The sequence below is a fragment of the Gossypium hirsutum genome, chromosome D03, assembly GCF_007990345.1.
Source record: "Gossypium hirsutum isolate 1008001.06 chromosome D03, Gossypium_hirsutum_v2.1, whole genome shotgun sequence".
Classification (NCBI taxonomy): domain Eukaryota; kingdom Viridiplantae; phylum Streptophyta; class Magnoliopsida; order Malvales; family Malvaceae; genus Gossypium; species Gossypium hirsutum.
Window position 1 is genome coordinate 45,784,620 of NC_053439.1, and position 72,089 is coordinate 45,856,708.

The 72,089-nt window shown below is 33.9% G+C and overlaps 2 protein-coding genes, 1 long non-coding RNA gene and 1 pseudogene across 7 annotated transcripts; 3 read left to right on the forward strand and 1 right to left on the reverse strand.

Moving 5' to 3' along the window:
* The first annotated feature begins 3,907 nt into the window (after nt 1-3,907).
* Nucleotides 3,908-14,790, forward strand: LOC107949954 (mediator of RNA polymerase II transcription subunit 15). Of its 5 annotated transcripts, none has more exons than XR_005911431.1 (9): nt 3,920-4,000; nt 4,117-4,163; nt 4,583-4,807; nt 4,901-5,116; nt 5,205-8,444; nt 8,601-8,785; nt 8,885-9,168; nt 10,762-10,858; nt 14,477-14,790. XR_005911431.1 is itself a non-coding variant. In XM_041090261.1 (7 exons), the coding sequence occupies exons 3-7, from the start codon at nt 4,601-4,603 to the stop codon at nt 8,970-8,972; spliced, it is 3,936 nt and encodes a 1,311-aa protein (XP_040946195.1). In that variant the 5' UTR covers nt 3,908-4,000; nt 4,117-4,163; nt 4,550-4,600; the 3' UTR covers nt 8,973-9,285. The 5 variants fall into 5 exon arrangements, 2 of the variants coding, with proteins under 2 accessions (XP_040946195.1, XP_040946194.1); XR_005911430.1 differs by lacking the exon at nt 14,477-14,790 and having other exon boundaries at nt 8,885-9,054; nt 9,119-9,168; nt 10,762-11,012; XR_005911429.1 differs by lacking the exon at nt 14,477-14,790 and having other exon boundaries at nt 10,762-11,012.
* Nucleotides 14,791-29,629: 14,839 nt separating this feature from the next.
* Nucleotides 29,630-38,684, forward strand: LOC107949955 (mastermind-like protein 2; annotated as a pseudogene).
* Nucleotides 37,649-45,224, reverse strand: LOC107950221 (G-type lectin S-receptor-like serine/threonine-protein kinase At1g34300). The gene has a single exon (XM_016885037.2). The coding sequence runs from the start codon at nt 45,222-45,224 to the stop codon at nt 42,696-42,698; it is 2,529 nt and encodes an 842-aa protein (XP_016740526.2). The 3' UTR covers nt 37,649-42,695.
* Nucleotides 45,225-48,962: 3,738 nt separating this feature from the next.
* On the forward strand, nt 48,963-50,191 carry LOC107950871 (uncharacterized). Its single transcript, XR_001698246.2, has 3 exons — nt 48,963-49,669; nt 49,757-49,822; nt 49,903-50,191. It is a non-coding gene; the product is annotated as an uncharacterized lncRNA (long non-coding RNA).
* The last annotated feature ends 21,898 nt before the right edge of the window (nt 50,192-72,089 follow it).

Below are 72,089 nucleotides of genomic sequence, written 5' to 3' on the forward strand. Positions count from 1 at the left end.
GAATTGTTGACAGAAGCGACTAGAAGTTCACCATCGTTGTAGTCTTCTACAACATCAGTTTTACTGAAATTTTCTGGTTGTTTTCCATTTTGATTCGCAGTCTCCCTTTTGATCTTGTTCTGTAGCTTATAGCACTCAGGTTTAATGTGCCCTTTCTTCTTGCAGAAGTTACAATTTTTACCTCTGTTTGAAGATTTTGATCTACCCTTAGATTTACCACGAGGATTTTGTTCCAGTGTCCTTTCATGATCATCATTAGTATTCTGATCTTGTCTTTCACGAATAATGAGACCCTCTCGGTGAGAGTCAGTTTTAACCACAAGATGTTTCATCTTATCATACGAGGTTAAAGAATCATAAATCTCATCAATTGTGAGAGACTCGTGGCTATATAAAATTGCATCGCTAAAGGTTGAATAAGACGGGGGCAACGAACAAAGTAGAATCAACCCTAGATTTTCATTATCATACTGAACCTCCATGGCCTTCAAGTTTAAGAAATTTTCTTTAAACATTGTTAAGTGTTCGTGCACAGACGCACCTTCCTCCAAACGATGAGCATAAAGATATTGCTTCATATGCAACTTGCTAGTTAGAGTTTTTGACATACATATTTGTTCAAACCTCTTCCATAATCCAGCGGTGGTCTTCTCTTTCATCACATCCTGTAAAATTTCGTTAGACAAATGCAAATGTAACTATGTTAACGCCTTTCGATCATTGCGCTTCTTCTCTTCCTCCGTCAATGTTGAAGGCATCTTATCTACCCCTAGCAGGGCTTCCTCTAAGTCCATCTATGCAAGGATTGCCTGCATCTTTATCTGCCACAACGCAAATCTGATGTTGCGATCTAACAGCGAAATTTTATACTTCAAAGATGCCATTATCGTGATTGAGATGAACAACCCGGAAGCTTTGATACCAATTTGTAGAAAAATAGAACGTCAGTAATGATAATTTATCGCAAAGAAAAAGAGAGAAAAATAAAGAACATACAGATTTTACGTGGAAACCCTTTCGGAAAAAAAATCAAGGGCAGAGGAGAAGATAATTCACTATGTCGAATTCGAATAATTACAAGAGGAGTAGACTATGTCTATTTATAGGCTTGTAAAACCATGTTATAATAGGAGTGTAGTAAGATTGAAACACCTTATTCTAATCAATATCAAATAGATGGAGCTTAATAAGGTTTAAAAAACATTATTCTAAAATAAAATAAAAAAGTGTAGTTCTATATGGATTTTACTTTTATTTTATTTTACCAATGTATTTTATTTAAATAAAGATTCGGGTCACTTAATTCTAACAATATACAAAAGAGGAAATTATAAAGTCTTAAATTCCCTTGAATCTCTTAGTAGCTTCGCCACCAGTAGACATGAAGCCTAAATGTCGTATCAGAATTCAGAAGTCACCCATTCCGTATCCAGTCGTACATCTGAATTATAATAGTGTCGTTGATGCATGTATTCTTCAATGTCTAATGCTTGTTCTTCATAGCTAAAACCAAGGGCAACATTGCTGTTGTTTCCTTAGATACTAAATATTTCATAGCTTCAAGATCTTTAACGCTATCATATATGCAGCCTTTTGAATTGCCCTTTGCATTTCCTTTACTATAAACCCAAATGGAACAATAAGGAAACTGAAGTGCAAATCAACAAATTTTTCACTTGTTTCACAATAGCAAACCCTGTTCTTAGATTTATTCACCATAAGTTTCACAAACATCTTCACATGCTCATTCGCTGCTGTTGTTGCCGCCCCTTTTAGTTTTTCGAGGGTTATCTATTAGTTGGTAATCCCCTTAAGTTTTCTCATCGAATAAATCTGATCTTCGACGACACTTGAGTCATTGATCCCAAGTTCAGAAAACAAAGAAAAAGTTGTCGTAGTTGATGAAGGCATTACATGCAAATTGTCACTTATCATCAGTAGAATCGTCATTTGACAAACACTCCTCCATATTGATCATCAGAACTTGGTCTCTTTAGTTTCTTTCTCCTTCAGCCATGTCCAATACGTAGGCTTTCCACATCGACAAGTAGCTTATAACCTAAACTGCATTATCATCCATTACCAGTTTCAGGTTCTTGAATCGAGCAACAGCCACATTTTGAGAGTCCAGCAACATGGTCTTGCTAGCTTCTGTTCGGAGATACCACGCGATGAGAACCTCGACGCTGTTATATAAGTTATTCATGCAACCTATGTTAGTTGCCGGTCCTTGATTACGAGTGAGCCGCAATGTCAATAAACTGAAGAGAATGTCAACAAACATCTCATTAGATTCAACGAAAACAACTTCCAGTTCCAATTTTCTAATAGAATAACTCATCAAGCCATTAGTATAAAACTACATTAAATCGTTACAAGCACTGAACTAATCGTTAATCAATTAACAAATTAAAATAATCTACACATTTTACTTGATGGGACTCGAATCTGCGATCTTAAAAATCCCAAAGCCACATCCTTACGGTTACGAATGACATAATGAGCCAAAGCCTATGATTTGCTTTGAAACAAAATTTGAGTAGCATGATCTTCTTGTTGTACATGGATGAAACTTTTAATTTGCTTTGTCAAAAGCGGAGTTCAAAACAGTACTTTATGGTTTTGGATTTTCATGGCAGAAAATCATTAATAAACTAACAAATTAAAATAATTTACACATTTTACTTGATGGACTTCAACTTAAGACCTCAAAAATACCAAAACCATAACCTTATCATTACGAATGACGGAATGAGCGGTTTTGGGTTCTCATTGGCACAAAATCATTTTTGCAAGTTTTGGTTTTTGAAAAGATACAATAATTTTATTGATTAAAATCTAAATCTTCTTTGTTAGACAAGTATTTGTACATTCACAATTAAACTATTTGACTTACCAGTCCAGCTAATTTAGTAATGCTTTTCAAAAGTACTTTTGGGCTAAAAAATATTTTTCAATAAAAGTTAAAATTTCATGCTTCTGTTTTTTGTTAAAAAAGTATTTTCCAAAACAATTTTTTTTATCTCAAAAACATTTATGAAAATCTTAAATGCATCTTGTTTAGTAATGTTTTTATCTCAAAAGTGTTTTTAGTCTCAAAAGTGCTTTTAAGAAATAATGCTAAATTAATGATAGTAACATCATTAGGGGTTTATATGTAAAATTGTACCTTTTTCCATGTTGATATATATTGATAAGAAAAGTATTTAAACTATCAATTTTGTTTTGGTTAAAATCAAAAGCCAACCATAATCAATAAAAATGTGGCACGTAGCATATTTTTAGTAAATGTATTTGTATAATTTTTTATTAGCTTTGGAATAGATTTATGATATTTTGTTATGTTTGTTCATTTCTTAATTTTGGTAGGTGTTTAAAAATTAGATAATTGAACTTAAATTCGTAAATTATTATTTATTTAATATTTACATTAAAATATTTATAAAAATTTAGGTGACCAAAATAAAAATGATTTAATTCTAAAATGATTAACGAGATAATTTATCCAAAAATTTATGCATCAATTTAAACATCAAAACTAAATATGCGTTCCAAAAACTTAGATAAAAAATGTTTTGATTTTAACTAATGTTTTTTTTTATGAATTATAATAATAGGATATAATCTAAACAACAAGCGCAACTAGTGCGACTCGAACCCAGGTTACAACTAGGACGTGAACACCCTTATTCCAATAACATTAATAATTAATAATTTTAAAAAAATATTTAAAAAATATAAAATTCTATTCTAGTTCAACTTTTATTCTTTTAATTGAATTCAATTAATGTAACCCATCCGATGGACCAATTTGGTGTAGACAACATTGATTTTAGCATGAAAAAGTACCAAATTAACCGTGGTAGTAGAATTTATTTTCCTTTTAATTTGTGTATTTATTTTTTTATTTAAAAAATATAAAACCTTAATCGATATTCCCAGTCTTAGTTTGTTTCAGTCTTTCTTCGTCTCCTGCACGCCGCTCTTCGTCATCTCCAATGTAAGATTCTTATCAGTGCCTTATACCTTTCGCGTGCTATTTACTCTACCTGATTACTATTATTCTCTTATTACTTTCTAAAAACCCCTAATTTGGGCTTGCCGGTGCAATTTCAGTTAGGGATTAACAGGAAGTTGAATCGAAATCTGAATATAAATTTTAGGTATACCATCTTCTCTTCCCTTTCTAGCTGCTTATATGATTTGCAAAACTGAAAAATGAGTGGGGAAATGTTTGCTTTTCTTTATATTGTGTTGGTTTTCATGCTGAATATTCCTTTCTGATTCACATAAGCAGGAGGGACTATCGTTTTCGATTGGCTTTTATTTATTTGGGTTATTATTTCTTTCAGATAAATCATTAATTAATGGTGAAGATTGGTGAAATTTGATTAATTTCTTTATCTATTCTGCTCACAGTTTGTAGATTTTGATTGTTTAACTTGTCTTCTTAACTGCATTATTTTTGTTAATAGCCACATTGTTGATTTTACTACTGCTGCTACTCTGCAAATGGGGATTTTTTTTTAATTTCTTTTTGTCTTCAAAGGCTAATTAAATTGATGCTCGTTGCAAATTGAAGACAAATTTCTTGGACAGAATGGGATTTGATAATGAGTGCATACTGAATATCCAATCTCTGGCCGGAGAATACTTCTGTCCTGTTTGTCGCTTACTTGTCTACCCAAATGAAGCATTACAATCGCAATGCACCCATCTTTACTGCAAACCATGTTTAACATATGTTGTCAGCACCACTCGAGCTTGTCCTTATGATGGTTACTTGGTAACAGAAGCGGATTCTAAGGTACGTCTTGTACACTGGGCTGACTGATTCTTATTGTATTCTTAAGATTATTGTTTCCTTCTCATTGACCTTTCCCTCTACTCCAAATTACAGCCGCTTGTTGAGTCAAATAAGGCACTTGCTGACACCATTGGGAAGATCAGTGTTCATTGCCTCTACCATAGGAGTGGCTGCACATGGCAGGGTCCGCTTTCTGAATGTACAGCTCATTGTTCTGGGTGTGTATTTGGCAATTCTCCCGTTGTATGTAATCGGTGTGGTGTTCAGATTGTGCATCGTCAAGTTCAAGAACATGCGCAAAATTGCCCTGTGAGTGCATTGAATCATTGTGTTGACGTTGGACTGTGTTTTATTTACATTTGTGGTAAGTTTGACTTTATCAAACTTTTAATGACAGAGGGTGCAGCCTCAGGCACAGCAGGCTGAGGGCGGTCAGGAAATTTCAGCCTCAGGCACCACAGCAGCTGCTGATCAGACTCAGGTAGCTTCTCAGGCCCAGGCATCTCAAGCTACAACATCCAGTACACCTGTTCAGGGCCTCAATCCTCAGGCCAATCCAAATCCTCAGTCTCAAGCTGCCTCCCAGGTTGCTGTGGTTTCTTCAGAACAGTGGTCTCAACAACAGTCTCAGCAATACTACCAGCAGTATTCTGGATATGACCCATATTATCAACAATACTACCCATATCAACAGCAGACATTTCCACAGCAGCAACCTTTGCAGGTTAATGCATCACAAATGGCTGGACAGAATCCAATATACCCCCAGACACAACCCCAACCCCAACTCCAACCTCAACTACAGGCCCAGACTCATTCACACTTATCTGTTCAGGTGCCTGTGGCTGCTCAACCTCAGAACCAAGCACAAGCCAATCAACAGCAGCAAACTCACCATACGATGCCACCACACTCTCAAATTCCAGCACAAACTTACCCAACAACCCAGGGCCATTCCCAGCCTCAGGTTCAGCCACTTACTCAAGCTCAGCCTTATCCACAGGTCCAAACTATTCAACCTCAACTGCAACATGGGCTCATGCCTCAGTATCAGCAACATCATTCCCAGATTCAACTACCACAGCCCCAGCTTCATCCTGTTCCTCAAGCTCAACCTCATTCACAAGCTCAGCCACAGGCGCAGCAGCTGCAGCCTCTGCCCCCTCCCCCGCCGCAGCCCCTGCTGCAACCACATCCTCAACCAAGCCAGCCCTTGAATCCAAATTTGTTGCCTCAGACACAGCACCCTGCAGCCCAGGCTGTGACAGGTCATCAGTCTTATTCACAATCACAGCCTCACCAGCAAATGCAGCTGGTAACACCACAAAATCCCATGCACATGCCTGCACAAAGTGGCCTTCATCCACAGCAACATCCTGCTGAAATGCAGAATTCATACCCTCAGCAACCTCCTCAGATGCGCCCGCCCCAATCTCATGCTCAAATTCCAAACCAACAACAGCCTGGTTTGTTGCCTTTACCTGGTCCTATGCTGCAACAAGCTCATCATCATTCTCTTCAACATCCGCTTTCAGTTCAAACACAATCAGTTATGCAGCCTCCCACATCACTTATGTCTCAGCAATATATGCAGCAGCAACAGTCATTGCAACCTCCGTCAACCCAACCGATGGGCTTGGTTCAGCCTCAAATGCATCAGCAAGGCCCTTTTGTGCAGCAACAACAGTCATTGCAATCTCAAATACGCCCCCCAGGTCCCCCTCAGTCCTTTCTGCAGCCTCCTCATGCCTATCCACAACCGCAGCAAAATGTTGCAGGATCGCATGCTGTGCAGCCCTATCCAACGCCTACTCTTACTGGAAGACCTATGACACCAAATCATGGACTACAATCACAGCCGTATCCACAGTCTGCACCTGGTATGCTGGTTAAACCTATGCAGCTTGGTGTGAACCAGCCATCTTCTTATCAGAATAATGTGCTTAGAACCAACAATCAATCTGGATTAAATTCACAGCCAATATCAGAGGTGCCGGGAGATCATGGTACTTTACATGTGGCTGAGCAAAAAGCAGATTTATCTTCCCAGGGATTTGCTAAGAAGGAAGATAATGAGTTCGATGTGGCATCTAGTCTTGGAAGTGATGTGGTCAAGACTAATTCTTCAAAATCCAATAGTGATATGAAATCTATAGATGAAAAACCTGCTGGTGATGTCGGGGATAACAGTAGTGGGTTTGATATATCTACTAAGGTGACACAAGAATCTAGACGGACAGATCTTGTATTGAATAGAGATACTTTTTCTAAGAATATGGTCAAGGGTGAGGCTATTGAGGACCAGAAAGATGTTGACAATGTTGAGCGAAAGGCCGAAGAAAATAAAATTAAGGATGGCCCTTTGCTGAAAACTCCCACGTTGCAGGAGGCTAAGCTTGGTGAAGAACAGAATGGGAAGATGCAGAGAGAAAGAATTCAACCTCAAGATCAAGGTACTGCTAAAGGTCCTACTGGAAATGAATTTACAGGTATCCCTCCATCTAGTCAGGTGCAGCCTGGCAGCTTTCCGCAGCAGCCCCTACAGATACCTTATGGGTCTAATAGTAACCAACAAAAATCTGCTGCTTCTGCAATGTTACAAGCACCTCCACCAGGACTTCCTCCCAATCAAGTTAGGCCTCAGGGCCCTGGACAGACATTAGTTCCACCTGAAAATTTTGCTCCTTCCTTTGGCAGAGGACCTAGTTATGGCCCTCAAGGGCCTTATAATCAAGGTCCTGTTTCTGGTGCTCCTAGGATACCTCAAGGTGAAACTCTTCTACATCCACCATTTGGTCCCCCATCTCTTAATGCTTTTGACTCGCATGGTGCACCATCATATGGCCCTGAGGGTCATTTGGTTCAGCAACGTCCTGCAAACATGTTGAATTTTGATCAGGGACAATTTGACGAAGATCTTAAACAATTTTCTAGGCCTTCTCATTTAGATACTGAGCCTGTTCCTAAATATGGGAGCTACTTTTCATCAACCAGATCTATTGATAGAGGTCCTCATGGTTTTGCTAAGGATGCAGGACCTTGGGCTCATGACAAGGAACCTCGCGGTCTGAATTTTGATCCTATGATTGGCTCTGGTCCTTCTCGATTCTTGCCACCATATCATCCTGATGATGCAGGAGAAAGACCAGTTGGTCTTCCTGAAGATACTCTAGGCAGACCAGATTTTCTTGGAACAGTTACTGGCTATGGTCGGCATCGTATGGATGGTTTTATCTCTAGAAGTCCAGGAAGAGAATACTCAGGTATTTCCTCACACAGATTTGGAGGATATCCTGGTGATGAGATAGATGGCAGGGAGCGCCGGTTCAATGATAGATTCTCTGGTTTTCCTGGGCATATACATAGGGGTGGGTTCGAGAGTTCTGACCACATGGCAGAGCATTTTGGTCCAGATATTCGACCTCCACACTTTAGAAGGGGTGAACATTTTGGTCGTAATAACATGCCTGGTCAGTTGCGGATGGAAGGACCTATTGGCTTTGGTGATTTTTCTAGCCATGAACAAATGGGGGAATTTGATGGGCCTGGAAACTTCCGTCAACCACGACTTGGAGAGCCAGGATTTAGAAGCAGCTATTCACTTCGAGAATTTCCTATTGATGGTGGAATCTATACAGTTAAGTGTTGGTTTTGTTCTATACAAAAATACTGTTCATTCATCATGTTTCTCATTTTTCTGGTCAAATGTAATCTATGCATGCTTGGGAAGCGTATATCATTGAGTTCCATATGTTTATTCTCTTGATCTGTTTTTGACTGATGGTATTTTCAGGGTGATATGGATTCATTTGAAAATTTGAGAAAGAGAAAACCAGTGAGCATGGGTTGGTGCCGTATTTGTAAAGTGGACTGTGAAACAGTTGAAGGCTTGGACCTGCACTCACAAACAAGGGAGCACCAGAAGATGGCTATGGATATGGTTGCGATCATCAAACAAAATGCGAAGAAACAGAAACAGTAAGTTTTCTATTTTCATATTTTGCATGGTGGTATCTAAACCTTCATCTGCTTACATGTAAAAAATCTATTTATTTTTTCTGTTGATTTGTTTTGTAGAACCTCCAGTGATCACTCCCTACGCAATGATTCAAACAAGTCAAGGAATGCAAAATTTGAAAGCCACTCAAATAAGATTAAGTCTTGATATATGCTGTCCCATAGATTGTGGTTGTTCCCTTGCTGGCTTGGGATTGAGTTTGTCGGTTTGGTATTTGGCACTTAGTGATGTAGGTCAGTCACCCTTGCCTCTTTTCTACTTCTGGGTGGTTTATGCTGGTCCTGTCATTTCAGGTTGCTGCCATGTTAATGGAGATGGTTTTTGGAACTGAAGTTCAGTGGCAGTTAAGTTTGTTGGGTTTTTTTTTTTTTATAATTTTCTAATATGATATCTTTTGCTTTTAGAACTTTCAGTATTTTGTGGCGACTGCAGCATTATCTAGTTAAAAATATTTTTGCTATATCAGGATGTTCTAAACTAGTGCTTCTTTTGTTGAGATGGTATATTTTAGTATGTATGTATCTATATTGTGTTTTCTTATCCATAGGTTTATTAGGTTGAACCAACGTAGATCCAATGTGTGCACTTTTGCTTGCATTCTTTAATCAAGTGCTGGCTCAAGCTTTCTTTTTCTTTTTTTTTCAATTTAATATGTTTAGGTGTTTTAGGATTAGAGTCCTTTTCTGACAGTGGCATTTAAATGAACAATTTTAACCTTCCTCATTGTTGAATTAATCATGCAACCTTTGCAAACTTGTTTTTCTTCTATAACAGAAGGTTGTTGGCCAACATCTTTCCGTTGCCAGATGCCTTTGTTCTACCAACCATTGTTGCCACTTACCTTCAAAAAGAGAGGGGTTGTTCTTAAATTGATATAAACAAGTGTACATATTGTGGCTTCATATGCTTTTTATAATTAATTTCTAGGTTGTATAGTTTCTAAAGTTGCATTTGAATTTTAGTTATATCTAAAAACATGCTTCTTATATTCTGTAATTCAAGTACACTTCAGGTACTGAAATCTATCTAAATATTAGTGCTCAGTACTACTTTTAATAAAACAGTTTTGACTTTTGCATGATTTCTAATAATAATATATACAGGGGCATACACATCTATGTTTAAATATGTTATATTTAAAACTGGCCGCATTTACTCAATTAAACATTTTTAATACCAAAACAAATTAATGATACAACTTGTTAAGGATTACGGATATCCTTAGTTCCTTGTCATATTTGCAGCTAGGATTGCTTAATGCGCTGTATTATGTTTCTAGGAAATGTCTGTACTATAGATTGCTAAACCTATGGGCCCAAAGCATTTGATCTCTGTAATCTAGGTAAGTCTAGGATATAAATTCAACTTGAGGATCTATGCATGGTTTGACTGGTGGAAGTGATCATTAAAATGGAAAGAACATCAAAATGGGGCCTGCTTGGTCATTCAATTGAAATCCAGAAGCAGAAAAATTAGAACCATAAGCGGAAGATCAATGGCTTTTGTATTTGGTAGCTTTTATATGAACTTTTGAAGACTTAGGTTATGACAGATCTTCCATGGTAGAGGATAACCATTGTTGGTGTAAAGAATAAGCTTCTGGTCAAGACTATTGAACTGCTCCTAACTAGCAAGGGGTGAAATTTATCTCCATCCTGTGGTGGTTTGTTTCCAACCTCTTAATTCATGATAATATTATAGGTTCAATATCCTTGCCTTAAAGAATTTATATTTCTTCTAACCGGAATTCAAGAAAATTTTTATCGAAGTTATTGTCATTTAAATGCTTTGTTTCACTAGTTTTAATACTAAAATAATTTCCTTTTGTTACCTTCTAATAGTTCCCGGTCCAATTCTTAATACTGTCACAATTCTTTTAAACTTGTAGAATTGATTTTTATACTGGTGGAATTTCTTTTTTCTTTTTCTATAATAGATTTTTTCAATTCAACCTCCCTTTTTTCGGCGAAGCAGACAACATAATGGCTGAAAGTTCACTGGGAAGGTTTTGACACTCATCTTTTTTAGATGTGGTAAGATTGTGTTCAGCTTTGCGGTAAACTTTTGCTTTTGTAATTTCGCCCCCTTGAAATTAGTTAACTGTAAGGTATTATATACGTTGCCTTATTTACACTGGTTTTGTTTTATATCTTCTGTTAAATTAAGCTTTTACATTTTTATGTCGAATGCTATTCGTCCGAAATTTATTGTTGTCCAAAATTTTAGAATTGAGAGGTTGGTAAAAATGTTAGTTTGACAGTAAGTGATCTCCTAAAACGTATTCTAGGAAGTCTTATGAATACTTGTATCAAGCTAGGTTGTTGACTACCTGTCTGTTTTTAGTTTAGGAGAGCCTCATCGCCTTGTGAAAGGGATAAAGCTTAGGCCAAAACTCCAAGTTGAGTTGCATGTTAGGACGTACTTGCTTGAGCAAAGGGTTATCCTGGGTTTGGCCTATGTTAGGATGGACAAGAAAATGCCTACTATCTTTCAGGTCAAATATGACTTCTTTTTGGAGTGTTATGTTTTGCTAGGATCCAGCTTTACCCACTTATGATGTTGAATTGCATTCCTCAAAGAATAGTAAAGATTAGTGTTAGTCTTGTTATTTTAACTTCACTTTGGTGTTTCAATAATGGGATCTGGCAAGTTATGACTTAAATTTCCCAATTCCGGTGGTTGCATTGTCTTCCTTCCTGTTCTTGTAGTTTGTGTATGGTTCAGTCTTTTTTTGACTTGAGCCTCATGCATATCTGATGTAATCTTGTAGAGGCCTTGATCTAAAATTCTAATTAACCTTGATTAATTTTTTAACCATGTCTCATATGAAAACATCATTAGTTTCTATGTTAGTTAGTCATACTTGAGATATTCTGATTCCAAGTAAGTAGTCAAGTACAATTGGGCTCTTGATAAGTTTATCTTCCAATAATTCTAAATCACTCCCATTACTTTATGATCTTCAACTCTGTTAAGGTAATGGTCAACTGTATCTACTCTGCTGTCTAAAATGAGACATGATAAAGATTAAGTAATTGACATAAACATAAATCTGAGACTGAAAAAATAACTATCAAGTAGAAGATGACCAATGTTGATTTGTTTCCTAAGGAATTACTTTATGGGTTTTAATCTTCAAGTTCACGTGAGCTCAAATCGCTGCAAATCTTAGTTTTGAAACCTTTATAATGCTTAAGTTAATCATGGTGTAGGATTGTTGCTTGAATAATACTTTTTAAATCTGTATAATAATTCTAAACGATTCCCATTAATTTTATGATCTTCAGTTCTGTAAGGTGCAAAGTCTTTGATTGACTGTGTCTGCTCTGCTTTACAAAATGATACATGATGGAGTAGCAAAAGTTGAAAGTAATTAACTATAAACATAAATCTGAGACATACGACTAACTATCAAGTAATTGAAGATGTCCAGTTTTAATAATATGAAGTAATTAATGGTAAAGTGTTCTGTAAGTTACAAAAAACTTCAATTCTGTAAGGTGCCAAGTCTTTGATCTACTGTATCTGCTCTGTTCTATAAAATGAGACATGGTAAAGTATTAAGTGGAAAGTAATTAACAATAAACATAATCTGAGATGCCCAAATAACTATCAACTAGAAGATGACTGATGTTATTTGTTTCCCAATTAATTACTTTATGGGCTTTTTAACTTCAAGTTCACATCAGCTCAAAATGCTATAGTTCTTAGTTTGAAACCTTTATAGCACTTAATCATAGCGTACGATGTTTGTTGCCTATATAATACTGTCCCGAGTGAAATTTCAACTTCTAACACTTTAGTGCCCAAATACTGCCGATAATGTTAAATCTATGGTGAAGAGGTTACCTTACTAATAATACTAATTCTGTGGCGAAGAGGTCACATAAATGATTATTGGTAGGAGTATAATTAAGCAATTGTTCCCCATCCCCTTTCTCTGATTTTATATTTTTTTGAATTTTGATCATGAATCCTTTGTGAAATGCTTAACTCTTCCTAAGACTTCCATGTGCAAAATATGCACTTGTTTGAAGTTGCACCACCTCTTTTCATTGTTGGATGGCGATTCTGAACTGCAAATCCTGCATCTTTCACTGTATATCTGACCAGGTGTGTGATTTTATTCTTGATCATTATGTGGTGAGTCTGCAACTCCATATGGTATTCCTCCTTTTGCTTGTTTGTTTTTCTCCTTGATTTTAAGATCTTAAGTCTTTCTCCATTCTTTGTTATTATATTAATTTTGCTTTTCTTGAAGTGAGAGTAAAGCTCAAATTAGAAAGCCATATTAGGTAGTATAAAAGGCTAGACGAATATCAGAATTTAACAATTTAATCTTAGTTAGAGCAATGGCTAATGGTTATCCTTTTTTTTAATAACTCAAGATGTACAACAGGTTTGAGGCTTAGGGTTTCTTCATGGTAATACATAGAAAGGCTTTAGGTTCTTGATACACTCAATCTGAAATTATAATAATAAACTAAAGGGGGAAGAGAAATATCAGAGAAGAGAAAAATAGGGGAAGAAGACAAGAGTGAGTTTTTTTTTTTTAATTTCTTCAGAATATCCTCTTTGTTTTTCTCTGTGCCTGACCTCAATTACTGACTCGTTAACCATTTTTTCTGGCTCAATAAAATATAAAAAATAGTAAATAAAGTCTGGTAAAAAGTAAATAGTAACTCCCTAAAACGACCCTGGTTAATCATGCTCTTAATTGGAGCTGTAACAGTTCTACAGTTGACTTGGTTGGAGTTTGAGATTTAAGATTCAAAATTTTGGCTTGATTTGATGATTCCAGTTACTTGCAATTCTCGGAAATGGTGAACATACAGATATATTTTACAAATAAATGTAGGCTGATTGAAAAATGAAAAACTATTTTCATTTAGGGTTCGAATTATACTATAAGAAAAGCGTGGTGTGTGGCTGTATTTTGCAAGAATAGATAGCATCATGGGTGCTGTTCCTTTGTGAATGCTGTGGTATCAGAACCTTGAGAAGGATAGAAAGGAAGCTGAAGAGTTAAAAAAACAATGATAGTTTCAACATTCTATTCAGTAATAAAATCTCCTTCAACATATTACTACCATGTTCGAAAATACATAGAAGTATCAACAGGTAGACACATTTTTTTATCATAATTGGACTAGGAATTCTAAGTTCTTTAGATTTAGAAGTAAACCTTCTATTATTTAAAATTAGGACCGGTTCATAACTCCTAATAGAGTTACTCTGTATAAAATCCAATGAGTAACATAAACAAGGCTCAGCCTAGATAAATAGTGAGTTTGTAAAAGTGACTGCAGAATAAAACTCAAATAAATGCTTGCATTTACATGTAGTGCTACTTGGCCGGATCAGGAGAAGATAGTTGCATGAAAAAAAGGAAATAAATTAGACAGAACAAGCATGCATGGATTCAACCCTCTATTTAAGATAATGATATATGGGAAACTTAAAAATCTTGTGGAGTTTTTAGTTGGATGCTAAAAATAGCGAGTCACTTATCTAGTGTGCATTGTTGCAAACAAGAGTCATATTTGTAGTCATAAGAATGGACTTAAGTGTGGGGCAAAGATATTGAAGTGTTGATTGACTACTAATTACCCTTTTTTAAGTATTGTTGGCATGTTGTGTGTTGAGTATAGGAAATTATGGAAGCTGATTCTTGAGCTGAGGTGCTCCTTTGTTATATATTTGGGGAAAAGCTTAAGGTTGTTTATTTTAGGTGGGTGGTTGTGATTTCCCTTCATTTCTTTCACTTCCTGGAGCAATGGATCCTTGTGAAGGGAAAAGAATAAACAGTGTGTCAATTTCATTCAATAGATGAAATCTGTAATAAAAAGAAAAATTCGTTTTTTGACTATGTTGATGAAGGGCTAGAAGATTTAGTGCTACACTTTTTTTTTTTGTTCTATAAAAACTTTATTGATCTATAAAAATTATAAAAACAGTTTTTCAATTGTTATATGTTCACTGTTTTTTTTTTTTTTTGGGTTCAAAAGTTTATTATCGGTTTACTCAGATTGAGTGTATGGTAAGTTGCCAAATAGAAGCATTTCTCCTATAATTATTTATTACAATAATGTAACTATGTAATCTTTGTACATATTTATATGATTCATCGTCAGTTAAAAGTAGAATAAACTACATCATTAGTCACTAAAATTATGAGTAAGTTTTCATTTTAATCACTTAATTAAAGAAGTTACAATTTGGTCTTTAAAACTTTTAAAAATGATTTTTTTGTCATCTGATTATTAAGTGACATTTTTTTCATTGGTATAATAACAATTTAGTCTTTAATTTTATGCTCTCTTTTTTTTTGTTAATTTGACCCCGATTATATATAAAATGATAAATATTGAAATTCTTTTTAATATATGCGGAGGTATATGAACTTGATAATTTATACTTATTTGGTACTCAAATTTTTTTTTGAACTTAATTGGTACTCAAACATGGAAATCATAAGCCTAATTGGTACTCAAACATGGAAATCATAAGCCAATTTGTTGCTACTTGACTAGTACCGTTAAATAAGCTAGCGTGGCATTAATGACCAATAATGTCACATCAACGTATTTTAATAGTGTTAGTCAGGTACTAGGAAAGTATTAAGTGGTTTACAATTTTTAATTTTAGGTACCAATTAGGCCTAAAATAAGTTTCAAAATTTGTAATTTTGATACTTTCAAAACTTCCTGCCATAACATGTTTTAGTGTTTCGATCATTTCTCGAGCTTCAGGATTCCATTTCAAGTGTACATCGTGGGAAATGAAATTTGAAGATCTATTCAAATATTGGAACACCAATTCTAAAATGCATCAAGAGAAATTTAAAATAAAGAGAAAAATTACAAATTTTAAATTGGTGGACAATTTTAATGATTTTCATGCTTGGGTCATATCTCCCAACATATTTGAAGTTTGAATTTGAAATTTCTACAATGAATATACAATGTGCAGATTTTCAATTAACTTTCTTGAACTTTTCCCATTGTGAAATGTTAACTAGGACAATAAGTCATCAAATAATATGTTAAAAATAATTCTGAGAGATGACAAAAAAGTAGGCCTAACAATTTATTACTAGCAAGTCCTTTGCATTATCATTTTCCTCTTTCCAAATCTTTATAAATAGCCTTTGACATCAAAATAGGAGACATCTTGGAGTTGAGATCAAGATTATTTTCTTGTTAGTATTTGTTTGTTTCTGTATTCTTATAAAATCTCAAGTTTTTTTATATCTAATATGTTTTTTCTTACAAGTTTAGTTGTTAAATTTTGTATGCTATTGTAAAATTCTTGACAAATATTAAGGTAAATTTTATACTCATCATTTGAGCTATAATTAATTATCAATCACTTGTCATAATCATACTTGTAAAGTAAGATTTTTTTTATTTGTTATAGACAATGGATGGAACAATGAATGCTTGGATAAATTAACTTTGATTTGTTGTAGATATATAAAAATTGACATAACAAATACTTGAAATTTTTTAATAAGTTTTGAAGTTATCACGTGATTATAATACCATATGTTATATTTTTTTTTACTGAACTTAAAAAGTTGAACTTTCATATTGCACTATCCTTTGCTTATGGATCCATTTGTTAAACTTTTGGACTTATTGAACAATCATATTAGACACTTTTTTTATGGACATGCTTTTGCTTTTGAATTTGTATGTTTAATTATTCGACGTAAATTGCTAGATTATCTTATTGAAACTTCCATTTTGTGTGGATTCTAATTGTGTAATAATATTGAGTACTAAAATTTAATCTTAATATGTGTAATTTAAATTCTAATTGTTTTTAAATGTGTGATTATCATAATTTTTATTAAATTATATATTTTTTAAAAATGTATAATCATTACAATTTCTATTTTATTTTAATTTTTAAGTAATAATTCTAAATTATATATTATAATTGTTTTCAGAAGATAATTTAATAATATGATCGAAAATAAGTGGTATTCTCGTCAGTTCAAAAGTTTATCCAAACTTGTGCTTATATATTGCAATGACTCGAAATTCAGTGGTGTCGGAAAATACAGTTTTGGAATCTCATTTTAAAAAATCGAGTTCATAAATATTAAATAAAAATATTTATAGAGTTATTATAAAAATATATTGAATTTCAGGTAAGTAGTTTCACCGAAAGAGGTAGTTAATTAAAATTTAGGGATAAATTGTAAAAGTTAAATCGCTATAGAGTTTTAATTGGGAAAAGGCTTGGAGGCTTAGATAGCAATTATTCAAGGGGCTTGAATGGTTAATAATCCAATTTTTTCATATTGGTAGTGGGATATGATGATAATTCCGTTATGTATAATTTATAATAAAATTAAGTTTAAATATGTCTTATTAATTATTTAATTGTACTTAGTTAAATTAATTAATTATTAAACTTGATATATATAATAACTAGTGGAAGGAGAGAGGATTCATTCATTTTCTCCAACCGATTCATGTTAAAGAAAAACAAGAAATTTTTTTGGTTATCAAGCATTCGGTCACCAAAAATTTCAAAGGTAATTAAACTAATTTCATGTAATTTTTATGGATTTATGATTATGGGAGCTTGGTTTAGCTAGCCTATGTATCAATTTGATCAATTGTTGAAATTTTAGAAAGTTTTCATTGTTGATTTATTGATGAATTAGGCTTGAACTTAATAGATATTAAGCTTAGTTATGAAAAGAACTAAATTGCAAAGTTAATTAAGATTAATTGTTAACTTTGTTACATTAAGGACTAATGAATAAATATAAAATATGTTAGAAATATAAAAATAAGGTCCCTAATGAGAATATTTGAAGTCAGATTTCAATCTGAAGATAGGAATTGAGAGATATGTTTGTCTTGAGTTTAAGGACTAAATTGAATAAAATAAAAGATTTGTGACTTTGTATTTGGATATGGATTGAATGAAATATGATATTTTCTTATTATTAAATTATCGATCGTAACGAATGACGACTCCTGACCATCGAGAGGGAAAGGAAAACCGAGAGTCGTCGACAAGTGACGTGAGATTTTTAGTTTGTACTTTTATGATTCGGGATAGATCTAATTGCTTGCATATACTTGTTAATTGTATGATCGAACATCGAGGTGAGTATATAATAATGATCATATGACTTGGTTTGCTATGGTTGATATTGATTGCCGGGATAGGGGACTAAATTGAATAAAATGGAAAGTATTATGATTTATAAGGAACATGATGCGTAATGTGAGAATGGATTGAATATGTTATATAGTATGAGTTTGTAACAGCCCGATTCTGGGCCTAGTCGGAATAGTGGTTTCGGGACCACAAATCCGACGAGGGAAAATATGGTTATTATTATATTTTTATGATCTACAATTTCACGGAAAATTTTCGTAAAAATTTCGTTCGAAAATTTCGACGTTTGGGCACTCAATTTAGTCAAAAGGACTAAATTGTAAATAGTGCAAAAGTTGAGTTCTACATCTTAGAGGTGTCTAATTGTTATGAAATTTTAAATTGGAGGTCTTTATGTGGTAATTAGACCATTAGTTAGTTGATGGACAAAAATAGACATAAGAAATGGGTGAAATAGATTTTTTTTAAATGGGGGCATTTTAGTCATTTGGTTATTAAATAGAATTAAATGGGAAAAAGATGGCAAAATATGCTCATCTTCTTCATGGTGAACGAAATCAGCAATGGGGAAGCCATATTTAGGGTTTTTAAGCTTTCAAGCTCCATAATCAAGAAAGACGTGAAGAGTATATCAAACGAGGAAAAGAAAAGATAGTGGAATAAAGTGCAAAATTACGATATTTTGCACCGAGTGACTTCCAACAACTCGGAAATTGGAACGAAGTCAGACAATCATCTACACTATCCTTCACATTTGGGGTATTTTACTACTAGTGTTCCAAAATTTTATGGCATGTATAGACACTTTATGTAATGTGGGATCATCATGTAAATATATGTTATGGTTCCCTTTTAAATGTAGTGTTTATTAATAGTTAAACTATATGTGTGTTTATACAAATGAAATTGGTTGGTATATTGGAATGTGTTCTAAATTTGCAGGAGGTTTAAGCAAAAATAAGTAGGAATGCTGTCGAAAATTTTTAAAAATTTAGTAATACCTCATACTCTGTTCCGGTAAGGAATACGGGTAAGGGGTGTTACATTTTAGTGGTATCAGAGCTACGGTTTAGTCGGTTCTCGGACCAATAAAATACGTGTGGAAGTCAGTCTATACATGCCATAAAATTATTGTGATAGTGTGATGATTTCTGACAATTTAAAATTTTGTTTTATATAGTAAATGGATCCTAATCGAAGTATGGCAGATGATGTTGAAAGTAACACGCCGGTTCCCGCACAAGGGACCGCGCATGAAGAGAGTAGACATGAGACACATGGACAGGATGAGGCTCGAGAAGCCTTCCTCCGAATGATGAGTGATTGGTATACAGAATATGTCCGTGTAAATCCGAATGTTCCTCCTCCTCCACCCCCTCCTATTCCTCAACCGGTCCCCGTAGCTCCACGGAGTGCCGAATTGGTGAGATCAAGTAAGCCACCTGTTGATAGAATTCGAAAGCATGGGGCTGAAGATTTTAGGGCCAATGTTGATGATGATCCGGAAAAAGCCGAGTTTTGGCTTGAAAATACTATTCGGGTATTTGATGAATTATCTTGCACCCCTGAAGAATGTTTGAAATGTGCTGTGTCTTTATTGAAGGATTCGGCATATCGTTGGTGGAAAACATTGATATCGGTGGTTCCAAAAGAAAGAGTTACTTGGGACTTCTTTCAGGAAGAATTTAGAAAGAAATATGTAAGCCAACGATTTATTGATAAAAAACGCAAAGAGTTTCTCGGGTTGAAACAGGGCCGAATGTCCGTAGCAGAATATGAACGGGAGTTTGTTCGGCTTAGTAAATATGCCCAGGAATGTGTGCCTACGGAGGCTATTATGTGTAAAAGATTTGAAGAGGGGCTAAATGAAGACATCAGATTGCATGTTGGGATTTTAGAGTTAAAAGAATTTGTGGTGTTAGTTGATCGGGCCTATAAAGCTGAAGAACTGAGTAGAGAAAAGAGAAGGGCAGAGATGGAATCTCGAGATGTAAGGAAGAGGACAATGGGCAGAACATTTCAATCTCATTCGAAGAAGTTTAAAGGGATGGATCCACGACCAACTGGTTCAGTTGGGTATTCACGCAGAGACCGAGGGAGGTCGTATTCTGGAGCTACAACTCGAGCTACCTCTGTAGCAAGTGTGGGCAATGTAGGAAACACCCGGCCTGAATGTCAACAGTGTGGCAGGCGACATATTGGTGAGTGTTGGGGATTTAAACGAGCTTGTTTCAGGTGTGGTTCCCAAGAGCATTATGTAAGAGATTGCCCTGAGAGAAGAGAGGAAGAAAATTTGCCGAGAGCTGGATCGGGTGATATTGTTAGTAGAGGGAGACCGCCGAGAAATGTGGGAAGCAAAGTCAGTGGTAAAAGTGTGATGAAAGATGCAGCTGGAGGATCAGAAATTAGAGCGCCTGCCAGGACTTATGCCATACGTGCTCGAGAGGATGCCTCATCTCCCGATGTGATTAGTGGTACATTTTCTCTTCATGATATAGATGTTATTGCTTTGATTGATCCCGGCTCTACTCATTCATATGTATGCATGAAATTGGTATCTAGTAAGAAATTGCCTGTTGAAAACACTGAATATGTAGTTAAAGTATCAAATCCATTAGGCAAGTATGTCTTAGTTGATAAGATTTGCAAGAATTGCCCCCTGATGATTCAAGGTCACTGTTTCCTGGCTAATTTGATGTTGTTACCATTTGATGAGTTCGATGTTATTTTGGGGATGGATTGGTTGATATTGCATGATGCCAAGGTGAATTGTAGACAGAAAATTCTTGAATTAAAGTGTGAAAATGGTGAAATTCTCCGGATTGAAACAGAGGAGCCGAATAAGTTGCCTATGGTGATTTCGCACATGTCTGCTCAGAAATACTTGAGAAAGGGATGTGAAGTTTATCTTGCTTATGTGTTGAATACTGATATAACTGGGTCGAAGCTTGAATCAGTGCCGGTAGTCTGTGAATTTCCAGATGTATTTCCAGAGGAATTGCCTGGGTTACCTCCGATTAGAGAAGTTGAGTTTTCTATTGATCTGTTACCTGGTACTGCACCGATTTCTATTGCACCGTGTCGAATGGCTCCGACTGAGTTGAAGGAATTAAAAGCTCAGTTACAAGAGTTGACAGATAAAGGATTTGTGAGACCGAGTTTTTCTCCTTGGGGTGCTCCTGTGTTATTTGTGAAAAAAAAAAGGACGGCTCTATGAGACTTTGTATTGACTATCGTCAGCTCAATAAGGTGACCATAAAGAACAAGTATCCTTTACCGAGAATTGATGATTTGTTTGATCAATTAAAAGGGGCAACAGTGTTCTCCAAGATCGATCTGAGGTCTGGTTACTATCAGTTGAGAGTTAAAGAGTCTGATGTGCCGAAAACCGCCTTCAGAACGAGGTATGGACACTATGAATTTCTGGTAATGCCTTTTGGGTTGACTAATGCTCCAGCTATTTTTATGGACTTGATGAACCGAATTTTTCGGCTGTACTTAGACAAGTTCGTGGTGGTGTTCATAGATGATATTTTAATCTATTCTCGGGATGAATCGGAACATGCAGAACATTTGAGAACTGTGTTGCAGATTCTGAGAGAAAAGAAATTGTATGCTAAATTCAGCAAAAGTGAGTTTTGGCTTCGTGAGGTTGGATTCTTGGGACATATAGTTTCAAGTGAAGGTATTCGGGTTGATCCAAGCAAAATTTCAGCAATTGTTGATTGGGAGCCACCAAAGAATGTGACTGAAGTTAGAAGCTTCCTGGGCTTAGCTGGGTATTACAGACGGTTTGTCAAGGGATTCTCGATGATTGCTTCTCCTATGACTAAGTTACTGCAGAAGAATGTCAAGTTTGAATGGACCGATAAATGTCAACAGAGTTTTGAAAAGTTGAAGGCATTATTGACTGAGGCGCCAGTGTTGGTGCAACCTGAGTCCGGGAAGGAGTTTGTAATTTACAGTGATGCATCGTTGAATGGCCTTCGGTGTGTGTTAATGCAAGAGGGCAAAGTAATAGCTTATGCTTCGAGACAGTTGAAACCGCATGAGAAGAATTATCCGACGCATGATTTAGAATTGGCTGCCATTGTTTTTGCTTTAAAAATTTGGCGTCATTATTTGTATGGTGAAAAGTGCCGAATCTTCACTGATCATAAGAGTTTGAAATATTTGATGAGTCAAAAATACTTGAATTTGCGGCAACGAAGATGGCTCGAGCTAATCAAAGACTATGAGCTAGTGATTGATTATCACCCCGGGAAAGCTAATGTGGTTGCTGATGCCTTGAGCAGAAAATCTTTATTTGCTTTGAGAGCTATGGGTACGATGTTAACTTTATCTGATGATGGCTCAATGTTGGTTGAATTGAGAGCTAGACCATTATTTCTTCAGCAAATTCGGGAATCTCAAAAGAATGACAGTAAATTGCAAGCCAAGAGAGCTCAGTGTGAAGCAGGTGTTGACTCAGATTTTCAAATTGGTTCAGATGATTGCTTGATGTTCCGGGATAGAGTATGTGTACCAAGAAATGATGAGTTAATTCAGACCATTTTATGTGAGGCACATAGTGGTGACTTGTCAGTTCATCCGGGTAGTGTGAAAATGTATAATGATTTGAAGAAGTTGTATTGGTGGCCAGGCATGAAAAAGGATATCTCGGAATTTGTATCAAAGTGTTTAATCTGTCAACAAGTGAAGGCTGAGCATCAAGTGCCATCGGGTTTACTTCAACCGATAACGATTCCAGAATGGAAGTGGGACAGTATCACGATGGATTTCGTGACAGGATTGCATTTAACTCCAAAGAAGAAAGATGCTATTTGGGTAATTGTGGATAGATTGACAAAGTCAGCCCATTTTATTCCGATACGCATTGATTATTCACTTGACAGGTTGGCTGAATTATATGTTGCTGAAATAGTGAGACTACATGGGGTGCCTAAATCTATTATATCGGATAAAGATCCGAGATTTACTTCGAGGTTTTGGATAAAGTTACAGGAAGCTTTGGGTACGAAATTGAATTTCAGTACTGCATTTCATCCGCAAACTGACGGGCAATCAGAAAGGGTGACTCAAGTTCTTGAAGACATGCTCCGGTGTTGTATTTTAGAAATGAATGACAGTTGGGAGAAATATCTACCACTGGTTGAATTTGCTTATAATAATAGTTATCAGTCAAGTATACAAATGGCACCGTATGAAGCATTATATGGGCGTAAATGTAGAACCCCTTTATATTGGACTGAACTCGGTGAGAATCGGATTCATGGAGTCGACCTGGTGAAAGAAACTGAAGAAAAGGTGAAAATAATCCGTGATTGCCTAAAAGCTGCCTCAGATCGGCAAAAGTCGTATGCGGATTTAAAGAGAAAAGAAATTGAGTTTCAAGTGGGTGATAAAGTGTTCTTGAAAGTATCCCCATGGAAGAAGATTCTGAGATTTGGTCGTAAAGGCAAACTAAGTCCACGTTTTATTGGACCATATGAAGTTACCGAGAGAGTTGGCCCTGTAGCATATCGGTTAGCTTTACCGCCAGAGTTGGAAAAGATACATAATGTATTTCATGTGTCGATGTTGCGACGTTATCGTTCGGATCCTTCACATATAGTTTCTCCTACAGAGATTGAGGTTCGACCAGATATGACTTATGAAGAAGAACCCATAAAGATTTTGGCTCGGGAGGTCAAACAGTTAAGAAATAAAAGCGTAGCCTTAGTGAAAGTGTTGTGGCAAAAACATGGAATGGAAGAGGCTACGTGGGAACCGGAGGAAATTATGAGGAAACAGTACCCAAACCTCTTTTCCGGTAAGATTTTCGGGGACGAAAATCCCTAAGGGGGGGAGAGTTGTAACAACCCGATTCTGGGCCTAGTCGGAATAGTGGTTTCGGGACCACAAATCCGACGAGGGAAAATATGGTTATTATTATATTTTTATGATCTACAATTTCACGGAAAATTTTCGTAAAAATTTCGTTCGAAAATTTCGACGTTTGGGCACTCAATTTAGTCAAAAGGACTAAATTGTAAATAGTGCAAAAGTTGAGTTCTACATCTTAGAGGTGTCTAATTGTTATGAAATTTTAAATTGGAGGTCTTTATGTGGTAATTAGACCATTAGTTAGTTGATGGACAAAAATAGACATAAGAAATGGGTGAAATAGATTTTTTTTTAAATGGGGGCATTTTAGTCATTTGGTTATTAAATAGAATTAAATGGGAAAAAGATGGCAAAATATGCTCATCTTCTTCATGGTGAACGAAATCAGCAAGGGGGAAGCCATATTTAGGGTTTTTAAGCTTTCAAGCTCCATAATCAAGAAAGACGTGAAGAGTATATCAAACGAGGAAAATAAAAGATAGTGGAGTAAAGTGCAAAATTACGATATTTTGCACCGAGTGACTTCCAACAACTCGGAAATTGGAACGAAGTCAGACAATCATCTACACTATCCTTCACATTTGGGGTATTTTACTACTAGTGTTCCAAAATTTTATGGCATGTATAGACACTTTATGTAATGTGGGATCATCATGTAAATATATGTTATGGTTCCCTTTTAAATGTAGTGTTTATTAATAGTTAAACTATATGTGTGTTTATACAAATGAAATTGGTTGGTATATTGGAATGTGTTCTAAATTTGCAGGAGGTTTAAGCAAAAATAAGTAGGAATGCTGTCGAAAATTTTTAAAAATTTAGTAATACCTCATACTCTGTTCCGGTAAGGAATACGGGTAAGGGGTGTTACAGAGTTAATTGTGTGTTGACAATGAATTGGAATGAAATTGTGATATTGAATGTGAAATTATATATATGATACATGTATATATATATGAATTAGACTGAATTGAAATGCAATAAAATAAGTTATTGTTGTGTGATAAATACAGTTTACAGGGTATGCCATGTAAACATGAAAGTTTACAGGGATGAAAATGAAATATGTGTAATGAAATATATGCCCGTGTGAATTTAGTAAAAGCTTAGAATACAATTGGCATGCCAATAGGGTCATATGTGCGCTTGATCAGAAATTATTACAGATTATAACAAGATCTACCATTTGTTATAGATTCTCGGGTAATATAATGAGATCTAGCCTTGTTGTAAATTCTCGGGTAATATAATAAGATCTAGCCTAGTTGTAAATTGTCGGGTAATATAATAAGATTCAAACTTTTTCGTGGATTATTGGGTAATATATGGCATAAGTTTAGCCCGGACGAGCAACTTAATTCACTTGTGTATCTGAGTTCGTTTTACTAGGGTTCGTTTTGTACATGTTTTAAGTTTACAAAAATGTATGTATTAAGGTTTTGAAATAGTTGGCTTGAACAAGGATCAAAGTGGTACATTTTTGTACCACATGAGTTGGCACACGATCGTGTGACACACACGAGCTGGTAACATGGCCGTGCGATCACTAGAATGTAGAAGATTTTGAAACCACACGGTTCCCATTTGTTACACGGTTTGGCCACATGGTCGTGTGTCACACAGAAGTTGGTGACACGGTCATGTGGCTACTAGAAAAATTGATCGATTTTAGTCCATATGGCCACAGTAAGTTACACGGCCTGGGCACACAACCGTGTGACCCCTGTTTTGCAAAATTTCCAGTTTTTTGAAAAAGTTTCCAGTTTAGTCCTTATTTGTTCTCGTGTCAACTTAAGAGCTTTTGTTAACTTGTTTGAGACTCGATTTTGGTTGTATTTCACATTAATCATGGAATTATGACATGATTTGATGCTTAAATGAAATTAATTGCTATAAATGGTAAATGTTTTATTTTGATATCTATGGTAATATTCCATAGCTTGGGCCTAACAACCGGACTTGACGATCAGGTTGAATTACGAGGTATTACAGATTAGTTTTAAATTATTATTACGGGTATAATGATTTGTCTTTGTGAATTGTATTGAAGCAGGAAGAAGAAGAAGAAGTGTTGGTTTTGTTCACATAACTAGTTTATTATCGAAAATGTTAAGCTTGGTAACTTTAAGTTATAAGTATATGGTAGATATATGCACATATACATACACATTTATTTAGGTATAATTGTTAATGTTAATATTATATACTTAAATTATAAAAAAACCACTGAATGTTTTACTCAACATAAAGATTGCTTTCTCCATGCACAGGTTAGATCTAATTCGGGATTTCTATGCATCAACCACAACATCCGATCCATAATCTCGGCCTCAGTCATATTTATTAGTTTTCAACATTACTTATATTTGGCATGTACCTAATAGGTTAGGTTTTGTAGTAGTTAAATGATACTATAATTGAATGTTATATCTTATACTCTAGTAGTAATATATATATGGTGAATTTGTTGTATGCGATTAGGTGCATATATAAATGAAATATGGATCTACTTTAGCGTGAATAAGGAATGTATATTTGTTGATAATTACTATATCAATTGTATAAATTTAATTGTGAATTGATTGTAGTTGCTCTGACAACAAATGTGACATACTATAGCTCGAACCTGACGATCAAGTCGAATGTAAGATATTATATATCTGTTGAAAAAGTTAAAAATGTATATAAAACTATTTTAATTTTACATTAATATAAATAGGAAACCACATATCAATTTTATCTAAATATTGTGCTAAAAAATCATCCAAAGATGTTCGATATTTATTTGATTGAAAGTTTCTAAAACTATATAAAAAAATCGATTTAATTTTAAACATATTTAATTAAATTTACTTTTTAGATGATTCAAATATTCAATTAAAAATTACTAAATAAGTTTTATTAGTACGAATTTCGCGTTATGTCTCGCTTTTGATTGATTATTTATTTGTGTCAAATTGTAAAGTGAAAATTTAAAGGTTGAAATATACTTTAAATTCCTATATGCTTCATACATTTAAAATTTAGTCTAATTGTTACCATCGTAAAAATTCTTCAATTAAAATCATTTGAGTAACACTTTGAAATTAAAAAAAAATCATTTAAAAATCATGTGACAATAAAAATAGTATTGAAAATATTGATATAGATATAAATAAAACATTCATTCGAACTTTTCATTATAAATTTTTTTTTGTAGGAAATAATGTTCTTAAGAAAAATTAATGTCGGAATTTTGATTGGAATAGTTAACAATATTAATTATTTATACTAACTAATGACATCACAAAAGTAGATACAACAAATTATGTTAAAAATTAAAATATATAGATTAAATCTCAAGTTTCAATATAGTATATATGTCAAAACTGAAATTGGACTATTGCATTATGATGTAAAAAAAAAAAGCAAAAAGCAAGGCAAACTCAAAAGAAATGAGAAGCCATCTGTTAGCCTCCAAGACTCTTAAGGCATTCAAATTATATATAATCATATAACGTTTTAATCGAAAAGTTAACGATATTAAATATTTGGACTAATTAGTATCATTATAATAATATAAAGACTAATTTATGTTAAAAAAAACAAAGATTAAATATTATATTTAGACTTAATAGAGGGGCCAAATTAAAATTTAATTATTATTTCTATAAGTTAAAAAAAAAAAAAACCACCATGTTCACAACATATATAGTTGCTGGTATGTTTTGTAACTTATGCTTCGCGTTAGGTTAATTATATTTATGGATCAAATTTTTGAGAAAATATTTGAAAGTTAAAATATGTTTTAAGTTCTTGTGTAATTGAATTTGAAGAATTTAATCCATTTATTTTTTGGATTTAAAAATACAAATTCAGTTGTTAACACAATCAACGTTCTTATATTAAATTTGTTGGTGTGATATTTTGAAATTTTTAAAAAAAATCACTTGATAGCCATGTAACAAAAAAATGATATTGCAATAAACTTTAATTTAACAGATAAATTTAACGGCATTAATAATTCTTTAAAGTTACGCCAATATTTTAATCAAAATAAAGTATTTAAACTAACTAATGACATTATAAAAGTTGATGTACTGAATTATATAAAAAATTGAAATATAGAAATTAAATCTTAAATTTGAGCATAGTATAGAGACCAAAACTAATTTTTGACAATCTTAAAAAAAGCAAAAAGAGGGAGGTATCAGTAGATGTGATCATGGGTCGGGCGGGATCCAAACAAAATTTTAGGCCCGGGCCCAATCCGGCCTGAAATATGGGCCTAAAAATTTGTCCAAGCCCGGCCCGAAAGAAAATTGCTAATCCTGACCCGACCCATATTTGATTAAAAATAAAATATATATTTAATATATAATTTTGATTAAAAGTCCAAAATATATATATTTAATAAAAATTATATTTGATTAAAAATAAAAAAATATTTAATATATAATTCAGGCCGGGCCGGGCCAGGCCTAGGCCAAAAAAGTCTTATCCGAGGTCCTCGTTTTTTTGCTCAAACCTATATTTCAGGCCTATATTTTTGCCCGAACCCTCCCATTTTTCGGGCAGACCGTCGGGCCGAGCCAAGTAGCCCAACTCATTATCACATCTAGGTATCAGATTCAAGAACTTAGTTTTTTTACTTTTTAAATTTAAAAATTTAAATCCAGTTGTCAATACTATTAAAATTTGTTGGTGTGTCATCTTGAAATTAAAAAAAACACACACACTTCATAGTCATTAGAGCTGTTCAAGGGTCAAGCTACTTGCTCAAACCTAAAAGCCCGCTTGAAACATAGGAAAGCTTGAACAAGTAGAAAAAACCCGAGAAATGGGTTCGAACAAAAGCATAAGCTTGTTTTCTTTTCGGACCGGGCCTTGAATAAAGCTTTTTAAGTTTGAGGTTGACCCGACCTGACCCGATTATATATATATTTAAAAAAAAGTGTAGTTATAAAAATTTAATATATAAAATCAACCAAATCAAAATATTATTTAACTCAAAGGCAAAACCCATCCTTAAAAAATAAAACCCAAACCCAAATTCATCCTTACTTGTGTTGGATTTAATATACACACTTAATGTTTTATGCTGAGTTTAAAAAGTATTTTTGGGACAAAAAATACTTTTGAGATAAAAACATTACTAAAAAAATTGTTTTGAGCTTCTCAAAAGTGTTTTTGGAGAAAAAATGCTTTGTAAAAACACTTTTTTTAGCCAAAAACAGAAACAAAAAATTTTAATTTTTACTCAAAAGTACTTTTGGACCAAAATGCACTTTTGAAAAGCAATGTTAAACTAAACCGGGTTTAATGTGTTTATGGTATATATAACTCAGATTCCTAAAGGATGCATATTAATTCAAAAGAAAATATAATTTATGTAGTATATTAACTCTGACCTGAATAACACAAATTACCTTAATATGGAATAGTGTTTTTACTAAGAACTAAACATACTCCAGCAGTAGTTCCAGTGGCAACAAAAACAGCTTTATATTTGATCCAATTCTTTACTGCTATTCAAATTTTATGCATTCTTTTTCTAATTTGGAATGTGAAATTCAATGAATTTGATATGCAATTTTAGTTGAATTTTTAAGTTTTTCTTTTTTAAAATTTTGGAATGACAGTTTCTATAAATAATTATTTTTATATTTATTTGTGAATTATTAAAATAAATATTTAATCGTAAATTTATACTTACATTTCAATTTGAAAAAAAAAAATTCTAACTTTTAATTGAGTCCGACTAGGCTAGGCCCGCATTACCCTAAGTTTGAACAAAATTTCAAGGTCATATTTCGTGCTGGACTAGGTCTGGACAGAGACAATATCTATATCCTTGTTTAAGCCTAATTCGGATTAAATGGCGGATTAAATCGCATTGCTGTTGTTGAATTAATCTTTACGGTGAGTGCTGTCTAGTTTGTTTCTTTCAGTCTTTCTTCCTCTCTCTCTCTGCCGCTCTTCGTCTTCTACGAGGTAAGATTTTCGTCAACGGCCTTGCATCGTCGGCGTTCATTTTACTCTACCTTATTATCATTATTATTCTCTTATCCTTAAAAAAAGCCCCTAATTTGTTTATAGGTTTGCCGGTGCTGTTTGATTTAGGGTTTAAGCGGAGACTTCAGGTATACGATCTTCTCTTCCCTTTCGAGCTACTGTTAAAAAGTTCAAAACTGACAAGTTAGCGGTAAAATGTTTTTTTTTCTTTGTATTATGTTGAAAATTACTCTCTGGTTCACTTAAGCATGAGTATCAATTTTGATTTCTTTTATTAGTTTGATTTATTATTAGGTTCTATGAGATAAAACTTTAATCAGTGGCGAAGATTGATAAAATTGGATTAATTTTTACTTGTTCTGCTCACTGTTTGTTGATTCTGATTGTTTATCTTGTCTTCTTAACTGCATTGATTTTGTTGATCGTCACATTGTTGGTTTTACTGATGCTTCTACTCTAGAAACGATGATTTTTTTCTTTCATTTCTTTTTGTTTTCAGATGCTCATTGGGAGTTGAAGACAAATTTCTTGGACGGAATGGGATTTGATAATGAGTGCATACTGAACATCCAATCTCTGGCTGGAGAGTACTTCTGCCCTGTTTGTCGCCTGCTAGTCTGCCCAAATGAAGCATTACAGTCGCAATGCACCCATCTTTACTGCAAACCGTGTTTAACCTACGTTGTCAGCACTACTCGAGCTTGTCCTTATGATGGTTATTTGGTAACAGAAGCTGATTCTATGGTACAGATCCTACACTGTGCTGACTGGTTCTGATTGATTCTTAAAATTATTATTTCCGTCTCATTGACCTTTCCCCTACCTCAAAATTACAGCCTCTTGTTGAGTCAAATCAGGCACTTGCGGAAACCATTGGGAAGATCACTGTTCATTGTCTCTACCATAGGAGTGGCTGCACATGGCAGGGTCCGCTTTCTGAATGTACAGCTCATTGCTCTGGGTGTGTATTTGGCAATTCTCCTGTTGTATGTAATCGGTGTGGTGTTCAGATTGTGCATCGTCAAGTTCAAGAACATGCGCAAAATTGCCCTGTGAGTATATTGAATCGATGTGTTGATGTTGGACCATGTTTTATGTAGCATTTGTTTTAAGTTTGACTTTTATGCATATTTTTAATGACAGATGGTGCAGCCTCAGGCACAGAAGGCTGAGGGTGGTCAGGAAATTTCAGCATCGGGCACTGCTGCTGCTGCTGATCATACTCAGGTTGCTTCTCAGGCCCAGGCATCTCAAACTACAACATCCAATACACCCGTACAGGACCTCAATCAGCAGGCTAATCCAAATCCTCAGTCTCATGCCATCTCCCAGGTTGCTATGGTTACTTCAGAACAGTGGTCTCAACAGCAGCAACAACAGTTTCAGCAATACTACCAGCATTATTCTGGATATGACCCGTATGATCAACAGTACTATCCATATCAGCAGGAGGCATTACCACAGCAGCAACCTTTGCAGGTTAATGCAAAACAAATGACTGGACACAATCCAGTGTACCTGCAGACACAACCCCTACCTCAACCAGAGGTTCAGTCGCAACCACAGGCCCAGCCTCATTCACACTTACCTGGTCAGGTTCCTGTGGCTGCTCAACCGCAGAACCAGGCACAAACCAATGAACAACAGCAACCTCAGCTTACAATGCCACCACACTCTCAAATTCCAGCACAAACTTACCCAACAACCCAGGGCCATTCACAACCTCAGGTTCAACCACTTCCTCAAGCTCATCCTCATCAGCAATATGGGCACATACCTCAGTATCAGCAGCTTCATTCCCAGATGCAACTGCCACAGCCCCAGCTTCATCCTGCTTCTCAAGCTCAGCCACAGGCTCAGCAGCTTCAGCCTCTGCCCCCTCCCCAGCCCCAGCTTCAGCGACATCCTCAACCAAGCCAGCCCTTGAATCCAAATTTGTTGACTCAGACACAGCACCCTGCAGCCCAGGCAGTGTCTGGTCATCAGTCTTATTCACAATCACAGCCTCACCAGCAAATGCAGCTGGTAACACTACAAAATCCCTTGCATATGCCTGCTCAAGGTGGCCTTCATCCACAGCAACATCCTGCTGAAAAGCAGAATTCGTACCCTCAGCAACCTCCTCAGATTCGCCCGCCCCAATCTCATGCTCCAATTCCAAACCAACAGCAGCCTGGTTTGTTGCCTTTACCTGGTCCTATGCTGCAACAAGCTCATCATCATTCTCTTCAACATCCACATTCAGTTCAACCACAATCAGTTATGCAGCCTCCCGGATCAATTATGCCTCAGCAATATATGGAGCAGCAACCTCTGTCAATCCAACCAATGGGATTGGTTCAGCCTCAAATGCATCAGCAAAATCCTTTTGTGCAGCAACAACAGTCCTTGCAATCTCAATTACTCCCCCCGGCCCCCCTTGGTCCTTCCAGCAGCCTCTTCATGCCTATCCACAACCGCAGCAAAATGTTGCAGGATTGCATGCTGTGCAGCCCTATCAAAGACCTAATCTTGCCGGGAGACCTTTGACACCAAATCATGGACTACAATCACAGCCATATCCACTTTCTGCACCTGGGATGCTGGTTAAGCCTTTGCAGCTTGGTGTGAACCAGCTATCTTCTTATCAGAATAACATGCTTGGAACCAACAACCAGTCTGGGTTAACTTTGCAACCAATGTCAGAGGTGCCAGGAGATCATGGTACTTTAAATGTGGTTGAGCAAGAAGCAGATTTATCTTCCCAGGGAATTGCTAAGAAGGAAGCTAATGTGTTGGATGTGGCATCTAGTCTTGGAGCTAATATGGTCAACCCTAATACTTCAAAATACAATGCTGATTTGAAATCTATAGATGAAAAACCTGCCGGTGATGTTGGGGATAATACTAGTGGGTTCGATATATCTACTAAGCTGATACAAGAATCTAGATGGACAGATCTTGTATTGAATAGAGATACTTTGTCTAAGAATATGGCCAAGGGTGAGGCTATTGAGGACCAGAAAGATGTTGTCAATGGTGAACACAAAGTCGAAGAAAAGGCTAATCTTGGTGAAGAACAGAATGGGAAGATGCTGAAAGAAAGAAATAAATCTCAAGATGAAGGTACTGCTAAAGGTCCTGCAGGCAATGAATTGACAGGTATCCCTCCATGTAGTCAAGTGCAGCCTGGAAGCTTTCTGCAGCCTTCTCATTCAGTTCCAGTTGTTGACCAGGGAATACTCCAGCCCCTACAGCTGCCTTATGGGTCTAATAGTAACCAACAAAAACCTGCTGCTTCTGCAACATTACAAGCACATCCACCAGGACTGCCTTCGTATGCACAAGCACCAGGACTTCCTCCCAATCAAGTTAGACCTCAGGCCTCCGGACAGACTTCAGTTCCACCTGAAAATTTTGCTTCTTCCTTTGGCAGAGGACCAAGTAGTTATGGTCCTCAAGGGCCTTATAATCAAGGTCCTGCTTCTGGTGCTCCTAGGATGCCTTGAAGTGAAACTCTTGTATGCCCAGCATTTGGCACACCATCATATGGCCCTGAAGCTCATTTGGTTCAGCAGCGTTCTGCAAGTATGTTGGACTATCATGCTGATAGTGAAAGGTTAAAACCTAGACAAGATGAGCATTTGAATCCATACCCTTTGGATCATGTTCATCCTGCTGGTGATCGAGGACAATTTGACGAAGATCTTAAACTATTTTCTAGGCCTTCTCAATTGGACACTGAGCCTGTTCCTAAATATGGGAGCTACTTCTCCTCATCCAGGCCTCTTGATAGAGGTCCTCATGGCTTTGCTAAGGATATGGGACCATGGGCTCATGAGAAGGAAACTCGTGGTTTGAGTTTTGATCCTATGATTGGCTCCGGTCATCCTCGATTCTTTCCACCATATCATCCTGATGATGCAGGGGAAAGGTCAGTTGGTCTTCCTGAAGATACCCTAGGCAGACCAGAATTTCTTGGAACAGTTCCTGGCTACGGTCGGCGTCGTATGGATGGTTTTGTCTCTAGAAGTCCAGGAAGAGAATATTCAGGTGTATCCTCACACAGATTTGGAGGATATCCTGGTGATGAGATAGATGGCAAGGAGTGTCGGTTCAATGGTTTTCCTGGGCACATACATAGGGGTGGGTTCGAGAGTTCTGGCCACATGGCAGAGCATTTTGGTCCAGATATTCGACCTCCACACTTTAGAAGGGGTGAACATTTTGGTCGCAATAACTTGCCCGGTCAGTTGCAGATGGAAGGACCTATTGGCTTTGGTGATTTTTCTAGCCATGAACAAATGGGAGAATTTGATGGGCCTGGAAATTTCCGTCAACCACGACTCGGTGAGCCAGGATTTAGAAGCAGCTATTCACTTCCAGAATTTCCTAATGATGGTGGAATCTATACAGTTAAGTGTTGGTTTTGTTCTAATTTTTGTCAATTCTGTTATGCAAAAATACTGTTCCTTCATCATGTTTTTTTCCCCTGATCCAGCATAATCTATGTATGCTTGGGAAGTGTGTATCTTTGAGTTTCATATGTTTATGCTCTTGATCTAGTTTTGACTGATCGTATTTTCAGGGTGGTATGGATTCATTTGAAAATTTGAGAACGAGAAAACCGTTGAGCATGGGTTGGTGCCGGATTTGTAAAGTGGACTGTGAAACAGTTGAAGGCTTGGACCTGCACTCACAAACAGGGGAGCACCAGAAGACGGCTATGGATATGGTTGCAATCATCAAACAAAATGCAAAGAAACAGAAACAGTAAGTGTTCTATTTCCATACCATGCATGGTGGTATTTAAACCTTGATCTGCTTACATGTAAAAAAATCTATTTATTTATTTTATGTTGATTTGTTTTGTAGAACCTCCAGTGATCATTCCCTACACAATGATTCAAACAAATCAAAGAATGCAAAATTTGAAAGCCGCTCGAATAATATTAAGTCTTGATATATGCTGTCTCATAGATTGTGGTTGTTCCCTTATTGGCTTGGGATTGAGTTTGTCAGTTTGGTATTTGGCGCTTAGTGATGTAGGTCACTCACCCTTGCCTCTTTTCTACTTCTGGGTGGTTTATGCTGGTCCTGTCATTTCAGGTTGCTGCCATGTTAATGGAGATGGATTTTGGAACTGATGTTCAGTGGCAGTTAAGTTTGTTTTGATTTACTTTTATATTTGTTTTTTAATATGATAATTGTTTGCTTTTAGGACTTTAGTATTTTGTGGCAACTTCAGCATTACCTACTTAAAAATATTTTTGATATATCTGGATGTTCTGAACTAGTGCTTATTTTGCTTGTCAGGATGTCTATATTGCGATTTCTTATCAATAGGCTTATTAGGTTGCACCTACATATATCCAATATATGCTTTTGCATGCTTTCTTCAATCACGTGCTGGCTCAGGGTTTCTTTTATTTGTTTTAGGATTAGAGTCATTTTGTGGCACTGTATGGCATTTAACTATACAAATGTTTTCCTTAATCAGTGTTAAACTGATCATGCAACCTTCACCACTATTTTCTCCTATAACATAAGGTTGTTGCCCAATCATCTTTCTATTGCTAGAAGTTTTTTCTCTGCCAAGTTTTGTTTCCTCTTGAATATTGAAGGGAAGAAAATATAAGTTCAAGTAGAATGTCATTACAAATTATCATGAGTCAGCTAGAACATAGAACAAGTGCACATAATGTGTTGAAGTATATATGGAAATTCGTTATTATATTGATGTAAACTAGTTGTCCTCTAGTGGCTTCATTTGCTTTCTATAATTAATTCTAAGTTGTATCATTGTTAAAGCTGCATGTGAAATTTAGTGTATCTGAAAACATGCTTCTTATATTCTGTAATTCAAGTACACTTCAATTACCGTGATCTATCTAATATTAGTGCTCAATATTAATTCAAATCAAACAGTTTTGACTTTTGAATGAATTCCATTAATAATATAGGCAGGGGCACACGTTTAAGTTTAAATATGATACATTTAGAACTGGTTACAGTTAACCGATAAAACTTTTTAACGCCAAAAATATTAATGAAGCAACTTGTTAAGGATTATGGATACTACTAGTTCCTTGCCACATTTGTAGCTAAGATTGTTTATTGCACTGTATTATGTTACTAGGAAAATGTTTGTGCTATAGATTGCTAAACCTATCGGCCCAAAGCATTTGATCTCTGTCATCTAGGCAAGTCTAGGATATAAATTCTATTTGAGGATCTATACATGATTGGACCAGTGGATATGATCACAAAAATGCCTGCTTGGCCATTCAATTGAAATCCAGGAGCAGAAAATTTTGAATCATAAGTGGAAGAGTGTTTTTTTTTACTTGGTAGCTTTTAGATGAGCTTTTGAAGACTTCCCTTTGGATGCTCAGTGGGTACAGTGCGTTTAGCTCTCTTTTTGTCTCGGCCATAGCATAAAATATTGTTTGGATTACCTAAGGTGCAGTTCTGTTACATGTTTGCACCGTGCTGGAGTACTCGAAGCCCACTGATAGATTATTCTCCAGTTGAGGAAAAGCTGCTACAATAACATTTTATTACCATATTAACCCTTTACTTTTTTTATTATTAAAAAACGCATGCCCACTTGATCCCTTTTCACTCGACACTATATAGGCATGTAAAGTGTAACTCCTTTTCCTAGACAAATAATTTTTAGTTGTATAAAATATAAATTTGACTTTTATAATAGTCTAATCAAATAATAATAAATTTTATATACTTAATCATAAATAAGTAGTTATATGTTTAATAAAAAATAGATGCAAATATAATTAATATTTTTATAAAATTTTAATTATTTATTACTACAATTATTATTTAACATAAATGTAAATTTAATATATATTCTATTATTTAACATAAAATACAATTTTTGATTATTTATTTTTACATATATAAAATCTTAATGCAATGTCCTTAATAGTCATTTTCTATTCTTATCTCACTGCTACCGCTACGTTTGAATCCAAACACATCCCACTACTGGTTTTAATATCACCGCTATAGTACCCAATCTCATCACCACCATTGTTTATAATCTCACCGGAGCTAATCGCATTGCCCATCCAAGGGAAGCCTTAAGCTATGAGAGATAGATCTTCCTGGGTAGAGGATAACTGTTTATTGGCGTAAAGAATAAGCTTCTAGTTATGACTATTGAACTGCTCCAAACTAGCAAGGGGTGAAATTATCTCCATCCTGTGGTGATTTGTCTCCAACCTCTTAATTTGTGATCCTATTATAGGTTCGATATTCTTGTCTTAAAGCATTTATATTTCTTCTTACCGGAATTCAAGGAAAAATTTTCCAAGTAATTGTCATTTAAATGCTGTGTTTCATTAGTTTTAATTCTAAAATAATTTCCTTTAGTTATCTTTTAATAATTTTCAGGTCCAATGCTTAATACTATAACAATTCTTTTAAACTTGATAGAAATGATTTTTTATATTGGTGGAATTTCTCTTTTTTTTCCTTTTTTATTATAGATTTTTCAATTCATCCTCCCTTTTTTGGGCGAAGCAGACAATGTAACGGCTGAAAGTTCAGTGGGAAGGTTTTGACGCTCATCTTTTGTAGATATGGTAAGATTTTGTTCAGCTTTGGGGTAAACTTTTGCTTTGTAGTTTCTTTTTCTCTTTTGAAATTGGCTTAACTGCATGGTATTATATTTGTTGCATTATTTACACACTGGGTTTGTTTTATATTTTCTGTTAAATTAAGCTTTTACTTTTTTTTAGGTAAAATGCTATTTGAGGGAGTCTGAAATTTTAGAATTGGGAGGTTGGTAGAAATGTAAGTTTGATGATTATTTATTTCCTAAAATGTATTCTAGGAATTCTTATGAATACTTGTATTTAGCTAGGTTGGTGACTACCTCTCTGTTTGTACTTTAGGAGTGCCTAATCGCCTTGTGAAAAGCATTAAGCTTAGGTCAAGACTCCAAGTAGAGTTGCATGTTAGGACATACTTGCTTGGACAAGAAAATGCCTACTATCTTTTGTGTCAAATTTGACTTTCTTTCTGGAATATTTTGCTAGGATCCATCTCTACCTACTTATGATTTTGAATAACAAGCCTGAGAGAGAAAAGAAAAAGTGTTAGTCTTGTCATTTTAGCTTCACTCTGGTGTTTCAATAATAGGATCTGGGTTGCATTGCCTTCCTTTTTGTCCTTGTAGCAATGTCTGTGGTTCCGCTTGTTTTGACTTAAGCCTCATGCATATTTGATGAAATATTGTAGAGACATTAATCTAACATTCTAATTGACCTTTATAAAAAATTTTGACCATGTTTCATATGTAAAACATCGTTAGTTTCTATGTTCAGTTGTCATACTTGAGATGTTCCAATTCCAAGTAAACAGTCAAGCAGTATTGGACTTTTGATATGTTTATCTTCGAATAATTCTAATTCACTCCCATTAATTTATGATAAATTCTGTAAGGTGCAAAGCCTTTGATTTGATTGTATATGCTCTGCTCTGTAAAATGAGACATGATAGAGAATTAAGTGGAAAGTAACTAACAGTAAACATAAATCTGAGACATACAAATAACTATCAACTAGAAGATGACCATTGTTGATTTGTCTCCCAAGGAATGACTTTATGAGTTTTTACTTCAAGTTCACATAATCTCATATCGCTATGGTTTGTAGTTTTGAAACTTTTATAACACTTAATCATGGTGTAGGATGTTTGTTACCTGTATGATATTTTTAAACGACTCCCATTAACTTTATGGTATTCAATTCTCTAAGGTGCGAAGTCTCTGATCTGACTGTATCTGCTCTGCTCTATAAAAAAAAAACCATGATAATGGAAAGTAATTAACAATAGACATAAATTTTACAACATAAAAGTACATATAAAGTAATTGAAGGTGACCAATTTTAATATCAAGCAATTAATGAAAAATTATTTTGTAAGGTGCAAAGTCTTTGATCAATTGTATCTGCTCTGCTCTATAAAATGAGACATGATAAAGTATTAAGTGGAAATAAACATAAATGTGAGATGCCCAAATAACCATCAACTAGAAGATGAGATATGTTGAGTTGCTTCCCAAGTATGAATTTTTTAACTTCAAGTTTACAAAGCTCAAAATGCTATAGTTCTTATTTTGAAACCTTTATAACACTTAAGTTAATCAATTGATAATACTAATTTTATGGTCAAGAGGTTACATAAATGAATTGGCAGGAGAATAATTAAGCAAACCCCTACTCTGACTTTAGATTGGTTGAATTTGCATCATGAATCCTTCAAAAAATGCCTATTTTTTCATAAGACTTCCATGTGCAAAATATCTATTTGTTTGAAGTTGCACAGCGCTTTACATTGTTGGATGGCTATTCTGAACTGCAAATCCTGCATCTTTCATGGTATTTCTGACCAGGTTTGTGATTTATTCTTGATCATTATGGGTGAGTCTACAACCCCATATGATATTCCTCTTTTTGCATGTTTGTTTTCTTTGATTTTAAGATCTTAATTCTTTTGCCTGGCTTTCATATTGTAACAATTTTGCTTTTCTTGAAATGACTAGAGTGAAGCTCAAATTAGGTAGCCATATTAGGTAAGTATAAAATGCCAGACTAAGATTACAATTTACCTTTTTAGTTAAAGCAATGGCTTTTGGTTATCCTTCTTTATACACTCAAGATGTACAATGGTTTGGGGCTTATGGTTATGAAGGGATTTTATCAGGGTTATATATAGAAAGGCTTTTAGGCTCTACAGTTTACTTGGAGTTCCAAATTGAAGATTCAAAATGCTGGTTCAATTTGATGATTCTAGTTGCTTGCAATTCTTGTTAATGGTGAACATAAAGATATATTTTACTAATAAGTAGGCTGATTGAAAAGTGAACCTATTTTTATTTAGGATTTTAAATTATCCTATAAGAAAAGAGTGGTGTGTGGCTGCATTATGCAAAGATTAGATGGCATCATGGGTGCTGTTCCCTTGTGAGCAGTGTGGCATCATAACCTTGAGAAGGATAAAATGGAAGCTGAAGGGGAAAAACAACATTCCAATCTGTACTAAAATCTCCATCAAAATTATTTCTACCTAGTTTGAAAATACATGAAAGAATCAACAGGCAGACATTTTTTTTTATCATAATTGGACTAGGAATTCTAAGTGCTTTATATTTAGAAGTAAATCTCCTCTTACTTGGGACTAAATCCGGACTCTTAATAGAGTGTTTTTAATCGGTATAAAATCTAACAAGTCGCATAAACAAGGCTCAGCCTTGATAAATTGTGACTTGCTAAAAATGACCCTGCATAATAAAAACTAAAATAATGCCGCATTCACATGTTGAATTACTTGGCCGGATCTGGAGAGTCTCCTTGGGAAGTTGCAAGGAAAAAAACATTAATTAATTAATAAGATTCTCTCTAGATCTGGCCAAGTAGTATCACATGTGAATGTAGCATTTATTTGAGTTTTTAGCTGAATGCTAAAAGGTAACTAATAAATAGGAAGACATAAAAAACTATTGTACGGAGCACAGACTCTTCAACTCACTTATCTAGTGTGGTGCAGTGGAATATCTGTTGGATACAAATTGGGTGCTTAACAATGGATTTAATTGACTGCTAATCCCTGTTTAAGTCTTTTTGCCTGTTGTCTTGTTGAGTATAGGAAATTAACGAAGCCGATTCTTGAGCAAGGTGTTTGTTATATTTGGGGAAAGCTTAAGGTTTTCGTGTTAGATGATTTGTTGCGATTACACTTCCTGAAGCAAAAAAAATGAAGTCAATTGATTTTTGTCAAGGGAAAAGATAGATAGTTGACAATTTCAATCAATTGATGAAATCTGTGGGAAAAAAATTACTATGTTGATGACCGTTTGTGACTGCTACTACTCTATATTTTTTTTACATGTTCTGTTATATTCTCTTTACTCTCTGTGAGAATATGGTAAGTTTGATTTGCAGGTTCCTAAGTTTGGCCATGCCAAAGTGTAGCATCTCGCTTTCAATTATTACATTAATGTTATGATTCTATCACAATACAGAATTTTACAAGGGTTCATCAGTTAAAAGGTATGGGTTTCACTTTCACTTCATTTCGTGGGTGATACAATTCAAGATTATGATTGATTAATTGTATGCGACAGATATGCCATCCAATAAAAGTGAGCAAGTGGATTCCTTAGTTTTGCTTCAAAGATATGTTAAAAGGAAAATTATTTGATACACTATTAGTAAGAACAAAAAAAAGAAGTAAAAATCTATACCTATAGTTAAAAAGAATCCCAAAAGGATGGCACTTATGTTAAGTAGGATACAATTTCTTTTTATTTTTTATTCACCGTTTCATTTATTTTCCTGCTCTTCTTTAACTATCTCGGTGGGTTTCCTTTTTTCATTTCAGTAAGTTTTTTTTTTTTTTTTTGAGATTTTCATTCTTGATTTTTTGGATTGCCTCGGGGTTTACCTTATCGTGGTAGTGGTATGTTTCTGTTTTTGCTATGGTTTATTATATCATGTGGGTGTCATATTGGTGACAATTCCAATTGCATGGTGTAAAAAGTTATTATATCATCTGTTCTAATAATGTGTTACCGTTAAAAGAAACAAATTAGTAACTTTTTTTGCTGAGTAAGGAAAGATATTAGTATGAAAATAAGGACTCCATTTTGACAGTTATAATACTTAAGAATGATCGAATGGAAGAATAGACTAATTTTTTGATGTTTTTCTCAACTTCTAAATTGCAAGCACATCCAAGTTGGTAACAACAAAATACTCCTCAAAACTAAGGTATGCTTTTATGTTTGTCTCTGAACAAATAATAACCACCGTATATATTTTATGTGTTTGCCCCCTTGGATGCCAAAATTGAATTATTATATATATCTTATATCATATGTTTTGCTCCTCCATATCCACATTTGCCTTTCACTTCTGGCTAAAACGTCTATTTACTTTATGAAATTGTGTTACTTTTTTTTAGGGAGCATACTGAACTAGAGCAATAATACGAGAAGCAGCACCTTGCAGGTATAAACAACATCAAACATGTTGAATTGTTTGATAAAATACATAGAGTTTGATGCAATCATCATAGCAAGCTTTTTATTTACTTTTTGTTTTTGCAAAATGTTCTTGGTTTTTTTTTCTAACAATTGTATGTAAATATGATGGCGCTACAATTGTTTTCTTTTGATATTTAAATTAAACCTGAGTGTTAAGTGTCCCTTAAAATCTCTTACTATTACTAAACCTAAACCTGAAAGGAAAAGGGAGAATATAAATTGAACTTGTTGCCAATGGTAAAGCAATGATACAAAAACAAGGGAATGACCCTGGCACAGACTCACCTTTCCTTGGCTGTTTGTTTCAATGCAAATGACACAGCCAGATTTTAGCATTTCAAAGTTCCTCGAGGGATTAAAATGCTGGCCTCTGCTGGCAGATCCATTCGTTTTGAGGAGTATATGCCTGCCAAAATAAACTGACACAAAACTCATACTACAAGAATCGATTTGAACCATTTTTGCACAACATGATGCTTTTAAGCTACCAACTTCTGCTTTGCATTTCACACACAATTATGGGTAACAAACAATAAGGTATATATATGTAGCACACATCACCACTAAACATTATTAGTAACATGTTTTTAAATGAACTAAGGCCATACTTGTAGAAGCAACAACTCTGACAGCAATGCCTCAGTCTTTCTAGAAATATTTGCTAAGGTAACAATTTAAACATGTTTTTACAACATATGGTATGAACATCACCTCTCGTATTTTATATACAACAGGTTTAACGTTAAATCTGGATCAGAGGTCGCCCTGCCAAAGTCATTTAATATGCACCTTTAGCATTTCATGTCAGGCTGTATCAGGGATGATGACTGCTTTTCTGAAGAAATCATTCCTGAAGCTAAGGGAGAAATCCCAACTGTTTGCAATGAAGATGATGATGAGGGAGCTGGGGCGGAAACAGCAGAAGTTGAGAAAGCGCTGATATTACTGCTCACGTTTATGCTGGTTCCGCTTATAGAACCTTCGGTGGCAGATTTTGGTGCTGGCGGTCTCTCAATATCTGTGATTCCTTCCAGCATCTGAACCACTTTTCCCATCATTGGCCGATGAGAAGGCTGTTCCTGGATGCACCAGAAACTAACCTGAATTGCCCTAGTTATTTGCTCCATGTCCACATCTAGACTACGAAGCTTTTTATCAACAATTCCCTCTATATTACCCTTCTCAAATTCTTCATAAGCCCACACAGAGAACTTTTTCCTATTTGTGTCCGCTGAAACATCAAAATTCCTTCTTCCAGTCACTATCTCCAACAAGACCATCCCATAACTATAAACATCAGATTTTGAAGTTATTGGAAGGTTTGCAAGCCATTCAGGTGCCAAATAGCCCCTTGTCCCCCTAACACTTGTCAGTGTTCGGTATCTATGGTCTTTGGGATTTATAAGTTTGGCAAGTCCGAAATCTGACACTTTGGCATTGAAATTTTCATCCAAGAGAATGTTCTCAGGCTTTATATCGCAATGAACAATGCAGTCCCTACACTCCTCATGAAGGTATGTGATTCCCCTTGCAGTTCCAAGAGCAACATTATAACGGTATTCCCAGCTCAACATCTTTCCTGAGTGCTCTTCTGTGGTAAAAAGGAAGTTATCTAGAGACCCATTTTTCATAAACTCGTAAACTAAAAGCCTGTGACGGCCCTCAGAGCAAAAACCGATCAATCTCACCAAGTTTAAATGGTGGGTGCTACTGATGGTTGCAACCTCCATTCTAAACTGCTTTTCACCCTGCTCAATACCTTCTAGTTGCTTCACTGCCATAACAGTTCTGTTAGCAAGAACTCCTTTATATACAGCCCCAAACCCTCCGGCTCCAAGCTTTTCCTTAAATCCCTTGGTTAAGCGCTGAAGCTCCTTATATGAGAACTGAACAGGAGCACCAGACGCATACTCAAGAAGAGCATATTGAGCTGATAGACCCCCAAATTTGGGACTGTTTCTGCAGCACCACCACCATAAACTGCCTTCCAATGCAATCAAAACCAACACGGTAGCCACAATCACAACCACTACAACCCAGCCATGCACCCTCCAACCATTCCCATTCTCTACATTATCCGCAAAAGGAGATGGGTTTGGTAATATTGGTCCACAAACCTTAACATAAGAAGTACTAGGAAGTGGTGCACTCTGATACCCACTCACAAACTCAGTAGTTTTCAAGAAACAGACCCCTGATCCATCCGACAAAGAAGTGGAAGCAACACAAGAAGCGCTGACAAGACAATTCAATTTACAAGCTGATATCCCAATAAAGAAAACCTGAGAAGACAACTCAGGCGAATAAGTCAAAAACTCAGCATGATCCAGTTCCAACATAGCAGCACTCCCTGGACAATCCTCTATCTCCCTTTTCCTCTTACACCCTTGCCTCCTATCATTCACATCCACCAACTCAAAATTCTCTGAAGGACACCCGCAAATTGGGCTCGTATCATTATAACTACAAATTCCCATATTCCCACAGTAACCAAAAACATCACACTGATCTAAAACTGCGGACCATCTCGGAGTTATAGTCCCACTACCTTGAGAAGAACTATAAATCCTTAGATTCCCATCCTCATCTAACCTTAAAAACCTCAAAATATTACTCCCTTCCGCATAATCACTACTGTAAGCGACAATTGACCCAGTACTCAAACTAGGATCAAACAAATTCAAAATACCAATAGTTAGCAACCCTAAACTCGGTGAAGTTAAATTTGCATCAAAAGAAGAATTCAACCCTTCGGTCCAATAAACAATACTATCATTCCATCTCAAAGTTAAATTCCCTGACCTTTGAAGATAAAAGGTATACAACCCAGATCTTAGAACTCTGCCAACAGTGAAATTCTGAGTCGGAACGATGGTATCCGTTGGATGGTCAAATGAAGACCAAACTACAGAACTGCCATTGCCCAATAGCCGGAGTTCCCCGGATTCTTCCAAGGAAGCAGAGGAAACACCCTGATTGGCAGTGCCAGAGTCCCAAACGACAGCGCCAGAACCATTGACAAGATGAAGAGCTCCGTTGGAGAGTAAACGGAGGGAACCAGCAGAGTCAACGGTGGTGCCATTTCCAGCAGTCCAAATAGGAACCCCACCTGCATACGTGATGGCAGCGAGGAGAGAGTTGGAAGAAGCAGAGGGAATGAAGGAAATGGAGAAAGTGGAATTGGAAGAGTGCCATGTTAGGGGTGGGGATGAGGGGGTGATGGAGGAGCCTAACGAGATTGTGGCCGATGAAGCAATAAAGAAGGAAGTTAAGAGGTAAAGGAATAGAAAGAAAGAGAGGCTCTTTTGTTTCATCATCATCTTTGTAGAGAGGTGTGGACAAAGGAGATGAAAAACAAAAAGAAGAAGAAGAAGAGGGGAGGGAATACAAGTGGGAGTAGACCTTTTCTTCTTCAAGAACTGGGAGCAGACTTTGACTAGTAATAAAAAAATCTTATTTCAATTTTTTTTTGGGTTGAATTTTTGTTTCATATTTTATATAATGGGAAGTTCTCCTCCGTAAGTTTTGGTTTTTTGGTCCAGTCTTCGAAACCATTATGTGGGCTTAATTTCATACAAAACTATGTGGGCTTTATGGTTGGCAGTAGGTAGTATATTCCAGTCAACGTTTGACTTCTGCATGTTCTTAATTAACACGGAAATATAACAATATTTTAAGCTTAATGATGTAAAAAGTCCTTAAATTGTTAAAAAAAAACAATTAAGTCCTTGTCTTTTCACTCAATTTGGTATTTAAATTTTCAAAATGCATAAAAAATGCCTTCAAACTTTTTCAAAGAAAAGCAATTTAGCTCCTATCTTTTTTGCACTCAACTGGTATTTAAACTTTCAAAATGTATATAAAGGGCTCTTAAACTTTTTCAAAATAAGCAATTAAGCCCCTACTTTTTTTTACACTCAATTGGATACTTGAACTGTCAAAATACATCAGAAAAGTCTTTTGACCGTTAACTTCAACAGTTGATCGTTAAAAGTTAATCGCCTCTAATTTTTTTAATTAAAACCACCCCCGTCTCACAACCACGGCATGACATGTGGCAAAAAAATTATAAAAATAAAAATCAATAGAAGTTATAAATTTTATTAAATTTTAATTAAAAATATAAAAAATTATAAAATATATAGAATATAGAAAAAAGTTATAAAATTATAAAATTTTATAAAGTTGTAAGGAACTTATAAGAAAATGTAAAGAAATTTAAAATTCGTAAAAAATTAAAAAATTTATCTACTAAAAGAAGCATTTTATAATTTTTATTATTTAAAATTTGTAAAAAATTATTGATTTTTAATTTTTATCACTTTTCGCCACATGTCATGTTGTTCTATGACATATGACAATTTTAACTGAAAAAAATGGGGGTCGTTAACTTTAACAATTAATGGTTAAAGTTAATGGTTAAAGGACATTTTTGATGCATTTTATAAATTTTTTTATGATTTTTATACAATTTTACAATTTTTTTATAATTTCCTATTGTTTTTATAATATTTTCAAATTTTTATATTCTTTATATAATATTTTTATATTCTTTATAAAGAATATTTTTATATTCTTTATTAAAATTTAATAATTTTTATAACTTTTATTGATTTTTATTTTTATAATTTTTTTTGCCACATGTCATTCCGTGGTTGTGAGAAGAGGTGGTTTTAATTGAAAAAATTAGGGGCTAACTTTAACGATCAACTGTTAAAGTTAATGGTCAAAGGGTCTTTTTTGTGCATTTTGACAATTCAAGTACCCAATTGAGTGCAAAAAAAAGTAGGGACTTAATTGTTTTTTTTGAAAAAGTTTGAGGGTCTTTTTGATGCATTTAGAAATTCAAGTATCCAACTGAGTAAAAAAAAAGGGGCTTAATGTTTTTTATTATTATTAAATTTATGGCTTTTTACACTCTTAAGGCAATGTTTTATCATAAATGGATGTCTATCAAATATCTAGATAAGTTTAGGGCTAGTTCTTCATTACTTTTGAAAAGTACTTTTGAAAAGTGCTGTGAAAAAGTACTTTTAAGAAGTGTTTTTGAAAAGTTTGGTTTAAAATTTGAGTGTTTAGCATTGTTGTCAAAAAGTGCTTTTGAGAAATAAAATGTTCATTTTAGACAAGTTATTATCAAGTAACAAATATGCATTTAAATAATATTTGAGTTAGTTAATATTATTATATTTTAGTAATAATATAAAAAAATTATTATAACTTGTTAATATTTTAATATATGAAATATAAATTGTAAATATTTTTAAGCAATAAATATTAATTATTTATAAAATTTAATTAGAATATATAAACTATATTTTAAATATTTAAATATAACCATTAAATATTTGTAATTAGTATTTTAAAAAATATTTTTTATTTTTAATTAATGATTTTAACACAATTGTAATTAAGCACTAAGAAAAAAAAAGAAAAATACTATGTTATTGGAGGGGCGAAAAAGTAATTAAGCACCAAAAGTGCTTTTGGGAGAAGAAAAGCTAAAATTTTTAGCTTCTCCTTTTCAGAAGTGCTTTTCAAAGCTTTTCAAAAGCACTTCTGAAAAGCTAAAAGTTTCAGCCAAAAGCAGCTTATTCTTTACAGCTTTTCTTTCAAAAATGCTTTTGGAGTCAGAAGTACTTTTTTAAGCAATGAAGAACTGGCATTTAGTCTTGTTGGAAATATTAATTATGTATGTTGTGCCTGTAGAAAATCGAACCTTTTAACTAAAGAGTTATATGCCTTACCTTAGCATACCTGGTACTTGGCTATCACTTGGTTAGGGTTCAAATTCCATGATGTTCATAAATTCATAATATTTAAAGTTGTTTTCTGGAAAAAAAAAACTATAAAAAAGAAAATGAATTAGAGTTTTCGATTGGTGTAGGCGATGAGAATAGAAAAGACCATAAAACAATGATTTCAACAACTCAGCGACTTAAATGAAATATTTTGAATAATTAAATAATATTTTGTAACTTTTAAAAGTTGAATAACCGACACATAATTTTACTTATAGTTTAATAACTTTGAATGTAATTTAAATTATTTAAAATAAATAGTATCATTAAATATAAATATCATAAATCTAAAAGGTAAATAGTAAAATTTGAAAATCAATAAACTAGTGTAAAATGTTTAACTGATGATATAATTTTAAAAAATAAATAAATTTATCAAGTGATAAATATATCTTATTAAAAATATTAGATCACGATAAAACAATTATTTAAAAGTATATATTTATTAAAATTTATGTCAAATGATAAAGTTGAAGATTTAAATTTTATTTTTTGCAGATTTTTTTTGAGTTTAGATAAAAATATAAGAAGATAAAAACATATTTATAAAATATAATTTGTTTTGTGAAAAGTATGATTTTTAATTTTTTTTTAAAATTGAATGATAGTATAGATAAATTATTGATTTAATATATTATTCGGTAGCCAAGTTTGATACATTTTCTTAATGTGGTACCTATCTTATTTTTTTGGTTCAATTTAATATATGGATTTAATAAAAATTATATGTTTTTTAATAGTCTAATATAATGATTTTAATTTTTTAGAAATATATTGTGCTAAATATGAATAAACATAAGATATGATACAAAATTTCTAGGTTTTTTAATAATAAACCGGTTATACTTTAATTTCTAATACAATTACATCCTATATTTTTATATAGTACAAAATACAATCTTCATTTTCTCCCCTTTTCTGTTCTCAATTTGACCCTTGTGAAAATTCAAACAACACCAATCCAATCCTTCTAATACAGTCGGATCGAAAATTAGTTAAAGTATCTATTTGAAGAAGGGAATAGAACCAGTATGGACCGATTGAATTGAGCAGTTAAATCGGATTTTTAATTTTTTAATGAATTTTTTAATAATTCATTTGATCGAATTGAATGGACCGATCGAACTAATCAAATCGGTTAAATTAATGAACCGATAGTCATAGCATCCATGGGGTATAAAGGAAAGGTGATTGCGCATTGTGGGAATATAATTTATTCCCTTTTTGTAGTGTAATTGGAACAAGAAATGGGTTTTTTGAAACAATGGGTTTTCAGAAAGAAAAAAGAATTAACATTGGTTTTCATTGTGCGTGATGTGTTGTTAGCTGTTTTAGGGTTTTAAACCTCCCGATGTGATTGCTTTCTATATTAATTTATTGGGGTTTAAACGGTTTTCCCCAATTGCTTTTGTGAGTGTTTTTGAACTTACAATTGTTGAGGCATCCACTTTGTTCTAAAATCAATTGGCATTATGTTTCTACAGAGTTACCTCGTGTACGCTGGGTTTTACCAGTTGACTTTACCCATGGCCAATATCGTTATTATGGAGGTGGGTAGTTTAAAGATGAAGCTTGTTGCTTATAGCCATTGAAGTTCCCATTGTCAACAAATTTAATCTCTTTTTTCTCAGGGGATTTGTTTGTTGATGGGAATGTGATTCATAGACCCCCGCTCAGCACAGAGTTGGAGGACGTGCTGATTATGATCTTTGGCTTATCAATTTCAAATCCCCGAGAAATATCGATTTCTATGTTAAATTCCTCGCTAGTTTAGTTGGCAGGTTTTTGATTCCTTCAATTTTGGGTTATTTTTCCCGGGACTTTAAGAATTGGGTTTTATTTATCTTTTTCAGTTTGTAGTGAAGAGGAAGCGAAAAGGAGAATATACGCCGTTGATGGTACACTATAGAGGTATACTGGGTTTCGTGTTGTTATTTCTGAGGAGATGGCTTATTTACTTGGAGGTAATTGCATTTCTCATTTATTAGGGTTTACATGGTGTTCTTGTTTATTAGGGTTCAGTGTTTAGAATTGGTATTATGTTTTTCTAGGGTTACCTCTTGTAAAAGGCGTTTATCGGGATTCAGAGGTCGAATATCACAAAGATCTTGATGGAGGTGGGTAGTTTAAAGAATTCAAGATGATATTTGTTGCTTACTGCCATTGTCAACAAATTTAATCTCCTTTTTCTTATTAGGTGATTTGCTTGTTGATGGAGAAGTCGTTCTTAGACCAACCTTAAAGGATTTTGATGGAGGTCGATTAGTACGTTTGGTGGCGGACTAGATATTAAACGATATTTATATTCGTAAAATCGATGAAACCGAAACCGAGGGCTAGGACCAGATCTTTTCTGATTTGGTGGATTCATAAATCTCTTTATTTATTTTTTTTAATTTTAAAAACTAATTTATTTGTTCAATATTAGAAGAGTCATAATTATTTGAATTATTAATTTGTGTAATCTCCATTCCTAATTAATACTAACTTTTATTTATTGTTGTTATTATTTAAAATATATACCTTTGGTTATTTATAAATTTATTCTAATATCTTTAATCATCATCTCATTGTAGTCTAAATTATTGGTAATTTATGTTTTAATTTCTGAATTATTCAAAAAAATTTTACAATCTCCACCGAGTCCGAGCCTACTGCCCGCCAGACTTACTACTAGAATAAGCAACCCGGTGTCCTTAACATTAATTTCTGTGGAGGTGCACAAAATTTTGGATATTATTTTTGTACCACTGATAGCATGCTTAACTAATAGCAATAATTTATTCAGCTACGGCTTCAACATGCACTTCCATATACATAGATCAAGTTATAGGTTTTTATTTTTCTCATGCAATCGATGTTCAAAGCTAAATGAGAACACAGCGAAGATGCTTTCATGGGATTAGCATAATTGATCCAATTGTTCTGCGATTCTTGAGGTCTCCATGTGCCCGTGCTGCTTTAATATTTATTTTAGCAAATATTCGAAATACAATTAATCTTTATCCACTATACAGATAGGACGGAAACCTTATCAAGTTATAGTTGATTCTTCAAAGGGTTAACTCTAAAAGAGGATCCACACTACAGGAGCAACCTAATAAATCCTGGATTGGTGGTTCGAAGAAAAACCCTCGAAACTCCAATTCTGTGCTTGGGAGTAACTGATGAAATGAGAACCTTGAGTTCATCTGTTAGTTCATTCTTTGGTGTGAATAGAAAAGATGATATAGGACTTGCTTTATCATTCTTTTAACAAACCATATCCCCTATACACATTTTAAAAAAAATAACATCTTGTACCATACTCTTGTACAAAATTTGCTTTAACTATTTGAATACAATTGGTCAGGCATTGAAATGTAACATTATGGCACATGTAAAAGGAACTCATAAAGAGAACTTTGGGTTGCTTTTCCACATGCTATATAAATTATGTACAGTGTGGGAGCTTATGATAGCCTTTGCAAAGGAACATTGTGATATGTCTATAATGGATAAAGGAGCAGCAACAAAAGCTCCACCATCGGTTTAAATGGTTTTGGAAGCATTAGCCGGAGATCTAGAATGGTGAGACACGAATGATTCTACAAGTGGATTCACAAGATGTGGAGCTTCATTCTGCATGCACATTAGTAATACAGCAATGAATTATCATATTTGTTAACAGAAAAACCTGCCGAACCACAGTTTCGTGAGAGATCAAACCTGAGGGCAGTGGCCAACATTGGGGAGGACGACAAAGTCTTCTACAGTATCAAAATCCCCGTAGGCTCTTTCAAGTTCGATTCTTTCCCATGGATCCTTGTCACCCCATGCTTTTTAATTTTTTTTTTCAAATGAATGATAGTATAGATATATTATTGGTTTAATATATCATTTGGTACTCGAATTTGATATATTCTTTTAATGTAGTAGTTATGTTATTTTCTTTATTCAATTTTGGTGCCCAAAGATAATGATTTTAACTTTTTAGTGTTTAATTTGGGCTCTAGGATTTAATGAAAATTGATTACTAATATTATTAGATTTAAGTATTTCATGAATTTATTAATAGAATAAATTTAGTTTTAATTATGAGTTTTTTAATTTGTTAAGTACAATTCGATAAATCATGATTTAATTCGGTTTTTAGATTTGATTTGTAATCAACTCTAAAAACCGAATTAAACATTAAAAAATTAACACATTGGATCAAAAAATAATATAGGTATCACATTAAAAAAAAATGTTAAATTGAAATGCCAAATTTCGCATTTGGCCTATATTATTTACAGTTTATCTATACAATATATTAAATGCCCGTTAATTTTAGTTATTAATCTAGTTCCAATTAAAAAATTACCAAATATTATATATTTTATAAAATAATTTTATATACACCATAGTTTTTTTTATTTATATATTTGAAATTATTTGTATTTTATAAGAATTAAAGTGTGTGATGAATAAAAAAGAAAAGCAAATAAGGACACTGTAACCATGATGACACATAAGCATACCAGCTAAGCTTCCAAAATTCTTTTATTTTTATTTGGTATTATAACTTATCTGATCCTTTTAATTTTTAAAAATATATATTTGAAATTTTTTAAAGCAAAATAATAAAAAAATAAGATATTTTAGTATGATAAACTTGAATCATTAATCACTTATTTAGATTTCATAATTATTATTTTAGCAAATTTTTGATATATTTTTTAAAAAAGCTATATTTTAAAAAATACAAATTTTAAAATTTTTATAAATATTTTGAATTTTAAAAATTATTTTTCAAAATTTAAAAATTACTTTAATTTTTTTTTAATTTTTTGTTAAAAGAGACCAATTTGCTAATTTTTAAAATTGACAGGGACCAAACTGTATTTATACTAACCTGTTATACGAATTATTCGAGTTATTCGAATTGTAAAAATTTAACTCGACTCGAACTCAAAATTCAAAATTTTTTATTCGAGTTGACTCAAATAATTTGAATAACTTGATTCGATTAGCTCAAAATTTAAATTTTTTTTTCTTTTTTCGAATCGAATTGAATTTTGATCATTCCTAATTAGATGTAATCATAGTAATCGAGTTATTTGAATTATTGTTGGCTATTGGCCCCTTAATGAACCTTCTCTCTCCCCTTGGGGTGCATGCATGGGCGCAAACACAAATACATCAAAAGTTTGAAATTTGTGGTAACCGTCATAGTGTGTCCCAATCTCCCAACAAACATCGGCCAGCCTTTTAGGCAGCATGTCATCTTTAGAGCACCTTTTTGATGAATGGCAACTACACAAGGGGTTTTTTTTGGGTTAATTCTGCTGTCGGTCCTAATACTTACATAGAGTTTGAGATTCAAAGTCAATCTTCCTACTTTTTCAATTTAAAATTTTTAATTTGTTAGTAGTTTCTATTAAAACTTATCAATTTTTAATTTTGGGTTAAATTTTGATTTTATTTAAATTTAAAACTTCATAAAAATTATAAAGATATTTTAAAAAAATATATAAAATATTAAAAAAATTTAATAATTTAAATTTTAAAAAAAATTAATTAAATGTTGAAATGTTATTAACATGAAAATTCCAGTATATACCATATTAACAAAGTTAACAAATATTAATTTTTTTCATTCATTTGAAGGTAAATTGATTAAAATAAAAATTTAAAGACTAAAAAAGAAAAAAACTTAAATAGAGGACTAAATGTTTTATTTTTATTTTCATTATTGTTGTCAACCCTAATTGCCGCGCTCTCTTAAAATCCCTCATTTCTCTCTTTCCTACACTCCTCTTAAAACCCTCTCAGCCACCTCTCTCTCTCTCTCTCTCTCAGACACAGCAGCCAAGAAAACGAATAATACACTCATAAAAAGGGAGAGAGGAATCAATTTGGAAATCGCATGAAATATTTACTTGAAAAGGCACGTATCTCTAAGGACCCTGTTGAGTAGACAATTGTTGCTCCCTTCTTCACCTACGCTACGTACCTACTTTCCCTTTTGTCCTTAATGCTCCTTTTCATTCTTTTTCATTTTATATCAGATATTAGAGTTTTTGAACCCTAGTGATAATTATGCGTTTGGCTTTTTTTTTAGTAAGGGGAGGAAGAAGTCTAAGCGCAGTGTTCAAGTTTATAACAAATAACAAAGAAAACAGAAATGATACTTGAGAAGACTTTATTCATTAAGCCATTCTTTAATGCAAAGGCGTTGTACATATTATATAAGAGTGTTGACTAATAGACTAACTGAACCTTAACGGCTCACTACATATATAGAGGACTATGATACAATTTGGAAATCAAAAGAAATATTTACTTGAAAAGGCAAGTATCTCTAAGGACTCTGTTGAGCAGACAATTGCTGCTTCCTTCTTCACCTTTCTTCACCTATGCTACGTGCTTTCTTTCCTTTTTGTCCATAATGCTCCCTTTCATTCTTTTTCATTTCATATCAGATATTAATGTTTTTGACCCCTAGTGATAATTATGTGTTTGGCGTTTTTTCTTTGTAAGGGGAGGAAGAAGTCTAAGCGCAGTGTTGAAGTTTATAACAAATATTAAAAAAAAAATAGAAATGATACTTAAGAAGACTTTATTCATTAAGCCATTCTTTAATGCAAAGGCACTATACATATTATATAGAAGTGTTGACTAACAGACTAACTCAACCATAACGACTAACTACTTATATAGAGGACTATGATACAATTTGGAAACTGTATGAAATATTTACTTGAAAAGGCAAGTATCTCTAAGGACCTTGTTGAGCAGACAATTGCTGCTCCCTTCTTCCCATTTCTTCACCTATGCTACGTGCCTTCTTTCCTTTTTGTCCTTAATGCTCATTTTCATTCTTTTTCCTTTCATATCAGATATTAGAGTTTTTGAACCCTAGTGATAATTGTGTGTTTGGCGTTTTTTGTTAGTAAGGGGAGGAAGAAGTCTAAGCCTAATGTTGAAGTTTATAACAAATAACAAAAAAAAAAAACAAAAATGATACTTAAGAAGACTTTATTCATTAAGCCATTCATTAATGCGAAGGCGCTGTAGATATTATATAGGAGTGTTGACGAACAGATTAACTAAACCTTAACGGCTACCTACTTATACAGAGGACCATGATACAATATGAAAATCGCATGAAATATTTACTTGAAAAGGCAACTATCTCTAAGGACCGTATTGAGCAGAGAATTGATGCTCCCTTCTTCACCTATGCTACGTGCCTTCTTTCTTTTTTGTCCTTTATGCTCCTTTTCATTCTTTTTCATTTCATATCAGATATTAGAGTTTTTGAAACCTAGTGATAATTTTCTGTTTGGCTTTTTTGTTTGTAAGGGGAGGAAGAAGTCTAAGCGTAGTGTTGATGCTTATAACAAATAACAATGAAAACATAAATGATACTTAAGAATACTTTATTCATTAAGCCATTCTTTATTTCACAGGCACTGTACATATTATATAAGAGTGTTGACTAATAGACTAACTTAACCTTAAAGCCTAACTACTTATATAGAGGACTATGATACAATTTGGAAATCGCATGAAATATTTACTTGAAAAGGCAAGAATCTCTAAGGACCTTGTTGAGCAGACAATTGCTGCTGCCTTCTTCACCTATGCTACGTGCCTTCTTTCCTTTTTTTCCTTAATTCTCCTTTTCATTCTTTTTCATTTCATATCAGATATCAGAGTTTTTGACCCCTAGTGATAATTGTGTGTTTTGCGTGTTTTCTTTGTAAAGGGAGGAAGAATTCTAAGCGCAATGTTGAAGTTTATAACAAATAAAAAAGAAAACAGAAATGATACTTAAGAAGACTTTATTCATTAAGCCATTCTTTAATGCAAAGGCACTGTATATATTATATCGGAGTGTTGACTAACAGAATAAATAAACCTTAACAGCTAACTACTTATATAGAGGACTATGATACAATTTGGAAACCGTATGAAATATTTACTTGAAAAGGCAAGTATCTCTAAGGACCTTGTTGAGCAGACAATTGTTGCTCCCTTCTTTGCATTTCTTCACCTATGCTACGTACCTTCTTTCCTTTTTGTCGTTAATGCTCATTTTCATTCTTTTTCATTTCATATTAGATATTAGAGTTTTTGAACCCTAGTGATAATTGTGTGTTTGGTGTTTTTTGTTTGTAAGGGGAAGAAGAAGTCTAAGTGCAGTGTTGATGTTTATAACAAATAACAAAAAAAAACATAAATGATACTTAAGAATACTTTATTCATTAAGCCATTCTTTAATGCAAAGGCGTTGTACATATTATATAGGAGTGTTGACTAATAGACTAACTTAACCTTAACGGCTAACTACTTAAATAGAGGACTATGATACAATATGGAAACTGCATGAAATATTTACTTGAAAAGGCAAGTATCTCTAAGGACCCTGTTGAGTAGATCATTGCTGCTGCCTTCTTCACCTTTCTTCACCTATGCTACGTGCCTTATTTCCTTTTTGTCCTTAATGCTCCTTTTCATTCTTTTTCATTTCATATCAGATCTTAGAGTTTTTGAACCCTAGTGATAATTGTGTGTTTTACGTTTTTTATTAGTAAAGGGAGGAAGAAGTCTAAGCGTAGTGTTGAAGTTTATAAAAAATAACAAAGAAAAGAGAAATGAAACATATGAAGACTTTATTCATTAAGCCATTCTTTAATGCAAAGGCGTTGTACATATTGTATAGGAGTGTTGACTAATAGACTAACTTAACCTTAACGGCTCATTACTTATAAAGAGGACTATGATACAATTTGGAAATCGCATAAATATTTACTTGAAAAGGCAAGTATCTCTAAGGACCCTGTTGAGAGGACAATTGTTGATCCCTTCTTCACCCTTCTTTACCTATGCTATGTGCCTTCTTTCCTTTTTGTCCTTAATGCTAACTTTCATTCTTTTTCATTTTATATCAGATATTAGAGTTTTTGAACCTAGTAATAATTGTGTATTTAGCGTTTTTTATTTGTAAGGAGAGGAAGAAGTCTAAGCTTAGTGTTGTAGTTTATAACAAATAACAAAGAAAACAGAAATGAAACTTAAGAAGACTTTATTCATAAGGCAATTCTTTAATGCAAAGGCGCTGTACATATTATATAGGAGTGTTGACTAACAGACTAATTGAACCTTAACGGCTAACCACTTATATATAAAACTATGACATAATTTGGAAATCACATTAAATATTTACATGAAAAGGCAAGTATATCTAAGGGCCCTGTTGAGCAGACAATTACTGCTGCCTTCTTCACCTTTCCTCACCTATGCTACGTGCCTTCTTTCCTTTTTGTCCTTAATGCTCTTTTTCATTCTTTTTCATTCCATAACAAATATTAGAGTTTTTGAACCATAGTGATAATTGTGTGTTTGGCATCTTTTGTCTGTAAGGGGAGGAAGAAGTCTAAGCGTAGTGTTGAAGTTTATAGCAAAGAACAAAGAAAACAGAAATGATACTTAAAAAGACTTTATTCATTAAGCCATTCTTTAATGCAAAGGCGCTGTACATATTATATAGGAGTGTTGACTAACAGACTAACTGAACCTTCACGGCTCACTACTTATATAGAGGACTATGATACAATTTGGAAATCGCATGAAATATTTACTTGAAAAGGCAAGTATCTCAAAGGGCCCTGTTGAGCAGACAATTGTTGTTGCCTTCTTAAAATTTCTTCACCTATGCTACGTGCCTTCTTTCCTTTTTGTCCTTAATGCTACTTTTTATTCTTTTTCATTTCATATCAGATATTAGAGTTTTTGAACCCTAGTAATAATTGTGTGTTTGGCATTTTTTGTTTGTAAGGGGTGGAAGAAGTCTAGGCTTAGTGTTGAAGTTTATCACAAATAACAAAGAAAACAGAGATGAAACTTAAGAAGACTTTATTCATAAAGCCATTCTTTAATGCAAAGGCGTTGTACATATTATATAGGAGTGTTGACTAACAGACTAATTGAACCTTAACGACTAACTACTTATATAAATGACTATGGTATAATTTGGAAATCGCATGAATTACTTACTTGAAAAGGAATGTATCTCTGATGACCCTGTTGTGCAAACAATTACTGCTTGCTTCTTCACCTTTCTTCACCTATACTATGTTCCTTCTCTTCTTTTTGTCCTTAATGCTCATTTTCATTCTTTTTCATTTCATATTAAATATTAGAGTTTTTGAACCCTAGTGATAATTGTGTGTTTGGCGTTTTTTGTTTGTAAATGGTGGAGGAAGTCTAAGCGTAGTGTTGAAGTTTTTAAAATATAAAAAAGAAAACATAAATAATACTTAAAAAGACTTTATCCATTAAGCCATTCTTTAATGCAAAGGCACTATACATATTATATAGGAGTGTTAAGTAACAAACTAACTGAACCTTAACGGCTCACTACTTATATAGAGGACTATGATACAATTTGGAAATCGTATGAAATATTTACTTGAAAAGGCAAGTATCTCTAAAGACCCTGTTGGGCAGACAATTTTTGCTCTCTTTTTTACCTTTCTTCACCTATGCTACGTCCCTACTTTCCTTTTTGTCCTTAATGCTCCTATTCATTCTTTTTTATTTCATATCAGATATTAGAGTTTTTGAACCCTAGTAATAATTGTGTGTTTGGCATTTTTCGTTTGTAAGGGGAGGAGGAAGTCTAAGCGTAGTGTTGAAGTTTATAACAAATAACAAAGAAAACATAAATGATACTTAAGAAGACTTTATTCATTAAGCCATTCTTTAATGCAAAGGCGTTGTACATATTGTATAGGAATGTTAACTAACAGACTAACTTAACCTTAACGGCTCACTACTTATATAGAAAACTATGATACAATTTGGAAATCGCATAAATATTTACTTGAAAAGGCAAGTATCTCTAAAGACCCTGTTGAGAGGACAATTGCTGATCACTTCTTCACCTTTCTTCACCTATGCTACGTGCATTCTTTCCTTTTTGTCCTTAATGCTAACTTTCATTCTTTTTCATTTTATATCACATATTAGAGTTTTTGAACTCTAGTAATAATTGTGTATTTAGCATTTTTTATTTGTAAGGAGAGGAAGAAGTCTAAGCATAGTGTTGAAGTTTATAACAAATAACAAAGAAAAGAGAAATGAAACTTATGAAGACTTTATTCATTAAGCCATTCTTTAATGCAAAGGCGTTGCACATATTGTATAGGAGTGTTGACTAACAGACTAACTTAACCTTAACGGCTCACTACTTATATAGAGGACTATGATAAAATATGGAACTCGCATAAATATTTACTTGAAAAGGCAAGTATCTCTAAAGACCCTATTGAGAGGACAATTACTGCTACCTTCTTCACCTTTCTTCACCTATGCTACGTGCCTTCTTTCCTTTTTGTCCTTAATGCTCCATTTCATTCTTTTTCATTCCATATCAAATATTAGAGTTTTTGAACCCTAGTGATAATTGTGTGTTTGGCTTTTTTGTTTGTAAGGGGAGGAAGAAGTCTAAGCGTAGTGTTGAAGTTTATAACAAATAACAAAGAAAACATAAATGAAACTTAAGAAGACTTTATTCATAAAGCCATTCTTTAATGTAAAGGTACTGTACATATTTTATAGCAGTATTCACTAACAGACTAACTAAACCTTAACGGCTAAATACTTATATAGAGAACTATGATACAATTTGGAAATCGCTTAAATTCTTTACTTAAAAAGGCAAGTATGTCTAAAGACCCTGTTGTGCAGAAAATTGCTACTCCCTTCTTCACCTTTCTTCACCTATGCTACGTGCCTTCTTTCCTTTTTGTCATTAATGGTCCTTTTCATTCTTTTTCATTTCATATCAAATATTAGAGCTTTTGACCCCTAGTGATAATTGTGTGTTTGGCGTTTTTTCTTTGTAAGGGGAGGAAAAAGTCTAAGCGTAGTGTTGAAGTTTATAGCAAATAACAAAGAAAACAGAAATGATACTTAAAAAGACTTTATTCATTAAGCCATTCTTTAATGCAAAGGCGTTGTACATATTATATAGGAGCGTTGACTAATAGACTAACAGAACCTTAACGGCTCATTACTTATATAGAGGACTATGATACAAATTAGAAATCGCATGAAATATTTACTTGAAAAGGCAAGTATCTCAAAGGGCCCTGTTGAGCAGACAATTGTTGTTGCCTTCTTAAAATTTCTTCACCTATGCTACGTGCCTTCTTTCCTTTTTGTCCTTAATGCTACTTTTTATTCTTTTTCATTTCATATCAGATATTAGAGTTTTTGAACACTAGTAATAATTGTGTGTTTGGCATTTTTTGTTTGTAAGGGGTGGAAGAAGTCTAAGCTTAGTGTTGAAGTTTATAACAAATAACAAAGAAAACAAAAATGAAACTGAAGAAGACTTTATTCATAAAGCCATTCTTTAATGCAAAGGTGTTGTACATATTATATAGGAGTGTTGACTACCAGACTAATTGAACCTTAACGGCTAACTACTTATATAGATGACTATGGTATAATTTGGAAATTGCATGAATTACTTACTTGAAAAGGGATGTATCTCTGAGGACCCTGTTGTGCAAACAATTGCTGCTCGCTTCTTCACCTTTCTTCACCAATGCTATGTGCCTTCTTTCCTTTTTGTCCTTAATGCTCATTTTCATTCTTTTTCATTTCATATCAGATATTAGAGTTTTTGAACCCTAGTGATAATTGTGTGTTTGGAGTTGTTTGTTTGTAAGGGGTGGAGGAAGTCTAAGCGTAGTGTTGAAGTTTATAAAAAATAAAAAAGAAAACATAAATGACACTTAAGAAGACTTTATCCATTAAGCCATTCTTTAATGCAAAGGCGCTAGACATATTATATAGGAGTGTTGAGTAACAGACTAACTGAACCTTAACGGCTCACTGCTTATATAAAGGACTGATACAATTTGGAAATCGTATGAAATATTTACTTGAAAAGGCAAGTATCTCTAAGGACCCTATTGGGCAGACAATTGTTGCTCCATTCCTTACCTTTCTTCACCTATGCTACGTCCCTACTTTCCTTTTTGTCCTTAATGCTCCTTTTCATTCTCTTTCATTTCATATCAGATATTAGAGTTTTTGAACCCTAGTGTTAATTGTGTGTTTGGCGTTTCTCATTTGTAAGGGGAGGAGGAAGTGCAAGCGTAGTGTTGAAGTTTATAACAAATAACAAAGAAAACATAAATGATACTTAAGAAGACTTTATTCATTAAGCCATTCATTAATGCAAAGGCGTTGTACATACTATATTAGAGTGTTAACTAACAGTGTAACTGAACCTTAACGGCTAACTACTTATATAAAGGACTATGATACAATTTGGAAATCGCATGAAATATTTACTTAAAAGGGCAAGTCTCTCTAAGGGCCCTGTTGGGCAGACAATTGTTGCTCCCTTCTTCACCTTTCTTTACCTATGCTACGTCCCTTTTTTCCTTTTTGTCCTTAATGCTCCTTTTCATTCTTTTTTATTTCATATAAGATATTAGAGTTTTTGAACCCTAGTGATAATTGTGTGTTTGGCATTTTTTGTTTGTAAGGGAGGAGTAAGTCTAAGCGCAGTGTTGAAGTTTATAACAAATAACAAAGAAAATAGAAATGATATTAAGAAGAATTTATTCATTAGGCCATTCTTTAATGCAAAGGCACTGTACATATTATATCAGAGTGTTGACAAATAGACTAACTAAACCTTAACGGCTAACAACTTATGTAGAGGACTATGATACAATTTGGAAATCGCATGAACTATTAATTTAAAAAGGGAAGTATCTCTAGGGACCCTATTGGGCAGACAATTGTTGCTCCCTTCTTCACTTGTCTTCACCTATGCTACATGCCTTCTTTCTTTTTGGTCGTTAATGCTCATTTTCATTCTTTTCCATTCTATATCGGATATTAGAGTTTTTGAACCCAAGTGACAATTGTGTGTTTGGCGTTTTTTGTTTTTCAGGGGAGGAAGAATTTTAAGCACAGTGTTGAAGTTTATAACAAATAACTAAGAAAATAAAAATGATACCTAAGAAGACATTCTTCATTAAGTCATTCTTTAATGCAAAGGCACTGTACATATTATATAGGAGTGTTGACTAACAGATTAACTGAACCTTAACGGTTAACTACTCATATATAAAACTATGACACAATTTAGAAATCACATTAAATATTTACTTGAAAAAGCAAGTACCTCTAAGGGCCCTGTTGAGCAGACAATTGATGTTGCCTTCTTCACCGTTCTTCACCTATGCTACATGTCTTCTTTCCTTTTTGTCCTTAATGCTCCTTTTCATTCTTTTTAATTTCATATCAGATATTAGAGTTTTTGAACCTTAGTGATAATTGTGTGTTTGGCGTTTTTTTGTTTTTAAAGGGAGGAAGGAGTTTAAACACAGTGTTGAAATTTATAACATATAACAAAGAAAACAGAAATGATACTTAAGAAGACTTTATTCATTAAGCCATTCTTTAATGCAAAGGCGTTGTACATATTCTATAGGAGTGTTGACTAACAGACTAACTGAACCTTCAGGGCTCACTACTTATATAGAGGACTATGATGCAATTTAGAAATCGCATGAAATATTTACTTGAAAAGACAAGTATCTCTAAGGACCCGGTTGAGCAGACAATTGCTACTCCCTTCTTCACTTTTCTTCACCTATGCTACGTGCCTTCTTTCCTTTTTGTCCTTAATGCTTATTGTTATTCTTTTTCATTCCATATCAGATATTAGAGTTTTCGAACCCTAGTAAATATTGTGTGTTTGGCGTTTTTAGTTTGTAAGGGGTGGAAGAAGTCTAAGCTTAGTGTTTGAAATGAAACTTAAGAAGACTTTATTCATAAAGCCATCCTTTAATGCAAAGGCATTGTACATATTATATAGGAGTGTTGACTAACAGACTTATTGAACCTTAACGGCTAACTACTTATATAGAGGACTATGGTATAATTTAGAAATCACATGAATTATTTACTTGAAAAGGGATGTATCTCTAAGGACCCTGTTGTGCAGACAATTGCTGCTCGCTTCTTCACCTTTCTTCATCTATGTTACGTGCCTTCTTTCCTTTTTGTCCTTAATGCTCCTTTTCATTCTTTTTCATTTCATATTAGATATTAGAGTTTTTGAACCCTAGTGATAATTGTGTGTTTGGCGTTTTTTGATTGTAAGAGGTGGGGGAAGTCTAAGCGTAGTGTTGAAGTTTATAAAAAATAAAAAAGAAAACATAAATAATACTTAAAAATACTTTATCGATTAAGCCATTCTTTAATGCAAAAGCGCTCTACATATTATATAGGAGTGTTGAGTAACAAACTAACTGAACCTTAACGGCTCACTACTTATATAATGATACAATTTGGAAATCGTATGAAATATTTACTTGAAGAGGCAAGTATCTCTAAGGACGTTGTTGGGCAGCCAATTGTTGCTCCTTTCTTCACCTTTCTTCACCTATGCTACGTCCCTTCTTTCCTTTTTGTCCTAAATGCTCCTTTTCATTCTTTTTCATTTCATATCAGATATTAGAGTTTTTGAACCCTAGTGATAATTGTGTGTTTGGTGTTTTTTGTTTGTAATGGGAGGAGGAAGTCTAAGCGTAGTGTTGATGTTTATAAAAAATAACAAAGAAAACAAAAATGATATTTAATAAGACTTTATTCATTAAGCCATTCATTAATGCAAAGGCGTTGTACATATTATATAGGAGTGTTGAGTAACAGACTAACTAATCCTTAACGGCTCACTACTTATATAGAGGACTATGATACTATTTAGAAATCGTATGAAATATTTACTTGAAAAGGCAAGTATCTCTAAGGACCCTGTTGGGCAGACAATTGTGGCTCCCTTCTTCACCTTTCTTCACCTATGCTACGACCCTTCATTCCTTTTTGTCCTTAATGCACCTTTCCATTCTTTTTCATTTCATATCAGATATTATAGTTTTTGAACCCTAGTGATAATTGTGTGTTTGGCGTTTTTTGTTTGTAAGGGGAGGAGAAAGTCTAAGCGTAGTGTTGAAGTTTATAACAAATAACAAAAAAACATAAATGATACTTAAGAAGACTTTATTCATTAAGCCATTCATTAATGCAAAGGCACTGTACATATTATATTAGAGTGTTGACTAACAGAGTAACTGAACCTTAACAGCTAACTACTTATACAAAGGACTATGATACAATTTAGAAATCGCATGAAATATTTACTTGAAAAGGCAATTATCTATAAGGGCCCTGTTGGGCAAACAATTGGTTCTCCCTTCTTCACCTTTCTTCACATATGCTACGTCCCTTCTTTCCTTTTTGTCCTTAATGCTCCTTTTCATTCTTTTTTATTTCTTATCAGATATTAGAGTTTTTGAACCCTAGTGATAATTATGTGTTTGGCGTTTCTTGTTTGTAAGGGGAGGAGTAAGTCTAAGCGTAGTGTTGAAGTTTGTAACAAATAACAAAGAAAACATAAATGATACTTGAGAAGACTTTATTCATTAAGTCATTCATTAATGCAAAGGCGCTGTATATATTATATTATAGTGTTGACTTACAGAGTAAATGAACCTTAAGGGCTAACTACTTATATAAAGGACTATGATACAGTTTGGAAATCACATGAGATATTTACTTGAAAAGGAAAGTATCTCTAAGGACCCTGTTGAGTAGACAATTGATGCTGCCTTCTTCACCTTTTTTCACCTATGCTACATGCCTTCTTTCCTTTTTGTCCTTAATGCTCCTTTTCATTCTTTTTCATTTCAGATCAGATATTAGAGTTTTTGACCCCTAATGATAATTGTGTGTTTGGAATTTTTTGTTAGTAAGGCACGGAAGAAGTCTCAGCGAAGTGTTGAAGTTTATAACAAATAACAAAAAAATAGAAATGATACTTAAAAAGACTTTATTCATAATCCATTCTTTAATGCAAAGGCACTATACATATTATATCGGAGTGTTGACTAACATACTAACTAAACCTTAACGGCTAACTACTTATATAGAGGACTATGATACAATTTGGAAACCGAATGAAATTTTTACTTGAAAAGGACAGTATCTCTAAGGACCCTGTTGAGTAGACAATTGCTGCTCCATTCTTCACATTTCTTCACCTATGCTACGTGCCTTCTTTCCATTTTGTCCTTAATGCTCATTTTTATTCTTTTCCATTTTATATCAGATATTAGAGTTTTTAAACCCTAGTGATAATTGTGTGTTTGGCGTTTTTTGTTTGTAAGGGGAGGAAGAATTTTAAGCGCAGTGTTGAAGTTTATAACAAATAACAAAGAAAATAAAAACGATACTTAAGAAGACTTTCTTCATTAAGTCATTCTTTAATGTAAAGGCGCTGTACATATTATATAGGAGTGTTGACTAACAGACTAACTGAACCTTAACGGCTAACTACTTATATATAAAATTATGACACAATTTAGAGATTGCATGAAATATTTACTTGAAAAGGCAAGTATCTCTAAGGGCCCTGTTGAGCAAACAATTGCTGCTGCCTTCTTCACCTTTCTTCACCTATGCTACATGCCTTCTTTCCTTTTTGTCCTTAATGCTCTCTTTCATTCTTTTTCATTTCATATCAGATATTAGAGTTTTTAAACCCTAGTGATAATTGTGTGTTTGGCATTTTTTGTTTGTAAGGGGAGGAAGAAATCTAAGCGCAGTGTTGAAATTTATAACAAATAACAAAGAAAACAAAAATTATACTTAAGAAGACTTTATTCATTAAGCCATTCTTTAATGCAAAGGTAATGTACATATTATATCGGAGTGTTGACTAACAGACTAACTGAACCTTAACGGTTAACTACTTATACAGAGGACTATGATACAATTTGGAAATCGCTTGAACTATTTATTTGAAAAGGGATGTATCTCTTAAGATTCTGTTTTCCAGACAATTGTTGCTGCCTTCTTCACCTTTCTTCACCTACGCTACTTGCCTTCTTTCCTTTTTGTCCTTAATGCTCCCTTTCATTCTTTTTCATTTCATATCAGTTATTAGAGTTTTTGAACCCTAGTGGTAATTGTATGTTTGGCATTTTTTTTGTATGGGGAGGAAGAATTCTAAGTGCAGTGTTGAAGTTTATAACAAATAACAAAGAAAATAGAAATGGTCTTAAGAAGACCATATTCATTAGTCCATTCTTTAATGCAAAGGCACTGTACATGTTATATCACAGTGTTGATAAACAGACTAACAAAACCTTAACGGCTAACTACTAATATAGAGGACTATGATACAATTTGGAAATCGCATGAACTATTTATTTTAAAAGGGAAGTATCTCTAAGGATCCTATTGTGCAGACAATTGCTACTGCCTTGTTCACCTTTCTTCACCTATGCTACGTGCCTTCTTTCCTTTTTGTCCTTAATGCTCCTTTTCATTATTTTTCATTTCATATAAGATATTAGAGTTTTTTACCCCTAGTGATAATTGTGTATTTTACGTTTTTTATTTGTAAGGGGAGGAAGAAGTCTAAGCATAGTGCTGAAGTTTATAACAAATAACAAAGAAAACAGAAATGATACTTAAGAAGACTTTAATCATTAAGCCATTCTTTAATGTAAAGGCGTTGTAATATTATATCGGAGTGCTGACTAATAGACTAACTAAACCTTAACGGCTAACTACTAATATAGAGGACTATGATACAATTTGGAAATCGCATGAACCATTTATTTGAAAAGGGAAGTATCTTTAAGGATCCTATTGTGCAGACAATTGCTGCTTCCTTCTTCACCTTTCTTCACCTCTTCTACGTGCCTTCTTTCCTTTTTGTCCTTAATTCTCATTTTTATTCTTTTTCATTCCATATCAGATATTAGAGTTTTTGAACCCTAGTGATAATTGTGTGTTTGGCGTTTTTTGTTTGTAAGGGGTGGAAGAAGTCTACGCTTAGTGTTGAAGTTTATAACAAATAACAATGAAAACATAAATGAAACTTAGGAAGACTTTATTCATAAAGTCATTCTTTAATGCAAAGGCGCTGTACATATTATATAGGAGTGTTGACTAACAGACTAACTGAACCTTAACGGCTAACTACCTGTATAGAGGACTATGATACAATTTGGAAATCGCATGAATTATTTACTTAAAGGGGGATGTATCTCTAAGGACCCTGTTGTGCAGACAATTTCTGCTCCCTTCTTCACCTTTCTTCACCTATGCTACGTGCCTTCTTTCTTTTTTCCTTAATGCAACTTTTCATTCTTTTTCATTTCATATCAGATATTAGAGTTTTTGAACCCTAGTGATAATTGTGTGTTTTGCATTTTTTGTTTGTAAGGGGAGCAAGAAGTTTAAGCGCAGTGTTGAAGTTTATAACAAATTACAAAGAAAACATAAATGATATTTAAGAATACTTTATTCATTAAGCTGTTCTTTAATGCAAAGGCACTGTACATATTATATAATAGTGTTGACTAACAGACTAACTAAACCTTAACGGCTAACTACTTATATATAGCACTAAGATACAAATTGTAAATCGCATGAAATATTTACTTAAAAAGGCAAGTAACTCTAAGGACCCTGTTGAGTTGACAATTGCTGCTCCCTTCTTCACCTTTCTTCACTTTCTTTTTTGTCCTTAATGCTCCTTTTTATTCTTTTTCATTTCATATCAGATGTTAGAATTTTTGAACCCTAGTGATAATTGTGTGTTTGGCGTTTTTTATTTGTAAGGGGAGGAAGAAGTCTAAGCGCAGTATTCATGTTTATAATAAATAAGAAAGAAAACATAAATGATACTTAAGAAGACTTTATTCATTAAGCCATTCTTTAATGCAAAGGTGCTGTGCATATTATATCGGAGTGCTGACTAACAGACTAACTAAACCTTAAAGGCTAACTACTTATATAGAGGACTATGATACAATTTGGAAATCGCATGAAATATTTACTTGAAAAGGCAAGTATCTCTGAGGACCCTGTTGAGCAGACAATTGCTGCTCCCTTCTGCTCCCTTATTCACCTTTCTTCACCTCTTCTACGTGCCTTCTTTCCTTTTCGTCGTTAAGGCTCATTTTTATTCTTTTTCATTCCATATCAGATATTGGAGTTTTTGAACCCTAGTGATAATTGTGTGTTTGGCATTTTTATTTTGTAATGAGAGGAAGAAGTCTAAGTTTAGTGTTGAAGTTTATTACAAATAACAAAGAAAACATAAATGAAACTTAAAAAGTCTTTATTCATAAAGCCATTCTTTAATGCAAAGGCGCTATACATATTATATAGGAGTGTCGACTAACAGACTAACTGAACCTTAACGGCTAACTACTTATATAGAGGACTATGATACAATTTGAAAATCGCATGAATTATTTACTTGAAAAGGCAAGTATCTCTAAGGACCCTATTGTACAGACAATTGTTGCTCCCTTCTTCACTTTCTTCACCTATGCTACGTGCCTTCTTTCCTTTTTGACCTTAATGCTCCTTTTCATTCTTTTTCATTTCATATCAAATATTAGAGTTTTTGACCCCAAGTGATAATTGTGTGTTTTGCATTTTTTGTTTGTAAGGAGAGGAAGAAGTCTAAGCGTAGTGTTGAAGTTTATAACAAATAACAAAGAAAAGAGAAATGATACTTAAGAAAACTTTATTGATTAAGCCATTCTTTAATGCAAAAGCGCTGTACATATTATATAGGAGTGTTGACTAACAAACTAACTGAACCTTAACGACTCACTACTTATATAGAGGACTATGACACAATTTCGAAATCACATGAAATATTTACTTGAAAAGGCAAGTATCTCTAAGGACCCTGTTGGGTAGACAATTGCTGCTCCCTTCTTCATCTTTCTTTACCTATGCTACGTTTCTTCTTTCCTTTTTGTCCTTAATGCTCGTTTTCATTCTTTTTCATTGCATATCAAATATTAGAGTTTTTGAACCCTAGTGATAATTGTGTGTTTGGCGTTTTTTGTTTGTAAATGGTGGAGGAAGTCTAAGCGTAGTGTTGAAGTTTTTAAAATATAAAAAAGAAAACATAAATAATACTTAAAAAGACTTTATCCATTAAGCCATTCATTAATGCAAAGGTATTGTACATATTATATAAGAGTGTTGACTAACAGACTAACTGAACCTTAATGTCTAACTACTTATATAGAGGACTATGATACAATTCAAAAATCGCATCAAATTTTTACTTAAAAAGGCAAGTATCTCTAAGGACCCTGTTGAGTAGACAATTGTTGTTCTCTTCTTCACCTTTCTTCACCTATGCTACGTACCTTCTTTCTTTTTTATCCTTGATGCTCCTTTTTATTCCTTTTCATTTCATATTAGATATTAGAGTTTTTGAACCCTAGTGATAATTGTGTGTTTGGTGTTTTTTGTTTGTAAGGGGAGGAAGAAGTCTAAGCGCAGTGTTGATGTTTATAACAAATAACAAAGAAAACATAAATGATACTTTAGAAGACTTTATTCATTAAGCCATTCTTTAATAACCAAATTAAATTTTTTATATATACCGAAATGGGCTGATGGATAGTGTGAGATATCTTCGCCAAGCTTCTAACCCAACGAGCTTTTGAAGTACTATAAAATAGAGAAAATGAAACAGAGTAAGTATTTAATGCTTACTAAGTTCTTATAACATGAAATTTAACTTACCATTATTTCACATATAAGGTAAGCATACAAAATATATTCCAAACAATATGGCCAAAAGCCTAACACATATCCTCAAAAATCATTTAGTCATATAAACACCAATAAACATGTATGAGCTCATCAAACATAAATTTTTCATGTTCATAACTTTCCACTTCTTGTAATAGTCTATTTTTTATAGAAATTAGAATAGTGGTTACGGGACCACAGATCCGAGTTCGGAAAGAAAAAATATTTAAATATTATTTTATAATCTACAGTATGATAATAATATTGTGTGAAAATTTCGTAAAGAAATTTTACCGATTACATGTTTAATTTGAAAAAGGACCAAATTGCACAAAGTTCAAAAGTTGAGTTTTAATAGCTAAAGGGATTAAATAGCTATAGAACTTTAAATTGGAGGTCCTTATATGGTAATTAGACCGTTAAATAAAATTTAGTAGATATTTATTGTAACGCCCCAAAAAAATTGGTATATATGATTCCATGTTTCTGTGACAAAAGTATGTATCTGCTTCAGTGGTTAAGTGTTCTGGGTGTATGTGAGAGGTCCTAAGTTCAAGCCTTAGCTTGGGAAAATTTTTGTTTTTATGAATAAATCTCTATCTCTAGTCAGTAGGTTCTTAATTAGTTGTTGGTAAATTATTAACAGAATGGGCTTGTTGGTCTGTGGTTAAGTGAAGTGTTGGTTATTTTTAAGGTCCTGAGTTCGAATCCTTTTGCAAATAAGGGATTTATTTGTTGCTTGTGTCGTGTGAAAGTTTGATATGGACTAAAATTCTGATAGTGGAGAGGTTGATGGAGATAATTAAGGAGACTTAGATAGGGGAGTTATCATAATCGGGATTAATTATGTTTTTAAGAATATCAACTTTCTCAAATTCTAACATTTTCGTAAAAGACTCCCTGCCGAATTTCAGTTGATTCTTTCGTGTCTTCTCTAGTATTTTCTTCGTCACCGTGTTACTGTATTTTTCTTTTTTTCTTTTTGATCCTATCTCTGTTGAAAATCTCATAGTAGTTCTCTCCTTTTCTTTTCCTTCTTCACCATTTGGGCAAACGTGCGATTGTGTCATTCGGTAAGTTGGTAAGTGAGTTCTTCTCTATATTATTCAATGAATCTCTGTTTGATGTGAGCCATATTCTGATTAGGCACAAATCAAGGGGCTAGTAGATCTCAATTGACGCTGTGATTGTAGAAAAAATCGGGGTTGCTTAAGTGAGGTAAGGTTGTCGATAGTTTTGGGAATTTACTATTCTAAGTAATTCAGATTAAATGACTGAGATTGAGTTTCTAATTGTCGAATATAGGTTCTTGAGTGCTCGGGAGTGATTAAATGTCGGAAACGAAACAGGTGTGTACCCGAAACACTAAAATACGTCTAGGTAAAAAGCCGAAAAAACTCTCTGTTGATGCCACACGGGCGTGTGGTAGCCCGTGTGATGATACATGGGCATGTGATCGACGTGCCAGGCCATGCGCGCATGACATGGGCGCATAACACTGCTGTGTGGTGGCGTGGAGAGACTGTGTGAGAGACACAGGCTCGACCAACTGGGCCTTGTGGGCTACACGGGCGTATGATATTTTAGGCCAGGCCGTGTAATCCACACGGCCAAGGCCAATTTGGGCCGTACACGGGTGTGTGAGCCCAATTTCACTAATTTGTTTTTCAAGGTTGCACGAGTCGCCCAAGTCTACTATGATCCTACTATAGGGTCGCTAAGTTTACCTAGACCCCTAATTGACTGAAATGACTGAAAGACTGTTATATGCCTATATGAGATAGATATGTATGCCTGTATGTTGAGCATGTCATTCACATTATACTGATTATACATGATACCATTACATGTTTGTATGACGCATTGCATTGGGTTGGAGATTGATATTGATTGGAGGAAGTGTATTGAAAGGCTTCAAGCCTAACTTACTGGCAACTCAGCTGCAACTACTGTCTAGTGCTACATTCGGTACTATTTGGAGTGTAGGGATGGGTAGGTTGATTATCTCTCCACATGGAGTGTAAGGTTGGACGGAGATGGAGTGTAGTGGCTGATTGGGTAGGATTTTATAACTACATAACTTTCACTGTTACTTTACTGTGATGGGCTAAGGCCCTAATGCTTACTAGTACTGAAATGGGCTAATGCCCAAACTGATACTGATACTGATATTGAAAAGGGCTTAGGCCCAAACTGAGATTATCTGTTATTGTCTGTTTGTTTGCATGGGGATTACACACTGAGTTTACGTAAACTCACCCTTTTTGTTTAATCTGTACAAGTAATCCCCAAACATAGGCGGATCGGTACGACGGAGGACTCAGCGGTGGCCACATGACTCCTTTTTGCTATTTGATACTTATTTACGATTTTAAGTTTTATTTTGGGGTATTTTTCTGTAATAATGGCCTCTATGGATTTTTACCTAAAATTTGGATTTTATAATGTTTTCTACTTTTATCTGCTAGAAGTAGGTAAAACTCGGGTTTTAAAAATAGATGAATGTTTTATCAAAATACCATGCACACACAAACTATTTTAAAAGCTTCCGCAAAGTATAGCGTTTTGGAAATGAATCAAAATTTGAGAATTAATGAAAGATCATGATAAGTTCTAAACAGAAAACAGTTTTAACAATGATACGATTTTCAAACACAATTCCATGTGACATCGCCAGATTCAGCCATAACATCCAGGCCGGGTTTGGGGTGTTACATTTATGTTAAATCATCCATG

Coding starts and splice junctions, on each gene's coding strand:
- LOC107949954 (XM_041090261.1), top strand. CDS start 4,601: ATGGGATTTGATAATGAGTGCATACTGAATATCCAATCTCTGGCCGGA. Junction 4,808..4,900: donor TAACAGAAGCGGATTCTAAG/GTACGTCTTGTA, acceptor TCCAAATTACAG/CCGCTTGTTGAGTCAAATAA. Junction 8,445..8,600: donor TTGATGGTGGAATCTATACA/GTTAAGTGTTGG, acceptor TGGTATTTTCAG/GGTGATATGGATTCATTTGA.
- LOC107950221 (XM_016885037.2), bottom strand. CDS start 45,224: ATGATGATGAAACAAAAGAGCCTCTCTTTCTTTCTATTCCTTTACCTC.